The 72,089-nt window shown below is 44.7% G+C and overlaps 1 protein-coding gene and 1 long non-coding RNA gene across 3 annotated transcripts; both read left to right on the top strand.

The window, feature by feature from the left end:
- Nucleotides 1–20,798: 20,798 nt before the first annotated feature.
- On the top strand, nucleotides 20,799–24,595 carry LOC138663992 (uncharacterized). The gene is made up of 3 exons (XR_011318269.1): nucleotides 20,799–21,191; nucleotides 23,518–23,542; nucleotides 24,513–24,595. It is a non-coding gene; the product is annotated as an uncharacterized lncRNA (long non-coding RNA).
- Nucleotides 24,596–30,356: 5,761 nt separating this feature from the next.
- LOC138663991 (zinc finger protein 436-like) lies at nucleotides 30,357–69,579 on the top strand. 2 transcript variants are annotated; one of them, XM_069750388.1, is made up of 6 exons: nucleotides 30,357–30,422; nucleotides 35,059–35,279; nucleotides 45,833–45,982; nucleotides 46,112–46,291; nucleotides 46,375–46,498; nucleotides 67,654–69,579. In XM_069750388.1, the coding sequence occupies exons 3-6, from the start codon at nucleotides 45,905–45,907 to the stop codon at nucleotides 68,838–68,840; spliced, it is 1,569 nt and encodes a 522-aa protein (XP_069606489.1). In that variant the 5' UTR covers nucleotides 30,357–30,422; nucleotides 35,059–35,279; nucleotides 45,833–45,904; the 3' UTR covers nucleotides 68,841–69,579. The 2 variants fall into 2 exon arrangements, with proteins under 2 accessions (XP_069606489.1, XP_069606490.1); XM_069750389.1 differs by lacking the exon at nucleotides 35,059–35,279 and having other exon boundaries at nucleotides 30,388–30,422.
- The last annotated feature ends 2,510 nt before the right edge of the window (nucleotides 69,580–72,089 follow it).

Below are 72,089 nucleotides of genomic sequence, written 5' to 3'. Positions count from 1 at the left end.
ACATGAGAAGAGGTTACATGCAAAATATAAATATCACTTATTAAACAAACTAACAATGATATACTGGTAGAGAGGGAAGAGGAACCAGCCCTTGGGGGCTTGATAATGGGGAAGGAGACAGTAGGTTGGGGGTTTGCAGTGGCTCCAGTGGTGTTAAGGTGGGAGTGTGGACATTGCAGGTTGTAAGATTTAATTTAATAAAAAGCATGGGTTTTCATGTTCCGTCAGAAAAATCCAAATATGGTGACTAATCGGATGTATTGGGGCACAGAATTCCAAAGGATGGGGGATATTCGGGAGAAATCTTGGAGGCAATTGGGTGAGGAACGAATAAGTGTAGAGGAAAGAAGGAGGTCTTGGGTGCAGAGATGGGCGAACCCAAATAGTAAAGTTCAGTGTCCGTACCGAACACCTACTGTTCGGGCATGGACACCGAACACCGACTTAACCAGAAAGTCCGTGTTATTGTTCGGGTTCAGCTGCCCGAACACCGGGTGTTTGTCACGCTGTCATGCATATAACAGCGCGTTGAACACCTTCTGATCGGCGGTGAAATCATCACAGCAGGTCAGAGTCGCGGTTCCCATGCTGTCAAAATACAGCGTGAGCCAGCAGCTTTGACTAGAGGTTTAAAGTTTGCATCTGGTCATTGTTGTCGGCTGGTGGGACACTAATAACCGTGAGAGAAGGAGCAGCTGATGGGAGTATTCATCAGCCGGCTCCTGTGCTGTAAATAAATAAAAAAAAAGGCGTGTGTTTCCCCGTATTTCTGATAACCAGCAAGGCAAAACTCCACAGCTGGGGGCTGCATCCCTCAGCTCTCCGCTTCAGCAAGGCTGGTTATCAAGTATAGAGGGGTCCCCACACCATATTTTTTAATTATTCAAATAAATACCTTTAAAAAACGGCGTGCGGTTCCCCCCATTTTTGACAGCAAGCCTTGATAAAGCTCATAGCTGTGGGCTGGTATTCTCAGGCTGGTAAAGGGCCATGGACATTGGCACCCAGCCTAAAAAAGAAAAAAAAAAAGCAGCCCGCAGCTGCCCAGAAAAAGGCACATCTGTTAGGTGCGCCAATTCTGGCGCTTTCCCAAGTTTTTCCCATTTGCTTTGTAGCGGTGGCAAATGGGGTTCATATTTGTGGGGTTGATGTCACCTTTGTATTGTCTGGTGACATCACGCCCATGGATTACTAATGAAGAGGTGTCTATTAGACACCTATCCATTACTAATCCTATAACACACCTATCCATTACTAATCCTTTAGTTATATGGTAAATAAACACACAGCCATAATAAAGTATTTTATTTGAAATAAAACAAAACACACTTTTACTTTTACAAACACAGTTATACTCACCTAACGCCTAATTCCACTGAATCCCTCGTCTCCTGTAATAAAACAAAAATAAAAAACAACAATATTTCTCACCTGTCCTTTGGTTTGTCCCACGCCGTAATCCATGTTCTGGGGGATAACCAGCTTTCAACCTGGACAGTGCCAGGTTGCGACCATCCAGGCTGAGAACCACTAGTGACTGGACTGCGAGCGCAGCCTCGGTGACTAGCGATGACATCATAGAGGTGACATCAGGTCACTAAGGCTGCATTCCCAGCTGGGCTGAACTGCGGTGACCTCTGTAAGGTCCCTGCTAGCACTGTGAGAAAAAGTCGAGTGGGTTCCACTGAATTTTTGATAACCAGCCAGGCAAAACTGACAGTTGCTGGCTGCAACCCACAGCTGTCAGCTTTAGCAAGGCTGGTTATCAAGAATAGAGTGGTCCCCACGCTGTGTTTTTTTTTTTTAATTATTTTAAAAATGGTGTGGAGTCCCCCCATTTTTGTCAATCAGCTTTGCTAAAGCAAATATTCTCAGACTGGTAAGGGGCCATGGAAATTGACCCCACCAGCCCAAAAGTAGCAGCCCACAGCCGCCCAGAAATGACATCTATTGGATGTGCCAATTCTGGCACTTTGGCTCTTCCCACTTGCCCTGTAGCTGTGGCAAGTGTGGTTCATATTGGTGGGGTTAATGTCATCTTTGTATTGTCTGATGACATCAAAACCACAGGTTAGTAATGGAGAGTTGTCTAGAAGACACCTATCCATTACTAATCCTATAGTTAAAGTGTAAATAAAGATACAATAGGTAAAAAGTCATTTATCTGAAATAAAAACAAAACACACTTTTCCATTTTTATTTAAAAATAACAAACACAGTTATATTAACCTAACGCCCATTGAAGCAAACATCTACTGTAATAAAAGAAATATATATAAAAAACCACATCCCTCACCTGTCCATCGCTATAATCAATGTCTGGGGATAAATAGTTTTCAACCTGGACGGTGCCAAGATGCAACCGTCCAGGCTCAGAACCATTGATGAATGAGCTGTTGCGAGCACAGCATCATTGACTAGAGGTGATGTTATAGAGATCACCGCTGGTCTCTGAGGCTGCGTTCCCAGCCTGGCTGAACTGCTGTGACCTCAGCACTAAGAGAAAAAGTAATTGAGTTCAGTTCAGATCAGTGATTTCACCACAGATCAAAGATTAAATAATTAAAAAATACGGCGTGGGGACCCCTCTATTCTTGATAACCTGAAGCTGACAGTTGGTCCCCAGCTGTCAAATATGCCAGGCTGGTTATCAAAAACACAGGGGAACCCACGCTGGTTTATTTATTCATAGCGCAGGTGGCAGCTGATGAATACTCAGTGAAAATTCATTGAGTTCACCGCAGATCAAAGATCATCCAACATCATCCATCGACATATCCCTATCAAGCCACCTGGTGGAGCCAGTAGGTGAAACGTGTAGAGGTAAAGCAGCATATCTTAATTATCAATTTTGATAAGTACAGTGGGTACGGAAATTATTCAGACCCCTTTATATTTTTCACTCTGTTTCATTGCAGCCATTTGGTAAATTCAAAAGTTCTCTTTTTTGCACATTAATGTATACTCTGCACCCCATCTTGACTGAAAAAAAAACAAATGTAGAAGTTTTTGCAAAAAATGGGCAAAATTATTCAGACCCTTTGCTCAGACACTCATATTTAAGTCACATGCTGTCCACTTCCTTGTGATCTTCCTTGAGATGGTTCTACTTCTTTATTGGAGTCCAGCTGTGTTTAATTAAATTGATATGACTTTATTTGGAAAGGCAGACACCTGTCTATATAAGACCTCACAATTCACAGTGCATGTCAGACCAAATGAGAATCATGAGGTCAAAGGAACTGGCCAAGGAGCTCAGAAACAAAATTGTGGCAAGGCACACATCTGGACAAGGTTCCAACAGCATTTCTGCATTACTCAAGGTTCCTAAGAGCGCAGTTCCTTCCATAATCCTTAAATGGAAGAAGTTTGGGACCACCAGAAGTTTTCCTAGACCTGGCCAGACAGCCAAACTGAGCAATTGTGGGAGAAAAGCCTTGGTGAGAGAGGTAAAGAAGAACCCCAAGATCACTGTGGCTGAGCTCCAGAGATGCAGTAGGGAGATGGGAGAAAGTTTCACAAAGTCAACTATCACTGCAGCTCTCCACCAGTAGGGCCTTTATGGCAGAGTGGCCGATGGAAGCTTCTGCTCAGTGTAAGTCATATGAAAGCCCTTATAGAGTTTGCTAAAAAACACATGAAGGACGCCCAGACTATGAGAAATAAGATTCTCTGGTCTGATGAGATGAAGATAGACCTTTTTGGTGATAATTCTAAGCAGTATGTGTGGAGAAAACCAGGCACTGCTCATCACCTGCCCAATACAATCCCAACAGTGAAACGTGGTGGCAGCAGCATCATGCTATGGGGGTGTTTTTCAGCTGCAGGGACAGGAAGACTGGTTGTCATTGAAGGAAACATGAATGCGCCCAAGTACAGTGTATCCTGGATGAAAACTTCTTCCAGAATGCTCTGGACCTCAGACTTGGCCGAAGGTTCAAGTATACCTATAATGTTAAGAATCCAATATATATAACACCAAAATATAATAAAGCCACAAAGTAAAATAAATACTTTATTTTAATAATATTAAAAACATGTATAAATAAAAATCAGTGAGCACCACAAACAAACAACCATAGGTGGGACACCTGGAATGAACACAAAAAAAAAACAGTGTATGTATATGACTCAAGGATTGACTCAAGGACTGATTCCTGAGACTTAGGCTCAACAAGACAATGACCCTAAGCACATAGCTAAAATAACAAAGGTGTGGCTTCAGAACAACTCTGTGACCATTCTTGACTGGCCCAGCCAGAGACCTGACCTAAACCCAATTGAGCATCTCTGGAGAGACCTGAAAATAGCTGCCCACCAACGTTCACCATCCAACCTGAAGGGACTTGAGATGATCTGCAAGGAAGAATGGGAGAGGATACTCAAATCCAGGTGGGAAAAATTTGTTGCATCATTCCCAAGAAGACTCATGGCTGTACTAGCTCAAAAGGGTGCTTCTCCTCAATACTGAGCAAGGGGTCTGTATACATATGACCATGTGATATTTCAGTTTTTGTTTTTTAATAAATTTGCAAAAGTTACTACATTTCTGTTTTTTTCAGTCAAGATGGGGAGCAGAGTGTACATTAATGAGAAAAAAATGAACTTTTTTAAATTTACCAAATGGCTGCAATGAAACAAAGAGTGAAACATTTAAAGGTATGAATACTTTCCATACCCACTGTACTACCTGCCCCATTGCAGGTATACTATATGTTTCTATCACCAAACTGCATCAATATTGAGTCACTGCCTTGAATCAGAGGTAGGGCCGTCTAGGGACAATAAGCGTCCGTTGAGTTTATTTACTATTAGGGTGCCAACCTCCACTGACAGGCAGGTCTGGATGACTCCCAGTGTGAGGTAGTTCACACACAGTATTTTACTGTTGATTTTTTTTTTATTTGATTGCCACCACCATATACCATATTAGCCTGCTTCACATTATTGCGATAGACCTTTCTCTGTATCTAATGTGGCATAGTGACTGGTCATGTGATTAATGGGCGGTATGTATCACAGAGGTGGGTGGCTCTGTGATGGAAGCCTGGGTATGTTTTGCTCAAGCAGATCTACTGCTGAGGGATTTACATTGGGAAGGCTTCCAGGTGATTGGAGAGATGGGTGGGTTCAGTCACCTACAAAACCACCCAAAGAGGTGTGTCTGAACACCTAAAATGTTTTTGTGTGTAAGGACCTGTGGTGATGTCACGCTCACCTGACTGGCCATGTGATAGGTACCTGGGTGTGGTTACACCTATGTAAAGGAGGTGTGTTTAGCACATGGAGTGAGTGTTTGGGAGTCCGTCAGTGTGGACAGATTTCCATGTGTCCAGGCTGGACACTACAGACAGGAGTCTGTGTATTGAGAGGAAGAAGGCCTTCTGTGTCTGTGGCTTCAGATAGAGCCTGAGTGCTGGACACTGCACAGCCTGTGTGCCCACAGGCCTGAGAAGAGCAGAGCTCTTCTATGGACTTTTATGCTATGTTGGCCTGATGAACGGACTGTTTTCCTTTTTGTTGCTGCCTTGCTGGTTTATGGAGCAAATAAACCCACATGGACATTAAAGAGAATGTGCCTCCTGTTTCCTCCTACGCATCTGAGCAGGTACAAAACTTACAATTGGTGTTTCGAATGCGGGCAACGATCCAAGGAGCACATGTTGCAGCACTGGCTGGTCTGAGCCAGAAGAGTGGACGGTCTTGACAACTGTGAGTAATACTGACCGGGGTCAGTGAGAACTGCTGTTTGTGGGATACCTTCGAGGAGAAAAGGGTTCCAGGAACCTGTGTGGCCGGCACCAACAGGTAACGGACAGGAGTCCGTGTGATACTGACCGGGGTCAGTGAGAAACTGTGTTAAAGACTGGTGTGTAACAGACAGGAGTCTGTGCTGTGCTGACCGGGGTCAGTGAGAGACTGTGTTTTTCCTATAAAGCACTTGTGCAGGTGTTTGCTGTGGACCGGCGAGTCCATGAATTATTGTTTTTTTTTCTTTAATCAACTTGCTGTGGCTCGGCAGGGTTACGAAGTTTGCTGTGGATCGGCGGGTCCATGAAGTCTGCAGCAGCCGGAGTTGCGGTGGCAGCAGCAGCGGTTTGTGATCGGCAGCCGGAGGTGCCGATGGTTTGTGTCTGCAGCGGCAGCTGTGGCAGTGCCAGCAGGAGCTGGTGAGGTATTGAAAGAGGAAAGTGTGAACCGGGTCACACAAACTCTTAAAGAGCAGCGGCCTAGAAAAGACCTAAGTGTACTGTGGTATTGTTGGGGCCTGGGAGTACCGTGGGAGTCCACGGGGTGTATCCCTAAAGGGGGTGGAGTCCCCAAAACGGAGCCGTGACTCAAATAATTGTGGCTGGCCAAAAAGGGGCCGGGCATCCCAAGAAAGGGGCGGCATCCTAGAAGGGGGTGGAGTCCCTAAAGGGAGTGGTGGCCCTAAAGGAGAAAATGGCTCAAAAGGGGGCGGCACCGAATTCGCCGATGGACTGTTGCCGTGTTCAGTGTTCGAACAGCGCATGTACTGACTTTTCATCTGAGAAGATGTTACAGAGCTGTTCTGTAGAAGTCAACAAAGAGTGCGTGACTGGACTTATGGACTCAGGGAGTCTGGTGACGTTGGTGAGCGCCACACTCCCTGTCTATCTGATTCTTGGAAGGAAGATGGAAGTCCACTATGTTCATGGGGTCGCTAGGGATTATCCGGTGTCCAGGTAATCATTGAGACGCCCACTATTATTTCCAGCCATGATGTCCCTGTTGTCCCAGATTTGCCATTCCCTATAGTAATAGGCCAGGACTTTGAAAGGTTTTGGGACTTGTGGGAGGAAAGGGGAGTGTCTGATTGCTCAGAAGGGAGTCGGAATGACTCTAAGGAAGCCCCACCACAACAGGCGGCTGTAATGGTTCCTGGTGGTGTGGTGTGTAAAAAGGAGATAGCATCACCTAAGGTCGAAAGTTCAGAGTTCCCGGTGACTGGAAGATAGTGTGGGTCTGACCAACTCGGGGACTTAGTTGGGGTGACCAAACGTATGACTGTGGGAAACAGGGTGGCTCCAGAAAAAGGGTCTGACACTTGTTTAAGTGGGGAATTGCTGTTCCAGGATGACAGAGTGAAAGGGGGTGACTCCTATTCAGACTGTGACTCGAGCGCAAGGGAAAAAGAGTGCAGTAAGGAGGAGCCGAGTAAAAATCATAGATCTTCATCTCGTCGCGGGGGCTGCAGAAAGGCAGGACAAGTTATACCTTCTGAGAAGAGGGATGATGAGGAGGAGATACGGTCAGGTGCAGATCACATTATTGTCCTTGTTGAGGAGGTCACTTTATCTCTGACAAACCCTAGCACTAAGGTAGTTAGTGACGGGCTGGGGTTAGAACAGACCTGTAGTAGATCCACATCTGCAATGCCCGGAAAAGGTGAAGTGGCTCAGTATGGCGAAGGCTCTAGAGTACCTAATGCTGAAGAGATGAAGTTCTCTGAAGTTACAAAGAGTCGAGAGGTACCTAAGTGTGAACAAACAGAGAGCCCCGCAGAGACCATAGAGGTGGATGCAGAAACAGGTGGAACTCTGAAGGGGCAGTGTGTGGGTGGGCAAGAGACCCCATCTGAAAGTCTAATTAAAGAACTGGTGGTGCGATATGTGCTAGCCAAAAGAGAGCAAGACCATAACATAGAGTTGCTTAAAGAAACAGTCGAGCGAGAAAGGGCCCTGAGGCAAGCAATTGAGCACAGAGTGGGTGACCTAGAGAAGGACGTCATTGTGCTCAGAGGTCACCTATCAGCGTGTCAAAACATGAACAAGGCCATGTTGAAAGATATGGAGGTGTTCAGAGAGACCCAAGAGAAGAATCAGCAGGAGCTTCTCCAGAGAGAGGATGAGCGTCGCTCCTTGGTAGAGGAGCAAGATAAAGTTCTCCAAGAGCTCAAGACAAAGGAGAGTAATCAACAGCTCCAAAAATCCACGGATGACCGGGAAATCAAACTGTTGCGCTCTCCCGATCTGATCGCTATGAAGGAGCGTGAGCTGGAGAGGCTGTCCAAAGAAGGGGCCTCTACGGAGGAAGAAATCCAGCAAGGGAAGTGCCACGCAGATGGCCGAACAAAGGACATCGAGGTCTTGGAAAACTGCGCTGACGCTAAGGATGAGGAGATCCAACGATATGACCAAGAAGGTGAGACTTCGATCTTCAAGTGTGTAATAGACGTACCTGAAGACATGCAAGAAGCGTGTGCCAGTGAGGAGGTGCATGAAGCGTTTAAAAAGGCGGTCGAAGCGTAGGGTAGGGTGTAGGGTGCACTGGGCACCTGAGACTCATCAACTGGTCATACTGTCGACTAGGGAAGTCACAGTGAAGCGGGTAACTGTCCTGAGAGAGATGCATCTACAATGCCTCCGCACAAAACAAATGATCACGTTGAAGAATGAGGAAGCCGCTTGACGTCTGGAGCTAGCGAGAGAAGCTCAAAGTCACTTGGCTATTGTAGAAGATGTTGTGCAAGTGCCCAGAGGTCTGGTGAGGAAAGTAATCGGAAGATTTGGGAAGGTGATGCAAGAGATGGTGAATAGGTCCAGTGTTATGAGAGTGAGCATTCCGGCTGATGACGAAGCCCAGGTCGTGGGTGAAGATGAGATGGTTCCATTCCTTGTCGTCGGATCCATGGAGAGCCTTGGGGAATATCCAAATGCTCCTGGGGTATCGTGTGGCATACCTGAAACAGATAGAGCAGCTAAGATGTGAGAGGGAGCAGATCAATATAGAGCTGCAGGAATTGGCAAACAGATTGCCACCTCCTTCAACTCGCGGTATAGAGAGACAAAGAGGTTCTCTAAAGACTGGAAGTCCTCAAGCTGAAGTTAACAGAGGATATAGAGATAAAGGGAAGAGCTGCTCTCCGAAGAAAGACAATAGGAGAGATCAACAACAGAGAGAACCGAAGGTGGCCAGGTGGAAGAGCTAGAAATAGTGACTCCTCAGTTAGTTCAGGGCTCAGTGACCTAAGCGGGAGATCCTGTAGCAGAGGAAATGACAAGGGGTAGTCTTTATCAAAGGGTGTTACGGAAATGGTTGACGAATGCCGACGAAAGGGTTCAGTAACAGGCTCTGACTTAGACAGACGGTTTGACTGTCAGGGATGACTGAGAAGGATCTCTGGTGGGGTAATAGAAAGTGCCAAGCCCCACGGCTTTAGGCAGAGGGGGGGGAATATGTGGCATAGCGACTGGTCATGTGATTAATGGGCGGTATGTATCGCAGAGGTGGGTGGACCCTGTGATGGAAGCCTGGGTATGTTTTGCTCAAGCAGATCTACTGCTGAGGGATTTACATTGGGAAGGCTTCCAGGTGATTGGAGAGATGGGTGGGTTCAGTCACCTACAAAACCACCCAAAGAGGTGTGTCTGAACACCTAAAATGTTTTTGTGTGTAAGGACCTGTGGTGATGTCACGCTCACCTGACTGGCCATGTGATAGATACCTGGGTGTGGTTACACCTATGTAAAGGAGGTGTGTTTAGCACATGGAGTGAGTGTTTGGGAGTCTGTCAGTGTGGACAGATTTCCATGTGTCCAGGCTGGACACTACAGACAGGAGTCTGTGTATTGAGAGGAAGAAGGCCTTCTGTGTCTGTGGCTTCAGATAGAGCCTGAGTGCTGGACACTGCACAGCCTGTGTGCCCACAAGCCTGAGAAGAGCAGAGCTCTTCTATGGACTTTTATGCTATGTCGGCCTGATGTACGGACTGTTTTCCATTTTTGTTGCTGCCTTGCTGGTTTATGGAGCAAATAAACTCACATGGACATTAAAGAGAATGTGCCTCCTGTTTCATCCTATGCATCTGAGCGGGTACAAACCTTACACTAAAGGTACCGTTACACTAAACGATTTACCAACGATCACGACCAGCGATACGATCTGGCCGTGATCGTTGGTAAGTCGTTGTGTGGTCGCTGGGGAGCTGTCACACAGACAGCTCTCTCCAGTGACCAACGATCAGGGGAAAGACTTCGGCATCATTGAAACTGTCTTCAACAATGCCGAAGTCCCCCTGCAGCACCCGGGTAACCAGGGTAAACATCGGGTTACTAAGTGCAGGGCCGCGCTTAGTAACCCGATATTTACCCTGGTTACCATTGTAAAAGTAAAAAAAAAACAAAAAACAGTACATACTCACATTCTGATATCTGTCACGTCCCCTGGCGTCCACAGGGTTAAAACTGCTTTCGGCAGGAGCGCTGCTAATGCACGCGCTCCGGCCGACAGCTTCCCTGCACTGACTGCGTCAGTGGCGGCCGTAAAGCAGAGCACAGCGGTGACGTCACTGTTACTGCCGGTGCTGACAGTCAGTGCAGGGAAGCTCTCGGCCGGAGCGCGTGCATTAGCAGCGCTCCTGCCGAAAGCAGTTTTAACCCTGTGGAGGCCGGGGGACGTGACAGACAACAGAATGTGAGTATGTACTGTTTTTTTTTTTTTTTTACTTTTACAATGGTAACCAGGGTAAATATCGGGTTACTAAACGTGGCCCTGCTTTTAGTAACCCGATATTTACCCTGGTTACAAGTGAGCACATCGCTGGATCGGCGTCACACACGCCGATCCAGCGATGACAGCGGGTGATCAGCGACCAAAAAAAGGTCCTGATCATTCCCCAACGACCAACGATCTCCAAGCAGGGGCCTGATCGTTGGTCGCTGTCACACATAACGAGATCGTTAGCTGGATCGTTGCCACGTCACAAAAAGCGTGACGTTGCAACGATATCCTTAACGATATCGTTATGTGTGAAAGTACCTTAAGTATTGACCACTAATTTACAGCAATGCCCCTAGGTCCATACACCGAACAGAGAATGATGCATCTATGACTATGATTATCTACCTTTGTGACTACGTTTTTGTCATATGGCAGGTGCCATTTTTGGTTGGTAAGTAGAAAAATGGTGTGCACTCAGGTCAGGGACAATGAGGTGCTGGTAAACTGACCGTATGGTCAAGTCAATCATAGAAGAAAATTACCGCACACTCAAAACTGGTCAAATGCAAAAAGGTATATGCCAATATTTATTCAACACAAAATTAGTAGTTGCCACATTTGGAAAAAAATAGACAATGAACCCGACGTTTCGACCCTCCCGGGTCTTATTCATGGGGTTACTGGAAGAACAGAGAAAACGTATAAATAACAGTGTATCATATATACAGAAGAAACGGCATAGTTACATATATATATATATATATACATAAATCACATCACCAAAAGAAAAAAAGGGGGGGGGGAAGGAAAATGTACAAAGCAACACACAATTAGCACAGAAATCACGAAAGTCATATAATCAGGAACGGCGGAGCACAATAGTCACTAGAAAATCATGATTATGGACTATACGAAATTTACCTCTAGTCTTTTGATATCTATGCATATAGGTGGCAGTGGTGGAGGAAGAGCAAGCGATCCCTTAAGCTTAGGGTATAACCTGTCACAGTGACAAGATGGCAATGTTACTATATATACCGAGACAGAGTGTATATTAAACCCATAAGTGGTCTACCGTAAAAGAATGGGTACCAGACACGTGGATCCCTAGTGGTGTAGTATGTGGGACTGAGGTGGTAAGTATATGGGAAGCAAAGGGGCCTAAGAATCCTGGTATAGAGGACCACACTGACGGTACAAATAAATGATAGCTGGCACAATGGTAGATAATAATAAATACACGTACGTATATGGGAAATAGGTCCCATGAAGGCACTAGGAGGGTATGGTGCTGTGCAGAGTTTAGAAACTAAATGGCGTAATGTTGGTATAAAAGCATGTATGTATATGGGATATGCCTTCCATAATGGTGCCAGGGTAACCTAGTGTTATGTGGAGATCTAGATAGGGTAGCCCACATGAATATAAGATGATCACTACAACAGGAAAACACACATCAGTATGTAGGTACACATTGTATATATACCTGATAGTGGGGCCAGTGGGGGCTGCTGTCCCAAGTAGAAGGAAGCCTGATAGAGGGAGGGCCGCCTTGTAGCCAGTGGGCCTGCAGAAATAGAATATGGTAGCCTAGTAACTGTGATCCGGAGCAGACCGGCAGGGCAGGGGGGAGGTAGCGCCGTGAGAGTACCTGAGAGTCGTCCTGTGTGAGATCCTATCTGAAGTCAGCGGCGCATCCCGCGCCTTGCTGCATGGTCTAGGATGGAGGCTTGAGGAGTGTGGGTAGGGGGAGAAAAGCGCGCCCTGAAGTAGCGCCGGACCGGAAGTACCGGACCGGAAGTGACGCGTAGGGGACCCGCGCATGCGCACACGGCTACTAGTGCAAGTGTGGGCAAAGAACTGCCCAGGAGTGGGAGTATAATATCGCTAGTGGGAGCGCTGGGAGGAAAACAAGGTTAACCCTAACATACATAGCTGGCCGGAACTAGCCAGGTGAAATGTAAATAGACCCACTGGAATGAAGTGTGGTGGAAATAAAGTTGAATGCTGTATAGATATAAAGGTGAGTGGGATGTAAGGACTACATAATAAGGGGTATGTAAGTGGTATAGAGATGAAATGGAAAAGTTGGACCAATATAACCCAGGATGATGGGTGGACGCTATGAAAGCGAGAAGCGGACTAGAGTGAAATATGTATAAGACGGGCAAAAAAGTGAACCATGAGGGAAATGTGAAATGAGAAAAACCTAATAAGGACCATGATGGAAAAAAAACCAAGATGAGACAGAATAATAATGATAAACATATGGAGAATACAGCAGTAATAAAATAAGCAAAAAATGAAAAAATAAGTACAAAAAGTAAGAAGCAAAAATTGAAAAAAAATAAGAAAGAGATGAGGTAAATAAAAGAGATGAATAAAAAGATGAATAAAAATGATAATAGCGAAAAAAAACACGAAAAAAATGAAAAAAAATAAAAATAAAAATAAAAGTAAAAAAAGAAAAGAAAAAGAAAAATGAAAAAATGGAGAGTAAACTATGGATGGTAAAATGAAAAACTCACCTAGTGAGAGGATGACTCAACGTGTCTGGAAGGTACAAAAAAACTAAGGTTAGTAAAGCATTACAGTAGCCAATCGATATCCCTGTTGAGACCCTTGGGGCTTAGGGTCTCCAATTTGTGGATCCAAAATGTCTCCCTCATTTTAAGTTGTCTGATGTGGTTCCCCCCTCTCCTGGGTCTGGGAACCTGTTCGATGACTTGATATTTAAGCTGCGCCACCGTGTGCCTGTGCTTGATAAAGTGCTCCGGGATGGGTAGCCACGTTTTACTACAACGAATAGTAGACTTGTGGCTCGCTATGCGATCTTTCACGTGCTGAGTTGTCTCGCCCACGTATAAAAGGCCACACGGGCATTTTATTACGTAGACCACGAAGTTGGAATTGCACGTGTGGTAGCCACGGATCGGATATGTTTTACCTGTCCTAGGATGTGTTACGCTGTCCGATTTGATCACATTTGAACAGGAAGCGCAATTGAGACACGGAAATGTCCCTGAGCGATGTGGGGCCAGTGTGGTTTGGCTTGTAGTGGTGCGTTGACTAACTATGTCTGCCCGAACCAATTTGTCCCTGATGTTAGGGGCTCTCCTATTGCACATGAGAGGCGGTGCAGAAAAGCTCGTAATGTTAGGGTAGGCTTTTCTTAGGAGGGGGCCAATGTTTGTGGATCACTCTCTCAACTTTAGGCATAAAAGGGTGAAATGTATGGACAAATGGGACCCTGTTTTCATTGGTGTTGCTCAAGGTTATAGATGGTGGTTGAAGGACCCGTGTTTTCTCTCGGTCAAGTAGGCGTTGTGGGTATTGTTTCTCTCGGAATTTTTGGGACATGTCCTCTAGGCGTGTCGGAAGTATGTCTGGGTTAGAGACAATTCTGGCTACTCTGGTGAATTGCGAGCGGGGAAGGCTGTTGCGTGTGGCTTTTGGATGACTGCTAGAATAATGTAGGAGGCTGTTACAGTCTGTTGGTTTGCTAAAGAGATCAGTTGACAGATTGCCCTGGTCATCCTTCCGGACAAGAGTGTCTAAAAAGGAGATTTGGGTGGGGTCAGAGTGTATCGTGAACTGGAGCTCTGGGTACACGGAGTTGAGAGTCTGGTGGAATGCTTGTAATGTGTCGATGGAACCCGTCCAGATGAAAAAAATGTCATCAATATAACGTAAGTAGCAGTGGGCGTGTTCCACGTATCTGGCGTCAGTATAGACAAAACTCTCTTCGAATGAATTCATGTATGCATTAGCATACGCTGGTGCTACGTTAGAGCCCATCGCGGTCCCCTGGCACTGTACGGAATAAGTATCCTCATAGAGGAAATAGTTTTCGTAAAGGACTAATCTCAAAAGGTCTACGCAAAGCTGTATATATGTAATGGATTTACCCGAATTCTCCAGAAGTAGTTTCGAGGCTGCAATGCCTTTCTCGTGAGTGATTGAGGTGTAGAGGCTGTTCACGTCCATAGTAACAAGGAGACTGTCAGGGGGAGCATTGCCATACTGTCTTAGTACGCTGAGGAAGTGACCTGTGTCTAGCATGAAAGACTTGTTGTTCTTAGTCAAGGGTGTCAGAATTTTCTCTAAGAAAACTGATAAAGGTGACAAAATCGAGTCGGTGGATGCCACTATGGGACGACCGGGAGGATTTGTTAGGGACTTGTGTATTTTAGGTAGTATATAGAATACCGGGGTAGTCGGGTGAGGGTTAGTAAGAAATTTGGCTGTCTGTTGGTCAATTATACCATTGTCACTATATGTTTTGATGACATGTTCAATTTTTCTCCGGATATCGAACAAGGGGTCCCTTGGTACCACCCTATATGTGTTGGTGTCCGAGAGTTGGCGTAATACCTCCGTGGAGTATAGTGTGCGATCTAGTACCACTATTTCCCCGCCTTTGTCCGCCGGTTTAATGACAATGGTTTTGTTGTTACGTAAAGAGGTGAGTGCTTGTTTTTCTGATGGTGTCAGATTAGCACGAGTGGGGAAGAAACCCAAACGATATTGGTGAGACAGATCCTTAACATCCTTGTCGACAAAAGAGATGAATGTTTCAACAGCATGGAACATATGGGGAGGGTTAAAGGAACTAGGGTTCCTCAGTCCCAATGATGTCAGAGGGATCTCCGCAACAGAGACGTCCCCGTTGGGAGACACTCTGTTCTCGGAGTTTCCCGTCAATGTCCCGAAGTGAGTTTTCAATCTCACTAGACGATACAGTCTTTGTAGGTCTCGCTCCAGCTGGAAATTGTCCCAGATAGGAGTGGGACAGAATGACAGTCCTTTTTGCAGTACGTCGAGTTCCGCAGGGGAGAGCGTATAACCTGAAATATTAATAACTAGGTTAGATGCCTTACCTGTGACCGAGTTGTCATTTTTCCTCGATCTTCTTATTGGTCGGTACGCTGGTAACCTCCCCTGCGGCCTTTCGATAAAAAATGGGGTCTGCTGGAGCCTGTGGACGAGTCGCTTTCTGTGCTGAAGGAGCCTGTTTTGCGTTGGTATGGACGGCGCCAAGGAGTGTTGCCTGTAGAATCGTTCCATCTATAAACCCTATTGTGGGTGTAATCGTCGTTGTCTCGTTGAAACTTTTGACGTTTCTTTTCTTCCAAGAATATTTGATGATCAGCAAGAATCTTGTCTGTCTTATCTTTGAGGCTGGACCAATCAGCAGATGCCAAAGTCGAGGATAGTTGAGTCTCTATTGCTCTAATGCTGTCCTTAGTCTCGGTGATAGCTTTTTGCAAAAATTCAATGGTTAGTATAATTATGTCCAAAGAACATTTATTCAAAATCTTCTTGTACTTGTCACAGAAATCCGGATTTTCTGAAAACAGGGTGGGGCGTAGGCTGCACCTGAGGCCCCTCGGGATTTTTCCTTGCTTGTGATATTCCGCCAAAGTAATGCAGTGTAGATCAAAAGAAATTAATTTCCGTCGTTCCTTCTCATAATCCCTCGTTCTGAGTTCATGAAGGGGAGTTTTCAGGAACTCACTCGAGTTCGAGACTTGGGATAGGATATTGGAGCTGGTTGCGGCGTCGTAAGCAAAGGTATCAGACGACATCTGGTGGACCGGTGCTACACCAAGAAAAAATCACATAAGTAGAAAAATGGTGTGCACTCAGGTCAGGGACAATGAGGTGCTGGTAAACTGACCGTATGGTCAAGTCAATCATAGAAGAAAATTACCGCACACTCAAAACTGGTCAAATGCAAAAAGGTATATGCCAATATTTATTCAACACAAAATTAGTAGTTGCCACATTTGGAAAAAAATAGACAATGAACCCGACGTTTCGACCCTCCCGGGTCTTATTCATGGGGTTACTGGAAGAACAGAGAAAACGTATAAATAACAGTGTATCATATATACAGAAGAAACGGCATAGTTACATATACAGTGGGGCAAAAAAGTATTTAGTCAGTCAGCAATAGTGCAAGTTCCACCACTTAAAAAGATGAGAGGCGTCTGTAATTTACATCATAGGTAGACCTCAACTATGGGAGACAAACTGAGAAAAAAAAATCCAGAAAATCACATTGTCTGCTTTTTTAACAATTTATTTGCATATTATGGTGGAAAATAAGTATTTGGTCAGAAACAAACAATCAAGATTTCTGGCTCTCACAGACCTGTAACTTCTTCTTTAAGAGTCTCCTCTTCCCTCCACTCATTACCTGTAGTAATGGCACCTGTTTAAACTTGTTATCAGTATAAAAAGACACCTGTGCATACCCTCAAACAGTCTGACTCCAAACTCCACTATGGTGAAGACCAAAGAGCTGTCAAAGGACACCAGAAACAAAATTGTAGCCCTGCACCAGGCTGGGAAGACTGAATCTGCAATAGCCAACCAGCTTGGAGTGAAGAAATCAACAGTGGGAGCAATAATTAGAAAATGGAAGACATACAAGACCACTGATAATCTCCCTCGATCTGGGGCTCCACGCAAAATCCCACCCCGTGGGGTCAGAATGATCACAAGAACGGTGAGCAAAAATCCCAGAACCACGCAGGGGGACCTAGTGAATGAACTGCAGAGAGCTGGGACCAATGTAACAAGGCCTACCATAAGTAACACACTACGCCACCATGGACTCAGATCCTGCAGTGCCAGACGTGTCCCAATGCTTAAGCCAGTACATGTCCGGGCCTGTCTGAAGTTTGCTAGAGAGCATTTGGATGATCCAGAGGAGTTTTGGGAGAATGTCCTATGGTCTGATGAAACCAAACTGGAACTGTTTGGTAGAAACACAACTTGTCGTGTTTGGAGGAAAAAGAATACTGAGTTGCATCCATCAAACACCATACCTACTGTAAAGCATGGTGGTGGAAACATCATGCTTTGGGGCTGTTTCTCTGCAAAGGGGCCAGGACGACTGATCCGGGTACATGAAAGAATGAATGGGGCCATGTATCGTGAGATTTTGAGTGCAAACCTCCTTCCATCAGCAAGGGCATTGAAGATGAAACGTGGCTGGGTCTTTCAACATGACAATGATCCAAAGCACACCACCAGGGCAACGAAGGAGTGGCTTCGTAAGAAGCATTTCAAGGTCCTGGAGTGGCCTAGCCAGTCTCCAGATCTCAACCCTATAGAAAACCTTTGGAGGGAGTTGAAAGTCCGTGTTGCCAAACGAAAAGCCAAAAACATCACTGCTCTAGAGGAGATCTGCATGGAGGAATGGGCCAACATACCAACAACAGTGTGTGGCAACCTTGTGAAGACTTACAGAAAACGTTTGACCTCTGTCATTGCCAACAAAGGATATATTACAAAGTATTGAGATGAAATTTTGTTTCTGACCAAATACTTATTTTCCACCATAATATGCAAATAAATTGTTAAAAAAACAGACAATGTGATTTTCTGGATTTTTTTTTCTCAGTTTGTCTCCCATAGTTGAGGTCTACCTATGATGTAAATAACAGACGCCTCTCATCTTTTTAAGTGGTGGAACTTGCACTATTGCTGACTGACTAAATACTTTTTTGCCCCACTGTATATATATATATACACTAGATTGTGGCCCGATTCTAACGCATCGGGTATTCTAGAATATGCATGTCCCTGTAATATATGGACAATGATGATTCCATAATTCGCGGCAGACTGTGCCCGTTGCTGATTGGTCGAGGCAACCTTTATGACATCATCGTCGCCATGGCAACCATTATGACATCATCGTCGCTGTGCCCGTTGCTGATTGGTCGAGGCCTGGCGGCCTCGACCAATCAGACGCTGGATTTCTACGTCCTTTATGACATCATCGTCGCTGTGCCCGTTGCTGATTGGTCGAGGCCTGGCGGCCTCGACCAATCAGACGCTGGATTTCTACGTCCTTTATGACATCATCGTCGCTGTGCCCGTTGCTGATTGGTCGAGGCCTGGCGGCCTCGACCAATCAGAGACGCGGGATTTCTACGTCGATGCTGTGCCGGTCTCTGATTGGTCGAGGCCTGGCGGCCTCGACCAATCAGAGAGCCGGGATTTCCAGGACAGACATACAGACAGACAGACAGACAGACAGACAGACAGACAGACGGAAAAACCCTTAGGCAATTATATATATAGATAAATCACATCACCAAAAGAAAGAAAGGGGGGGGGGGGAAAAGGAAAATGTACAAAGCAACACACAATTAGCACAGAAATCATGAAAGTCATATAATCAGGAACGGCGGAGCACAATAGTCACTAGAAAATCATGATTATGGACTATACGAAATTTACCTCTAGTCTTTTGATATCTATGCATATAGGTGGCAGTGGTGGAGGAAGAGCAAGCGATCCCTTAAGCTTAGGGTATAACCTGTCACAGTGACAAGATGGCAATGTTACTATATATACCGAGACAGAGTGTATATTAAACCCATAAGTGGTCTACCGTAAAAGAATGGGTACCAGACACGTGGATCCCTAGTGGTGTAGTATGTGGGACTGAGGTGGTAAGTATATGGGAAGCAAAGGGGCCTAAGAATCCTGGTATAGAGGACCACACTGACGGTACAAATAAATGATAGCTGGCACAATGGTAGATAATAATAAATACACGTACGTATATGGGAAATAGGTCCCATGAAGGCACTAGGAGGGTATGGTGCTGTGCAGAGTTTAGAAACTAAATGGCGTAATGTTGGTATAAAAGCATGTATGTATATGGGATATTCCTTCCATAATGGTGCCAGGGTAACCTAGTGTTATGTGGAGATCTAGATAGGGTAGCCCACATGAATATAAGATGATCACTACAACAGGAAAACACACATCAGTATGTAGGTACACAGGGTATATATACCTGATAGTGGGGCCAGTGGGGGCTGCTGTCCCAAGTAGAAGGAAGCCTGATAGAGGGAGGGCCGCCTTGTAGCCAGTGGGCCTGCAGAAATAGAATATGGTAGCCTAGTAACTGTGATCCGGAGCGGACCGGCAGGGCAGGGGGGAGGTAGCGCCGTGAGAGTACCTGAGAGTCGTCCTGTGTGAGATCCTATCTGAAGTCAGCGGCGCATCCCGCGCCTTGCTGCATGGTCTAGGATGGAGGCTTGAGGAGTGTGGGTAGGGGGAGAAAAGCGCGCCCTGAAGTAGCGCCGGACCGGAAGTACCGGACCGGAAGTGACGCGTAGGGGACCCGCGCATGCGCACACGGCTACTAGTGCAAGTGTGGGCAAAGAACTGCCCCGGAGTGGGAGTATAATAGCGCTAGTGGGAGCGCTGGGAGGAAAACAAGGTTAACCCTAACATACATAGCTGGCCGGAACTAGCCAGGTGAAATGTAAATAGACCCACTAGGGATCCACGTGTCTGGTACCCATTCTTTTACGGTAGACCACTTATGGGTTTAATATACACTCTGTCTCGGTATATATAGTAACATTGCCATCTTGTCACTGTGACAGGTTATACCCTAAGCTTAAGGGATCACTTGCTCTTCCTCCACCACTGCCACCTATATGCATAGATATCAAAAGACTAGAGGTAAATTTCGTATAGTCCATAATCATGATTTTCTAGTGACTATTGTGCTCCGCCGTTCCTGATTATATGACTTTCGTGATTTCTGTGCTAATTGTGTGTTGCTTTGTACATTTTCCTTTCCCCCCCCCCCCTCCTTTTTTTCTTTTGGTGATGTGATTTATATATATATATATATATATATATATATATGTAACTATGCCATTTCTTCTGTATATATGATACACTGTTATTTATACATTTTCTCTGTTCTTCCAGTAACCCCATGAATAAGACCCGGGAGGGTCGAAACGTCGGGTTCATTGTCTATTTTTTTCCAAATGTGGCAACTACTAATTTTGTGTTGAATAAATATTGGCATATACCTTTTTGCATTTGACCAGTTTTGAGTGTGCGGTAATTTTCTTCTATGATTGACTTGACCATACGGTCAGTTTACCAGCACCTCATTGTCCCTGACCTGAGTGCACACCATTTTTCTACTTATGTGATTTTTTCTTGGTGTAGCACCGGTCTACCAGATGTCGTCTGATACCTTTGCTTACGACGCCGCAACCAGCTCCAATATCCTATCCCAAGTCTCGAACTCGAGTGAGTTCCTGAAAACTCCCCTTCATGAACTCAGAACGAGGGATTATGAGAAGGAACGACGGAAATTAATTTCTTTTGATCTACACTGCATTACTTTGGCGGAATATCACAAGCAAGGAAAAATCCCGAGGGGCCTCAGGTGCAACCTACGCCCCACCCTGTTTTCAGAAAATCCGGATTTCTGTGACAAGTACAAGAAGATTTTGAATAAATGTTCTTTGGACATAATTATACTAACCATTGAATTTTTGCAAAAAGCTATCACCGAGACTAAGGACAGCATTAGAGCAATAGAGACTCAACTATCCTCGACTTTGGCATCTGCTGATTGGTCCAGCCTCAAAGATAAGACAGACAAGATTCTTGCTGATCATCAAAAATTCTTGGAAGAAAAGAAACGTCAAAAGTTTCAACGAGACAACAACGATTACACCCACAATAGGGTTTATAGATGGAACGATTCTACAGGCAACACTCCTTGGCGCCGTCCATACCAACGCAAAACAGGCTCCTTCAGCACGGAAAGCGACTCGTCCACAGGCTCCAGCAGACCCCATTTTTTATCGAAAGGCCGCAGGGGAGGTTACCAGCGTACCGACCAACAAGAAGATCGAGGAAAAATGACAACTCGGTCACAGGTAAGGCATCTAACCTAGTTATTAATATTTCAGGTTATACGCTCTCCCCTGCGGAACTCGACGTACTGCAAAAAGGACTGTCATTCTGTCCCACTCCTATCTGGGACAATTTCCAGCTGGAGCGAGACCTACAAAGACTGTATCGTCTAGTGAGATTGAAAACTCACTTCGGGACATTGACGGGAAACTCCGAGAACAGAGTGTCTCCCAACGGGGACGTCTCTGTTGCGGAGATCCCTCTGACATCATTGGGACTGAGGAACCCTAGTTCCTTTAACCCTCCCCATATGTTCCATGCTGTTGAAACATTCATCTCTTTTGTCGACAAGGATGTTAAGGATCTGTCTCACCAATATCGTTTGGGTTTCTTCCCCACTCGTGCTAATCTGACACCATCAGAAAAACAAGCACTCACCTCTTTACGTAACAACAAAACCATTGTCATTAAACCGGCGGACAAAGGCGGGGCAATAGTGGTACTAGATCGCACACTATACTCCACGGAGGTATTACGCCAACTCTCGGACACCAACACATATAGGGTGGTACCAAGGGACCCCTTGTTCGATATCCGGAGAAAAATTGAACATGTCATCAAAACATATAGTGACAATGGTATAATTGACCAACAGACAGCCAAATTTCTTACTAACCCTCACCCGACTACCCCGGTATTCTATATACTACCTAAAATACACAAGTCCCTAACAAATCCTCCCGGTCGTCCCATAGTGGCATCCACCGACTCGATTTTGTCACCTTTATCAGTTTTCTTAGAGAAAATTCTGACACCCTTGACTAAGAACAACAAGTCTTTCATGCTAGACACAGGTCACTTCCTCAGCGTACTAAGACAGTATGGCAATGCTCCCCCTGACAGTCTCCTTGTTACTATGGACGTGAACAGCCTCTACACCTCAATCACTCACGAGAAAGGCATTGCAGCCTCGAAACTACTTCTGGAGAATTCGGGTAAATCCATTACATATATACAGCTTTGCGTAGACCTTTTGAGATTAGTCCTTTACGAAAACTATTTCCTCTATGAGGATACTTATTACGTACAGTGCCAGGGGACCGCGATGGGCTCTAACGTAGCACCAGCGTATGCTAATACATACATGAATTCATTCGAAGAGAGTTTTGTATATACTGACGCCAGATACGTGGAACACGCCCACTGCTACTTACGTTATATTGATGACATTTTTTTCATCTGGACGGGTTCCATCGACACATTACAAGCATTCCACCAGACTCTCAACTCCGTGTACCCAGAGCTCCAGTTCACGATACACTCTGACCCCACCCAAATCTCCTTTTTAGACACTCTTGTCCGGAAGGATGACCAGGGCAATCTGTCAACTGATCTCTTTAGCAAACCAACAGACTGTAACAGCCTCCTACATTATTCTAGCAGTCATCCAAAAGCCACACGCAACAGCCTTCCCCGCTCGCAATTCACCAGAGTAGCCAGAATTGTCTCTAACCCAGACATACTTCCGACACGCCTAGAGGACATGTCCCAAAAATTCCGAGAGAAACAATACCCACAACGCCTACTTGACCGAGAGAAAACACGGGTCCTTCAACCACCATCTATAACCTTGAGCAACACCAATGAAAACAGGGTCCCATTTGTCCATACATTTCACCCTTTTATGCCTAAAGTTGAGAGAGTGATCCACAAACATTGGCCCCTCCTAAGAAAAGCCTACCCTAACATTACGAGCTTTTCTGCACCGCCTCTCATGTGCAATAGGAGAGCCCCTAACATCAGGGACAAATTGGTTCGGGCAGACATAGTTAGTCAACGCACCACTACAAGCCAAACCACACTGGCCCCACATCGCTCAGGGACATTTCCGTGTCTCAATTGCGCTTCCTGTTCAAATGTGATCAAATCGGACAGCGTAACACATCCTAGGACAGGTAAAACATATCCGATCCGTGGCTACCACACGTGCAATTCCAACTTCGTGGTCTACGTAATAAAATGCCCGTGTGGCCTTTTATACGTGGGCGAGACAACTCAGCACGTGAAAGATCGCATAGCGAGCCACAAGTCTACTATTCGTTGTAGTAAAACGTGGCTACCCATCCCGGAGCACTTTATCAAGCACAGGCACACGGTGGCGCAGCTTAAATATCAAGTCATCGAACAGGTTCCCAGACCCAGGAGAGGGGGGAACCACATCAGACAACTTAAAATGAGGGAGACATTTTGGATCCACAAATTGGAGACCCTAAGCCCCAAGGGTCTCAACAGGGATATCGATTGGCTACTGTAATGCTTTACTAACCTTAGTTTTTTTGTACCTTCCAGACACGTTGAGTCATCCTCTCACTAGGTGAGTTTTTCATTTTACCATCCATAGTTTACTCTCCATTTTTTCATTTTTTCATTTTTCTTTTTCTTTTCTTTTTTTACTTTTATTTTTATTTTTATTTTTTTTCATTTTTTTCGTGTTTTTTTTCGCTATTATCATTTTTATTCATCTTTTTATTCATCTCTTTTATTTACCTCATCTCTTTCTTATTTTTTTTTCAATTTTTGCTTCTTACTTTTTGTACTTATTTTTTCATTTTTTGCTTATTTTATTACTGCTGTATTCTCCATATGTTTATCATTATTATTCTGTCTCATCTTGGTTTTTTTTCCATCATGGTCCTTATTAGGTTTTTCTCATTTCACATTTCCCTCATGGTTCACTTTTTTGCCCGTCTTATACATATTTCACTCTAGTCCGCTTCTCGCTTTCATAGCGTCCACCCATCATCCTGGGTTATATTGGTCCAACTTTTCCATTTCATCTCTATACCACTTACATACCCCTTATTATGTAGTCCTTACATCCCACTCACCTTTATATCTATACAGCATTCAACTTTATTTCCACCACACTTCATTCCAGTGGGTCTATTTACATTTCACCTGGCTAGTTCCGGCCAGCTATGTATGTTAGGGTTAACCTTGTTTTCCTCCCAGCGCTCCCACTAGCGCTATTATACTCCCACTCCTGGGCAGTTCTTTGCCCACACTTGCACTAGTAGCCGTGTGCGCATGCGCGGGTCCCCTACGCGTCACTTCCGGTCCGGTACTTCCGGTCCGGCGCTACTTCAGGGCGCGCTTTTCTCCCCCTACCCACACTCCTCAAGCCTCCATCCTAGACCATGCAGCAAGGCGCGGGATGCGCCGCTGACTTCAGATAGGATCTCACACAGGACGACTCTCAGGTACTCTCACGGCGCTACCTCCCCCCTGCCCTGCCGGTCCGCTCCGGATCACAGTTACTAGGCTACCATATTCTATTTCTGCAGGCCCACTGGCTACAAGGCGGCCCTCCCTCTATCAGGCTTCCTTCTACTTGGGACAGCAGCCCCCACTGGCCCCACTATCAGGTATATATACCCTGTGTACCTACATACTGATGTGTGTTTTCCTGTTGTAATGATCATCTTATATTCATGTGGGCTACCCTATCTAGATCTCCACATAACACTAGGTTACCCTGGCACCATTATGGAAGGCATATCCCATATACATACATGCTTTTATACCAACACTACGCCATTTAGTTTCTAAACTCTGCACAGCACCATACCCTCCTCGTGCCTTCATGGGACCTATTTCCCATATACGTACGTGTATTTATTATTATCTACCATTGTGCCAGCTATCATTTATTTGTACCGTCAGTGTGGTCCTCTATACCAGGATTCTTAGGCCCCTTTGCTTCCCATATACTTACCACCTCAGTCCCACATACTACACCACTAGGGATCCACGTGTCTGGTACCCATTCTTTTACGGTAGACCACTTATGGGTTTAATATACACTCTGTCTCGGTATATATAGTAACATTGCCATCTTGTCACTGTGACAGGTTATACCCTAAGCTTAAGGGATCGCTTGCTCTTCCTCCACCACTGCCACCTATATGCATAGATATCAAAAGGCTAGAGGTAAATTTCGTATAGTCCATAATCATGATTTTCTAGTGACTATTGTGCTCCGCCGTTCCTGATTATATGACTTTCGTGATTTCTGTGCTAATTGTGTGTTGCTTTGTACATTTTCCTTTCCCCCCCCCCCTTTTTTTCTTTTGGTGATGTGATTTATGTATATATATATATGTAACTATGCCGTTTCTTCTGTATATATGATACACTGTTATTTATACGTTTTCTCTGTTCTGCCAGTAACCCCATGAACAAGACCCGGGAGGGTCGAAACGTCGGGTTCATTGTCTATTTTTTTCCAAATGTGGCAACTACTAATTTTGTGTTGAATAAATATTGGCATATACCTTTTTGCATTTGACCAGTTTTGAGTGTGCGGTAATTTTCTTCTATGATTTTTGGTTGGTAGGCTTGCTTATCCTACTGAATTTAGATTCCCTTGGGAACCTTTGATTGTTTCCCTTATACCACCAACATTGTATTTCTTTGTCTTTAAATAGGGCTTCCTAAGGACAGTTGTCGAGGAGCTGGGGCGCCACTGCCATGTATCATAGGATGCCAACCTCCGCTGACAGGCAGGCTATAGAATAGGTCCCTTGTTTAGGGCTGTGGTTGCAACTCAATCTTTTTTCCTTTTTTTGTGTGTGTTGTATTTTGTCTTCCAGGATTATCATCCTTTTTAATGCATATTCAATAAATATTGCTTTTAGAAGTTTTTCTGTATGTTAGCCGATATCTTTGAGACCTCACATTGGTATCTAGCTCCGTTATTTAGCAAGACTGGTTGTCAAAAATGGGGGGGGTTGGGGTGGAATCCCACGCCGTCTTTTAAATTTATTGAAATAATTTAAAAAAACAATGTTTGGGACCCCTCTATTCTTGATAATTTGCGTCAGAAGGCATAGGCTGTTTGGAGTAATAGTCCCATCAGCCACCACCTGTTCTTGCAGTTATCAGTTGAATACGAATGCGTAATATACGGCTTTCCTAGAAAGCTCCCAGGCTCGAGTTCATATGAGGACAACCAGCAGAGGGCGCCTCTTATGAAGTCGAGCCTGGGAGCATACGGAAGGTATGGAATATTGTTGTTTGTTTTTTTAACTTTGTTTCAGGTGACAAGGGTCTTCAGGTGGATTAAGAGTATAATAAAATATTAAAACAACCTGTGCCTTTATTTCATTAAAATACTTTTTAATAATGTGTTGTGCTTTATTAACCATTTCGTACTATTGGATTAATTGATGCCTCTCCATTATTAACCTGGCTTAATGTCACCTTACAATAGCAAGGTAACATTAACCCTTCATTACCCCATATAACACCGCTACAGGGGAGTGGGAAGAGAGAGGCCAAGTGCCAGAATAGGCGCATCTTACAGATGTGCCTTTTCTGGGGTTGCTGGGGGCAGGTGTTTTTAGCCAGGGGGGTCCTATAACCATGGATCCTCTCCAGGCTATTAATATCTGCCATCAGTCACTGGCTTTCCCACTCTGGCGGAGAAAATTGTGCGAGAGCCCACACCAATTTTTTCTGGGATTTAACCCTTTAATTTAATAACTAGAGACCCCAAATTTGACACAAAGACACTTCTTACATTGCTAAAGAGGAATATGTAATAAAAGAAGGGATATGAGATGATTTACTGTATGTAAACTATGTCTCATATCATGTCGGGTTTGTGAAGGAGATAGGAAAAGCCGGCAATTGAATTACCGGCTTTTCTGCTATCTAGCGCTGAATTAAATATATATATATATATATATATATATATGTGTCTCACTGACATATATATATATATATATATATATATATACTGTATATATGTTTTTAAGAATATTTGAGCCGATCGATCCATGAAATGTCCATTTTGCAAGTCTGCGAGAAAAAAATCGCTGTACGGAAGCCATACGGCTGACACACGGATAAATTTGTGCGTAAAAATCGCATCCTCGCATTGAATACGGAACAGTGTTTTGGGACAATTACTGCATATTACGGCTGTAAAAAACGGACCATATTTTCATACGCTTAGTGTGATGCCGGCCTAAGTCTTACACATGGTGGACGAATGGAGAGGTTTGTGCAGGAGTATCTAGAGCTGAGTATAAATACCATCAGGGAGGGTTTGTACCCTTCACATTTTGGTCTTCCAAAGTAGATGAGTGGCCTGGGCTTGCCCCCCTCACATTGGAGATTTTATTGTGCCCGGCGGCCAGCGTTCTCTCAGTATGTCTTCAGCGCCGGTGGTGGTGTCCTGATGGATTAGCACAGCCAGCTGTCCCCTGAAAGCGTAGACCGCCTAACTTTCATCGTGATGAACAAGTCATGGATCTCCAAGGACTTTTGCACCCCAATCGCAGACTGTACAGACTAGGTGATATTCAATATTTTTGTGTGATTTCAATGCACTTGGAATTTTTTTCCAGTTTTCCAGTACTCTATGCGGTAGAATGAATGAACAAGTGGAAAATGAATGGTGTCATTCAAAAGTACAACTCGTCCTGCAAAAACGATAGTATACTTCAACGTCAAAGTGTGTGGTGAAATGACAGTCGGGTTGCCATAGATTAATGATGCTGAGTATATGCAGGAAAAGAGAAACTCACCTGTTGGCTAACTCTTCCGGGCCACCCATAGATAGGTAAATGTGCGGGCGGTCCACCTTCTGCTATGCAGTGACGTTCTTAAACATCTAGTCATGCTAGTACAGATGTTTTGACATTTGCTGGAGCGGGGACCTGACTAACAGACACAGCCAGACTTCCCACTGAGAAGGCAGAGACGTTTATTACTATCTCTGTATACTGTAGAGATTGTACTCATTCAGGTGCTGCAGGAGGAAGACAGGATGCGTGTTTCTTTAAGGAAGTCCGTGCGGGTTTATTTGCTTCATAATACAGCAGCAACATCAAAAAGTAAGCGGCTTTCGGAATAGACAAAACAACACACAGTGTTCTTGGCCGAGGCTCTCTGCTCCCTCAGCCTGTGAGCACAGACTGCGGAAACGTCCAGCACGCAGGCTCAGTCTGGAGCCCCACAGCTCTTCTCTGCTCATGTTGTAAACATACGGCTCCACTCTGCACGTCATATCCCCCATAAGGCTCTGTGCAGCTTACATCGTACACATGTGACTCCACTCTAAACATGTCGTACACATGGCATTGGCTCTGCTCTGTACACATCATACACATGACTAAGCTTCATAAATGTTGTACACACACGACTCTACTCCATACATACCGTACACATGCGGCTGTCTCCCTACACCTCGTACACGTGGCTCTGAACCATACACTTCGTACACATGAGGCTCCGCTCCGTACACCTCGTACACATGAGGCTCCGCTCCGTACACCTCGTACACACGAGGCTCCGCTCCGTACACCTTGTACACATGCGGCTCCGCTCTGTACACCTCGTACACACACGGCTCTGCTCCGTACACCTCGTACACACACGGCTCTGCTCCATACATACCGTACACATGCGGCTGTCTCCCTACACCTCGTACACGTGGCTCTGAACCATACACTTCGTACACATGAGGCTCCGCTCCGTACACCTCGTACACATGAGGCTCCGCTCCGTACACCTCGTACACACGAGGCTCCGCTCCGTACACCTTGTACACATGCGGCTCCGCTCTGTACACCTCGTACACACACGGCTCTGCTCCGTACACCTCGTACACACACGGCTCTGCTCCATACATCCCGTACACACGGCTCCGCTCTGTACACCTCGTACACACGGCTCTGCTCCGTACATCCCGTACACACGAGGCTCCACTCCGTACACCTCGTACACACGAGGCTCCGCTCCGTACACCTTGTACACATGCGGCTCCGCTCCGTACACCTCGTACACACGAGGCTCCGCTCCGTACACCTTGTACACATGCGGCTCCGCTCCGTACACCTCGTACACATGAGGCTCCGCTCCGTACACCTCGTACACATGAGGCTCCGCTCCGTACACCTCGTACACACGAGGCTCCGCTCCGTACACCTTGTACACATGCGGCTCCGCTCTGTACACCTCGTACACACACGGCTCTGCTCCGTACACCTCGTACACACACGGCTCTGCTCCATACATACCGTACACATGCGGCTGTCTCCCTACACCTCGTACACGTGGCTCTGAACCATACACTTCGTACACATGAGGCTCCGCTCCGTACACCTCGTACACATGAGGCTTCGCTCCGTACACCTCGTACACACGAGGCTCCGCTCCGTACACCTTGTACACATGCGGCTCCGCTCTGTACACCTCATACACACACGGCTCTGCTCCGTACACCTCGTACACACACGGCTCTGCTCCATACATCCCGTACACACGGCTCCGCTCTGTACACCTCGTACACACGGCTCTGCTCCGTACATCCCGTACACACGAGGCTCCGCTCCGTACACCTCGTACACACGAGGCTCCGCTCCGTACACCTTGTACACATGCGGCTCCGCTCCGTACACCTCGTACACACGAGGCTCCGCTCCGTACACCTTGTACACACGCGGCTCCGCTCTGTACACCTCGTACACACACGGCTCTGCTCCATACATCCCGTACACACGGCTCCGCTCTGTACACCTCATACACACACGGCTCCGCTCCGTACACCTGGTACACACACGGCTCTGCTCCATACATCCCGTACACACGGCTCCGCTCTGTACACCTCATACACACACGGCTCTGCTCCGTACATCCCGTACACACGGCTCCGTTCTGTACACCTCATACACACACGGCTCTGCTCCGTACATCCCGTACACACGGCTCCGTTCTGTACACCTCATACACACACGGCTCCGCTCCGTACACCTGGTACACACACGGCTCTGCTCCATACACCTCATACACAACTACACTCCATACACCTCGTACACACACGGCTCTGCTCCGTACATCCCGTACACACGGCTCTGCTCCATACACCTCGTACACAACTACACTCCATACACCTCGTACACACACGGCTCCGCTCCATACACCTCGTACACACACAGCTCCGCTCCATACACCTCGTGCATCGTGCACACACGTCTCTGCTACATCCACCCTGCAAACCCTTCTGACCCCTCTCAGAATCTTTCCCTCATCCAGCACCATGACAACCAGCACAGCAGAGTCCTGCATGCATAGTACACTGAGGCCCCTGATCATGTGACCCCTGACTCCTCCCCTCCTGTGACCTCATCACAGGTCCTGTGCGCACAGAACAGCCATATATGTGGTGTGCGGCTCTGCAGGTGGAGGTAGGTGCTGGAGATTCCCCATTACTGGGCGGGGGCGGGGGGCAGTAACCCCTCCATTCCCGGAGATAGGATCATAGAATGGTAAAGTTGGAAGGGACCCCCCTGGGTCATCTGGTCCAACCACCTGCTCAAAGCAAGATAGATGTCTGTCCAGCCTCTGTTTGAAGAATTCCATTGAAGGAGAACTCACCACCTTCTCCTGGGAGCCTGTTCCACTCATTGATCACCTTCACTGTCAAAAAGTTTTCTTACGTTTACTCTATATCTTCTCCCTTTCAGTTTCATCCCATTGCTTCTCATGTTTCCATGTGTAAATGAGAATAAAAATGAACCTTCTACACTGTGACATCGTTCAGATATTTGTAGACAGCTATTAAGTCTCCTCTCAGTCTTCTTTTTTGGAAGCTAAACATTCCCAGACCTTTTAACCGTTCCTCATAGAACATACTTCGCAGTATGCTCACCATCCTGGTAGCTCTTCTCTGAACTTGCTCCAGTTTTTCATTGTCATTTTTAAAATGTGATGCACAAGACGAGACACCGCATTCCAGATGAGGCCTGATCACATAGGAGAAGAGGGGGATAATTACTTCATGTGATCTAGACTCTATGCTTCTGTTAATACATCCTAGAACTGTATCGATCCGAGAAAAAAGCAAAGCTGCACAGCCGCTGTATACACCAGCTGCAATAACCTCGTGGTGGAATAGGAGAGCCTGATCCTCACAGCAGCGCTGCTCGCATGAAGATAAGTAAAAGTCCATACCATATAGAAGAAAGAATGCGGCAGCACTCACCGAAGATGCGTGGTCCAAATCCTTTATTGAGAACACTTACAGTGCAGATAACATGCTGACGGCACGGGGGAGCAGGAAAGACGAGCACCGCTGCTGTGAGGATCAGGCTTTTTTCTCGGATCGATATTATTTGCTTGTTTTAAGTTAGCACGCCGTTAACCAGCCTCGTGTTAGAGTTCCACATTGTCACGGAAATCTCTTTGCATTATTATTATTGTTGTTGCGGATAGCAACAGTGTGACATGGATCCTGAAGTCTCCTCAGTACGCGTGAGTCTACAAGCTGGCCGGGAGGATGCCTCTAACTACTTTAAGGAGTGTGAGCAGGTGGCTCAAGTACATATGCTTAGTACTAAATCCTTGGAATTCAAGCTGATGAATCTTTCGGAGAGGGAAATTAGATTTTTCTGGACAAACAACTCTCTCCAGTCCTATATTGATAATGGACGAGTACCTAGAGGACTCAGAGTTTGGAAGGAGATTTCTCATTTTAATAGTGATGCGACTTTTAAGGCGGAGTGGGAACAGATTATGCTTAGGAGTTCCCAAGAACTATTGACATTGGTTTTAAAATCAAACATACAGAACTATGAAACCCTGAATACTGAAATTATTAAGACCCAATCTGAATTTAAGAGCAGGCTTACTGAAAGCCAATGGGTCACCTTCAATAAAAAGCTGGACAACAAGTTAATCCCTATCCAGGCTGAAATCAAACAGAGGAAAAGGGACAAATTTATTCGGGACAAGAATGATTATGATTCCGGCAAAAATCTAAAAAGGACACCTTCCTGCCTTCCTTCCAGACATCGAAATTTAGTAACAAAAAACGGAAATTTAATAAACGGAACCAGTCTCGCCGCAATGACTACCTTACTACAGAGTCTGACTCAAGTTTAAGTGAAGGTCTGACTGGTAGCATGGATATTACGGAGGGTTCTACTCCAGAGACTATGTCAGCTACCGCACACCCTTTAGGAAACGCACTAGAAGGGGCAAACGGAGGTACCGTTCCCGGCTGGAGACGCAAGAGGAAGAGCGTCTCATGGAGGCAGGGACGTTGATGAGATCATCACCCACAGACTGTGTTATCAACTTAACAGATCGCACGTTAGAACCAGTACATTTGACTTTGCTAGCCAAGGGTCTCAATTATTGTATACCTAACAGATTTGATTTTACAGAGTTTCGGATAGACCTTTTTAAGGCTATCAGAAAGATTCATCTCTATAAAGCTTTTTTGTCAGGTTCTACCAGTACTCAGATCTTAGAAGGGGAACGACCGTGTACTATAGGTCCCCTTGGCTTTTTGGCGGGATCTTCTGGTGAAACATTAGCGGATATACGTGATGATGCCGCCCTTTTGTCTAGCTTATGTGATCCCACGGTTACCACAAATGAAATTGAGCCTACCTGTCTTGCCCCCTTTGTCGGTGGGGTCCCATCTACTTTCATGCCCCTCACCTCCCCTGGGAACTTGGTGGACCTTTTCGAAACCTTGGTCCTAAGGGACATGGAGGCTTTAATCTACAAAGAAGCAGCGCATAATCTGAATAACTCAGAAAGGATAGCCCTAAGAGAGATGGCAAGTTGGGCTGATGTGATCATACGCCCAGCGGATAAGGGTGGCAAGACTGTGGTTCTGACCAAGGAGGCCTACATTAGGGAGGCTACTAGACAATTGTCAGACACGAACACTTACCGCAAATTATCACATGATCCCACTAATAGATTTAAGATGGAGTTACGGTCGTTCCTCAGAGTTTCTGTGGAGCGTCAGGTATTAACCCAGAAAAAAGCAGAGAAGCTTCTTCCAGATTTTCCCACCAAACCTTACTGGTATTATCTTCCTAAGGTGCACAAATCTGTAACCCAACCCCCCGGGAGACCTATCGTGTCGGGGGTTGGCTCGTTGACTGAACCCTTGTCTCAGTATTTGGAATGGTTGTTACACCCATTACTCCGATCCGTTCCGTCCTACACCAGAGACACAACCTCCTTTTTGAAGTATATCCGTGATTTTGTTTGGCAACCGGGGTTCTCCATGGCATCCATTGACGTGGTCAACCTTTATACCAGTATCCCACAGACAATGGGAGTGGACACTGTCAGGCGCATCTTGAGTGCTTCTGGCAGGGGTGACGCTTTCACTTATTTTGTTTGCAATGGGTTAAGTTTTATACTTACCCATAATGCCTTCACTTTTTCGGATACCTGGTATCTCCAGACCACTGGGACTGCCATGGGGACCCCGGTAGCTTGCACTTTTTCCAATTTATTTTTGGCAGTATTAGAGGAGGATTTTGTCTATTCTACAAAAAATCGTTTTCTTCAGCATATTAAACTTTTTTTGAGATATGTTGATGACGTGTTTCTGGTGTGGGACGGAACGGAGGAAGAGTTTGGGTTGTTTGTTGATTATTTGAATATGTCCAACAATATGGGTATGTCCTTTACTTCCAATTTTGGAGGTCAAAGATTGGAATTTCTGGACGTTTTGGTGACTAATCAGGAGGGTAACATTTGTACCACTATTCACCATAAGCCCACTGCGACGAACTCTGTCCTGCACTATAATAGTTTCCATCCAGCCCACGTCAGACGTTCCCTTCCGTATAGTCAGCTTTTGCGGACAAAAAGAGTGAATAGCACACAAGAAGGCTTTGAACGTCAGTCTAGTGAATTGTGTGACAGGTTTCAGGATAGAGGTTATCCCAGCACTCTATTACAGACAGCAATGGATCGTGTCAGAGAGCATTCTGGTGAGCGGGATAGACCCAGGATTGCATCGGCAGCATCACGTTTCACCTTTTGTTTTCGTTACGGTCCAATGGACCAAGAGATAAGGGCCACATTTAGAAGGCACTGGCATATCCTTGAAAAAGACAGAGATCTGGCAGGTAAGGTGGCTGAAGGACCTCTAATCTCTAATAGGCGTAGTACACGCATTAGGAATGTTTTGGTACGGAATTATATGCCAAGTCCACAGATTAGATGGCTGGAACAATCTGCCCCGAGAGGTAATTTTCGTTGTGGCCACTGTAATTTTTGTGCACATCATATTACAGGGCGGAACATACAGGTGGGTCCCGTTAAACACACTATCCAGCACTTTATAACTTGCAAAACAGATTATGTGGTCTACGTAGTTTTCTGTCCCTGCAAACGATTTTATGTGGGGAAGACCATTCGTCAATTGTTTGTACGTTTTAGGGAACATGTCAGGTCGGTTCGGACAGGCAAGGGGGTGACTAGACTCATTAATCATATAAGAGAGGTACATGCGGGAAATCCATTAGTCCTCTCCTTTGCTGGTTTAGAAAGAGTCAATTTACCTGCGAGAGGGGGAGATCTACATAGACTACTGTTGAGACAGGAAGCTAGGTGGATCATACGCACCCAGGCAACAGGATCTGCAGGGTTAAATGACAGGGTCGATATGGCCGTCTTTTTGTGATCTCTGCATTATTCCACTGTTATATGCTGATGTATTTGGTGCTTTTCCTTTGGTCCCCTTTACCGTGTGACGATACGTTAATTCGCCTTTGGATGTAAGAATCGTAGTAAAAATAGATTATATGAATATATAAATTCGTTTTTTTTAAAATCGCGTCATAGTTAGCACATGATGTACTGCCAGTAAATATTGTTGTATTATTATTATCATGTTGCGGTATATCTCCTTCCTGTATTTAAGTAACGATTATGTATCTCTTTGATTACATTTGCATAGATTCGTCAGCAAAAATTCGGTTTTAACATTTAATTGGCTTATTGCCTTGTGTGTCTTGTGTTTATATGTGTTACACTTGTCACTATTACAGCTATTGTATTTTTCAGTTGTCTGTGATTGGAGGCGTGAGGAGAGGGTGTGTTTACTCACCCATTATCTTGCCCACGTCATTCCCCGACACCTGAGACCCGTTGAAGCGCTATAGTCGGCGCGAAACGGCCATCGTCTTTCCCTGCTCACCTCCTCGTCTTTCCTGCTCCCCCTTGCCGTCAGCATGTTATCTGCACTGTAAGTGTTCTCAATAAAGGATTTGGACCACGCATCTTCGGTGAGTGCTGCCACATTCTTTCTTCTATATGGTACATCCTAGAACTGTGTTTGCCTTTTTTGCTGCTGCATCACACTGTTGACTCTTGTGCAGCCAGTGATCTATTAGTACTCAATTCTTTTTCACACGTTCTGTTGCTTAGTTCTATTCCTCCCATTCTGTAGATGTAATTTTTGTTTTTCTTCCCCAGATGTAGAATCTTGCATTTCTCCCTATTAAATACCATTCAATTAGTCGCTGCCCATTGTTTCAGCTTATATAGATCTTTCTGAAACCTTTCTAGATTCCTTCCAATGTGCTGCTGATCAGGAAATAGACTCCATCTTGCTACACCATATCTGAACTGACTTATATAAGGTTTAATAATTGATTTCATTAGCCATTTTCTCCTTCACAGTGTCAGTACAGTGCGCTGTGGTAACCCCCTTGAAACACTCTTCCAATTGGATGCGCAATCATTTATTACCACTCTTTGAGTACAATCACTGAGCCAGTTATGAATCCACCTAACCATAGCCTTGTCAATCCCATACTTGGTTGTTTTTTCAATAAGGGTAGTATGAGATGCTACCACATTTCCCTGATTCACCTTGTCAGTGATTCCATCATAGAAGGAAATTTAGATTAGTCTGCCATGACATGTTTGTTACAAACCCATTCTGGTTACTTACTGTATTCTTATGAAAGTACTTTCATACATGCCGTTTAATAATTTGTTCAAAGATCTTTCCTGGTATTAGCTCAGTGGCCTGTAATTTTCTGGCTCCATCTTCTTTCCTCTTTTTGAATATCACAACAACATTTTCTCTTCTCCAATCTTATGAGATTTCTCTTGTTCTCCAAAATATTTAGAATTGAGAGTCCTCAGTGGTTGATACCTTTTCATGGCTAGCTGAAAAGATGGTAACAAATTGCAAACTTTCGAGACTACACAGGTCTCTTCATCAGACAAGGACTAAAAGAAATTCTGAAGAATCACATATTTATACACAACACCGCACAGAACTGTCATTATGGGAGAGTGATAAGTGATAAACAGTTGTGTCCATAAATATTGGAAAGTTCCTAGATTAGGAGTGAATGTTTTGTTGTCCTCTGATTGGGGTCTGGTTCTTTTACTGTGACCCCACATGGTCTCAAGTGGAAATTCCTTAATTGATGTAAAAAGACATAAATCCATGCAGCACATTCATTCCTGCACTAAGTGAGTCAAAGGTCATCATAAGTTTATACTCCCAGATTCTCCTGTCTCTCTGAGATTTGAAGCTACCTTTCAATACAAAACAAAATCCTCTAAACTGCATGCTCGCAAACGCCAGAAGCCTGACAAACAAGATGGAAGAACTAGAAGCAGAAATATCTACAGGTAACTTTGACATAGTGGGAATAACCGAGACATGGTTAGATGAAAGCTATGACTGGGCAGTTAACTTACAGGGTTACAGTCTGTTTAGAAAGGATCGTAAAAATCGGAGAGGAGGAGGGGTTTGTCTCTATGTAAAGTCTTGTCTAAAGTCCACTTTAAGGGAGGATATTAGCGAAGGGAATGAGGATGTCGAGTCCATATGGGTTGAAATTCATGGAGGGAAAAATGGTAACAAAATTCTCATTGGGGTCTGTTACAAACCCCCAAATATAACAGAAAGCATGGAAAGTCTACTTCTAAAGCAGATAGATGAAGCTGCAACCCATAATGAGGTCCTGGTTATGGGGGACTTTAACTACCCGGATATTAACTGGGAAACAGAAACCTGTGAAACCCATAAAGGCAACAGGTTTCTGCTAATAACCAAGAAAAATTATCTTTCACAATTGGTGCAGAATCCAACCAGAGGAGCAGCACTTTTAGACCTAATACTATCTAATAGACCTGACAGAATAACAAATCTGCAGGTGGTTGGGCATTTAGGAAATAGCGACCACAATATTGTGCAGTTTCACCTGTCTTTCACTAGGGGGACTTGTCAGGGAGTCACAAAAACATTGAACTTTAGGAAGGCAAAGTTTGAACAGCTTAGAGATGCCCTTAATCTGGTAGACTGGGACAATATCCTCAGAAATGAGAATACAGATAATAAATGGGAAATGTTTAAGAACATCCTAAATAGGCAGTGTAAGCGGTTTATACCTTGTGGGAATAAAAGGACTAGAAATAGGAAAAACCCAATGTGGCTAAACAAAGAAGTAAGACAGGCAATTAACAGTAAAAAGAAAGCATTTGCACTACTAAAGCAGGATGGCACCATTGAAGCTCTAAAAAACTATAGGGAGAAAAATACTTTATCTAAAAAACTAATTAAAGCTACCAAAAAGGAAACAGAGAAGCACATTGCTAAGGAGAGTAAAACTAATCCCAAACTGTTCTTCAACTATATCAATAGTAAAAGAATAAAAACTGAAAATGTAGGCCCCTTAAAAAATAGTGAGGAAAGAATGGTTGTAGATGACGAGGAAAAAGCTAACATATTAAACACCTTCTTCTCCACGGTATTCACGGTGGAAAATGAAATGCTAGGTGAAATCCCAAGAAACAATGAAAACCCTATATTAAGGGTCACCAATCTAACCCAAGAAGAGGTGCGAAACCGGCTAAATAAGATTAAAATAGATAAATCTCCGGGTCCGGATGGCATACACCCACGAGTACTAAGAGAACTAAGTAATGTAATAGATAAACCATTATTTCTTATTTTTAGGGACTCTATAGAGACAGGGTCTGTTCCGCAGGATTGGCGCATAGCAAATGTGGTGCCAATATTCAAAAAGGGCTCTAAAAGTGAACCTGGAAATTATAGGCCAGTAAGTCTAACCTCTATTGTTGGTAAAATATTTGAAGGGTTTCTGAGGGATGTTATTCTGGATTATCTCAATGAGAATAACTGTTTAACTCCATATCAGCATGGGTTTATGAGAAATCGCTCCTGTCAAACCAATCTAATCAGTTTTTATGAAGAGGTAAGCTATAGACTGGACCACGGTGAGTCATTGGACGTGGTATATCTCGATTTTTCCAAAGCGTTTGATACCGTGCCGCACAAGAGGTTGGCACACAAAATGAGAATGCTTGGTCTGGGGGAAAATGTGTGTAAATGGGTTAGTAACTGGCTTAGTGATAGAAAGCAGAGGGTGGTTATAAATGGTATAGTCTCTAACTGGGTCGCTGTGACCAGTGGGGTACCGCAGGGGTCAGTATTGGGACCTGTTCTCTTCAACATATTCATTAATGATCTGGTAGAAGGTTTACACAGTAAAATATCGATATTTGCAGATGATACAAAACTATGTAAAGCAGTTAATACAAGAGAAGATAGTATTCTGCTACAGATGGATCTGGATAAGTTGGAAACTTGGGCTGAAAGGTGGCAGATGAGGTTTAACAATGATAAATGTAAGGTTATACACATGGGAAGAGGGAATCAATATCACCATTACACACTGAACGGGAAACCACTGGGTAAATCTGACAGGGAGAAGGACTTGGGGATCCTAGTTAATGATAAACTTACCTGGAGCAGCCAGTGCCAGGCAGCAGCTGCCAAGGCAAACAGGATCATGGGGTGCATTAAAAGAGGTCTGGATACACATGATGAGAGCATTATACTGCCTCTGTACAAATCCCTAGTTAGACCGCACATGGAGTACTGTGTCCAGTTTTGGGCACCGGTGCTCAGGAAGGATATAATGGAACTAGAGAGAGTACAAAGGAGGGCAACAAAATTAATAAAGGGGATGGGAGAACTACAATACCCAGATAGATTAGCGAAATTAGGATTATTTAGTCTAGAAAAAAGACGACTGAGGGGCGATCTAATAACCATGTATAAGTATATAAGGGGACAATACAAATATCTCGCTGAGGATCTGTTTATACCAAGGAAGGTGACGGGCACAAGGGGGCATTCTTTGCGTCTGGAGGAGAGAAGGTTTTTCCACCAACATAGAAGAGGATCCTTTACTGTTAGGGCGGTGAGAATCTGGAATTGCTTGCCTGAGGAGGTGGTGATGGCGAACTCAGTCGAGGGGTTCAAGAGAGGCCTGGATGTCTTCCTGGAGCAGAACAATATTGTATCATACAATTATTAGGTTCTGTAGAAGGACGTAGATCTGGGTATTTATTATGATGGAATATAGGCTGAACTGGATGGACAAATGTCTTTTTTCGGCCTTACTAACTATGTTACTATGTTACTATGTTACTATGTTAATACAAGTATTTTCAGGTCCATGGTGCTATGATCGGGCTTACAAAAATGTTTGGCCACAGGTAGATCCATTCTTTTTTCTCTTATTGTATGGCAGTGAGAATTTATCCTTGCCCTGTCTCCCCAACATACAGACCCCCAGTTGGACATTTAGTACAAATAATTATGTATACTAATTTGTTACCATCTTTTCAGTTAGTCATTAAAAGGTATCAACCACTGAGGACTCTCAGTTGTAAATATTTTTCTATATACTGGCTAACATGGTACCAAGATATTTATCTTTCCTGTATCATCTTGTTCTCCAGAAATTTTCAAAGATTCTGGCTAGTAGTTCTGCAATTTCCTCTGCTAACTCTTTCAGTACCCTAGGATATAATTCATCGGGACCAGGAGATTTAAACACAGTGCTGCTCAATTTACGCTGTTGATTTTCTCTGAAACTTATGACATTTATTGAATTGTACTCATCATCTGCTATGCACTACAGATTTTCTGCAGGTTACAATTTGGGAACTTGCCATTAGCTGTGTTTTAAATATACAGTTGTACAGCTCATTAATCAGGAGATTCCTGCTGCTTACTTTGCTAATATCACTTCTAAGGGGTCCTGCAGACATCAGATGATTTGGGCCCAAACACAGACCACAATGCATGGACTGGCCGCAGGTCTCCTGACCCAAGTGTAACAGCCTCATAGAAATATACACTGCTCAAAAAAATAAAGAGGGAACACTAAAATCCTACATCCTAGATATCGCTGAATGAAATATTCCAGTTCGAAATCTTTATTCATTACAAAGTGGAATGTGTTGAGAACAATAAAACCTAAAAGTGATCAACGTAAATCACAACTAATATCCCACGGAGGTCTGGAGTTGGAATGATGCTCAAAATCAAAATGGAAAATGAAGTTGGCTGATCCAACTTCAGTGGATATGCCTCAAGACAAGGAAATGATGCTCAGTAGTGTGTGTAGCCAACACGTGCCTATATGATCTCCCTACAACTCCTGGGCATGCTCCTGTTGAGGCGGCGGATGGTCTCCTGAGGGATCTCCTCCCAAACCTGGACTAAAGCATCCGCCAACTCCTGGACAGTCTGTCGTGCAATGTGACATTGGTGGATGGTGCGAGACATGATGTCCCAGATGTGTTCAATCAGATTCAGGTCTGGGGAACGGGTGGGCCAGTTCATAGCTTCAATTCCTTCATCTTCCAGGAACTGCTGACACTCCAGCCACATAAGGTCTGGAATTGTCCTGCAATAGGAGGAACCCAGGGCCAACCGCACCAGCATATGGTCTCACAAGGGGTCTGAGGATCTCATCTCGGTACCTAATGGCCATCAGTCTACCTCTGGCGAGTACATGGAGGGCTGTGCGGCCCTCCGAAGAAATGCCACCCCACACCATTATTGAACCACTGCCAAAGCGGTCATCCTGAAGGATGTTGCAGGCAGCTGATCACTCTCCATGGCGTCTCCAGACTCTGTCACGTCTGTCACATGTGCTCAGTGTGAACCTGCTTTCATCTGTGAAGAGCACAGGGCGCCAGTGGCGAATTTGCCAATCCTAGTGTTCTGTGGCAAATACCAAGCGTCCTGCACGGTGATGGGCTGGTAGCACAACCCCCATCTGTGGACTTCGGGCACTCAGACCATCCTCATGGAGTTGGTTTCTAACCATTTGTGCAGATACATTTGTGGCCTGCTGGAGGTCATTTTGCAGGGCTCTGGCAGTGCTCCTCCTGTTCCTCCTTGCACAAAGGCTGAGGTAGCGGTCCTGCTGCTGGGGTTTTGCCCTCCTACAGCCCCCTCCATGTCTCCTGGTGTACTGGCCTCTCTCCTGGTAGCGCCTCCAGCCTCTGGACACTACGCTGACAGACACAGCAAACCTTCTTGCCACAGCTCGCATTGATGTGCCATCTTGAATGGGCTGCACTACCTGAGCCACTTGTGTGGGTTGTAGAGTCCATCTCATGCTATCACGAGTGTAAAAGCATAACCAACATTCAAAAGTGACCAAAACCTCAGCCAGAAAGCATTGGTACTGAGATGTGGTCTGTGTCCCCACCTGCAGAACCACTCCTTTATTGAGTGTGTCTTTATAATTGCCAATAATTTCCATCTGTTGTCTATTCCATTTGCACAACAGCATGTGAAATTGATTGCCAAACAGTGTTGCTTCCTAAGTGGACAGTTTGATTTCACAGAAGTTTGATTTACTTGGAGTTATATTCTGTTGTTTAAGTGTTCCCTTTATTTTTTTGAGCAGTGTATGAAGCTGTCATGCTCGGGTTGTGAGAGTCGTGGCGAGTTTTGCATTAGCGGTTCACAGCGTCGGACTGGAGCATCTTGGGCCCACCAGAGAAAATAATTCTTGTGGCCCACTATGTAGCTACATAGAAATAAATACAAGACCACCAATTGTGCGGTAAAACATGCTAATATCAGGGTATAATATAAGGTAGTACATGTCTTAATGATATAGTAGGGGTTGGGGTAGCCCCCTCATAGAATATAATGTAGCCCCCCTCATAGAATATAACATACCCCCCTCATAGAATATATTGTAGCCCTGTCAAAGAATATAGTGCAGCCCTCATAGAATATAATGTAGCCCCCCCTCATAGAGTATAATGCAGCTCCCTTATATGGTATAATGTAGCCCTCCCCATATAATATAATGTAGCCCCCCTAATATAGCATAAAGCAACCTCCCATAGAGTATAATGCTGCCCCCTCATAGGGTATAATGCAGCCACCTGATAGGGTATAATGCAGTCCCCCATTGAATATAATGCAGCCCTCGCATAAGGTATAATGCAGTCCCCCAGTAAATATAATGTAGCTGCCTCATAGGGTATAATGCAGCCCCCCATAGAATATAATGCAGCCCCCTCATATACTATAATGCAGCCCCCCATATAATATAATGTAGCCCACACAAAGTATAATGTAGCCCCCTTATAAGGTATAATGCAGCTCTCGCATAGGGTATAATACAGCCCCCTCATGGGGTATAATGCAGCCCTCCATAGAATATAATGTAGCCCCTTCAAATAATATAATGCAGCCCCCCATAAAATATAATGCTGCCTCTTCATAGGGTATAATGTAGCCCCCTCATAGTGTATAATGCACCCCCATAGAATATAATATAACCCCCTCATAGGGTTTAATGCAGCCCCCCATAGAATATAATGTAGCCCCCCTCATAGGGCATAATGTAACCACCCTCATATAGTATCATGCAGTCCCCTCATGTAGTATAATGCAGCCCCCCATAGAATATCATGCAGTCCCCCCATAGTATATAATGCAGCCCCCCTCATATAGTATCATGCAGCCTTCCATAGAATACAATGTAGCCCCCACATAGAATATAATGTAGCCCCCATATAGGGTATAACGCAGTCCCCTCATAGAATATAATGAAAAACAGAAAAACCGAGCCTGCAGTAAGTTGGCATACATGCAGCACATAAACGCATGTTCACATTGGCCAATAAGCATACAAAACCTACAAGAAACAAAATGAGTAAAAAACCCTGCTATAACTGAATAAGTAAAAAGCAAGTGCATTTAAATAACGCAGGGTTCTTAGTAATACTGTTTTTGATCAAAATAGTATAAAAGCCATTCCACCATCATCCTACGCTGTCTAATATCAAAAACCTTATCATATGTCAGAGTTGACCCCAGTGTGTGAATAAGGGCAGACAAAATGATAGAATAGGGTATAATTCAGACCCGCTTAGAATATAATGTAGCTCCCTCATTGGGAATAATGTAGCCCCCCCGTGAGGGCATGGGGAGCAGTCAATATTCATTTCTTTTTCGCAGCGGGCACAAGCTCTAGCCGCAGCAGCCGGCTTCTGCCTCCTGTCACCCGCTGCTTGACTGCTGGCGCCAGGCGGGCCCCTCTGACTCACGGGCCCCATAGCAGCTGTGTGATGAGCTATTAGTGACACACCCCTCGGGCAGCGGGGGGCAGTCTGACCCTGGCGGTTTATGTTCAGACCAATTGTCATGGACGTCTGCATGAGCCCTACAGCATGCAGTGTGAGCCAGGTGTACACTACTTGCACTTGTCTCCCACTTTGCCTATTGTCATCCTTCCAATACCGGGCGATGTTGATTGATGTGTAAGGTGAATGTCAGCCAAATCTCTAGTCTATTTGATCCTCCGCAACTCTTCTGTAGTTTCCAGAGTCGCACTGGGTCCTATAGTTAGATGATCATCCTGTAACAATAGGTCATTAGGACCTTACATGTTCAGTGCAGTTTTTTATGCTAGAAAGGCTTGAGGACACATGGTGACATCATGATCAAATGACCATAGGTCCTGAGCCCAATGGAAGTTTCTCCTTTGGAGCCCTTGGTTGTGCCAAAGCATTCACAGTCTAAAAAGTATTGGTCTATAGCAATAACGTGCCGTATTGGCATTAACTATGCATCTAGTGGTTGTTGCGTTCACATGACATCATTTTGACACTGAAATGGAAGAGATGCCTTGATAAAATGTCTAAATCATGTTCCAGTCAATACAAACAAAAGAGAATAAATGTTCTTCAGATCATGAATACATCTTTACTTTTCATCTCTTCATACAGTTAGGGCCAGAAATATTTGGACAGTGACACAAGTTTTGTTATTTTAGCTGTTTACAAAAACATGTTCAGAAATACAATTATATATATAATATGGGCTGAAAGTGCACACTCCCAGCTGCAATATGATAGTTTCCACATCCAAATCGGAGAAAGGGTTTAGGAATCATAGCTCTGTAATGCATAGCGTCCTCTTTTTCAAGGGACCAAAAGTAATTGGACAATGGACTCTAAGGGCTGCAATTAACTCTGAAGGCGTCTCCCTCGTTAACCTGTAATCAATGAAGTAGTTAAAAGGTCAGGGGTGGATTCCAGGTGTGTGGTTTTGCATTTGGAAGCTGTTGCTGTGAGCAGACAACATGCGGTCAAAGGAACTCTCAATTGAGGTGAAGCAGAACATCCTGAGGCTGAAAAAAAAGAAAAAATCCATCAGAGAGATAGCAGACATGCTTGGAGTAGCAAAATCAACAGTTGGGTACATTCTGAGAAAAAAGGAATTGACTGGTGAGCTTGGGAACTCAAAAAGGCCTGGGCGTCCACGGATGACAACAGTGGTGGATGATCGCCGCATACTTAATTTGGTGAAGAAGAACCCGTTCACAACATCAACTGAAGTCCAGAACACTCTCAGTGAAGTAGGTGTATCTGTCTCTAAGTCAACAGTAAAGAGAAGACTCCATGACAGTAAATACAAAGGGTTCACATCTAGATGCAAACCATTCATCAATACCAAAAATAGACAGGCCAGAGTTAAATTTGCAGAAAAACACCTCAAGAAGCCAGCTCAGTTCTGGAAAAGTATTCTATGGACAGATGAGACAAAGATCAACCTGTACCAGAATGATGGGAAGAAAAAAGTTTGGAGAAGAAAGGGAACGGCACATGATCCAAGACACACCACATCCTCTGTAAAACATGGTGGAGGCAACGTGATGGCATGGGCATGCATGGCTTTCAATGGCACTGGGTCACTTGTGTTTATTGATGACATAAGAGCAGACAAGAGTAGCCGGATGAATTCTGAAGTGTACCGGGATATACTTTCAGCCCAGATTCAGCCAAATGCTGCAAAGTTGATTGGACGGCGCTTCATAGTACAGATGGACAATGACCCCAAGCATACAGCCAAAGCTACCCAGGAGTTCATGAGTGCCAAAAAGTGGAACATTCTGCAATGGCCAAGACAATCTCCAAATCTAAACCCAATTGAGCATGCATTTCACTTGCTCAAATCCAGTCTTAAGACGGAAAGACCCACAAACAAGCAAGACCTGAAGGCTGCGACTGTAAAGGCCTGACAAAGCATTAAGAAGGAGGAAACCCAGCGTTTGGTGATGTCCATGGGTTCCAGACTTAAGGCAGTGATTGCCTCCAAAGGATTTGCAACAAAATATTGAAAATAAAAATATTTTGTTTGGGTTATGTTTATTTGTCCAATTACTTTTGACCTCCTAAAATGTGGAGTGTTTGTAAAGAAATGTGTACAATTCCTACATTTTCTATCAGATATTTTTGTTCAACCCTTCAAATTAAACGTTACAATCTGCACTTGAATTCTGTTGTAGAGCTTTCATTTCAAATCCAATGTGGTGGCATGCAGAGCCCAACTCGCGAAAATTGTGTCACTGTCCAAATATTTCTGGCCCTAACTGTATGTTCCCCTTATTATCTCCAGTAATTGTATTATTTCATGGGATTTAGTTATGATGTTACATTGGTTCATCTTCTTCCTATTCAGGTCCCTACAATATCAGATTCTCTCAGCTGAGATCTTCTATATCAGAAAAAATTCCTAATTGACCCACCAAGGATGCATAGAAACAGGGACAAGATATCGGAGAAGATATTGAACCTCACCCTAGAGATCCTCTTCCGGCTTACTGGAGAGGTGAGAGATTCTGCTGACATCAGATTACATCATTCTTATCTATGGGAATAACAGATGGACAGAACTGGAGAGGTGAGGACTCTGGAAATGTCTGTAGTGAGATTTATTAATGTGTCTCTCCATAACCAGGATTACACAGTAGTGAAGAAGACCTCAAGTGAGAGCTGTCAGGCAACGGTGTCTGAGGGATGGGGAAGAACCCTGAGCCCAATCATGGGGCATCCACCTCACCCCCTGATACATGAGGACATCGATGGCCAGAAGATCCTAGAACTCATCTACAAGATGATTGAGCTGCTGACTGGAGAGGTGACACTACTGGGAATGCTGGGACATTATACAGTAACGCTATGATTGGGTCAGGGTGATGATTGTGTCATTTAATGTATCAGGTTCCTATAAGGTGTCAGGATGTCACCGTCTATTTCTCCATGGAAGAGTGGGAGTATTTAGAAGGACACAAAGATATGTACAAAGATGTCATGATGGAGGCTCCCCAGCCCCTCTCATCACCAGGTAATAGACATTACTATTTATTTGTTGTAGTGAAGCTTGTCCTAAAAATATTAACCTGTTTGTAAAAAAACAATGTTGTATTTGCTATATACGAGGTGTTCCTGATCAGCCAATTTTGGGACAGTCAGTATACAAATAGCAAGGTGGCCTATAGTGGCCAATCAGGTTGACTAGTTCCCCATTTAAACTTCCCCCTGACATCCTGTTGTCACACTTGCTAGTGGTGCACGTGGTTTGTGAACCCACTGTGCCACAGGGCTAGACCTGCCTAGAAAGGAGCGTATCTAAGCGGCTACCTGGTATTTGCTGGAGCTCGTGATGGTGGAGACAGACTGGGCTGCAGGTAGCCACCAGGGACTACTCCTAGGCAGGAGCCGGTATTCAGATGCCCCACTTTTTCACCTTCATCATAAAATTGCGTTTTCTGGAAGGCCCTCCTCTCCGCTTTCCTCAAATACACCTTATTAACCTTTTCCTGTGCACCCTATAGCCTACTCTGATTTTCTGCTGACGGGTCTAGTACCATATCCGTCTCCACCTTCTCCAGGGTTTCTATTATTTCCCTATCTTCTAGCTTAGATTTCGACCTACACCTGGAAATCTCTCGAAACAAGAGACCCCTTAGGACCGCTTTCATAGCGTCCCACACACCCAACCATGTGCACTCCCTTCATTAATCTGCCAATACTCCTCCAATTCTTCCTTTATAGTATTCATATTGATATATTCCAGCCATAACGGGTTCAACTTCCACCCAATTCCCTTCCCAATCTTCCCCCCTATCCGTCTAATGGACAATTCTTTGGGCTTTTTATCCGAAATCACCCTTGGGAGGTATTTCACTCCACAGACCAGTTGTATCAGTAGATCATTTCCCAGTGCCATATCTATTCGTGAGAGAGACCCATGCGTTGCAGAACAATAAGAGTAGCACAGCGCATTCTCATTTCTCACTCTCCACAGGTCCATCATTCCAATCTCTTTAATATAATTCACAAATGCCGTCAATTTCCTAATACTTTTACCTGCACCCAGTTTATATCTATCCCACCCCTCATCTATAACATTATTGAAATCACCAATGATTAGTAATGGAAATCCCGTACCTCGCTTAAATAATTCCATAACCTCACATAACGTTTTCCCCCTGTATGGCGGTGGTATGTACATCGCTACTATACATAGTGATTAAACATATTTTACAAACAACAAAAATATACTGTCCTTCACTATCAACATGGCTTTCAATTTCTTCAAATGGCGTAGACGCTCCTATTAAGAAAGAGACCCCTCTAGCATATGAAGAATATGTGGAATGATATGCTCTCCCAATCCACCTCATCTTCAACACCTCCTCCCGTAGTAAATGAGTCTCCTGGAGGCATAGAACATCCGGCCTCCTCTTCCTAGCATATTCCATGATCGCCATTCTTCGTGTTCCCTCTGACAGTCCTCTTACATTCCAACTAAGGATTTTAATTCTATCACCCATCATACAATTCTATACATGCATGTTTCCGACCCTTGAAAATATCTTGCAGCTCTCCATATGCAATAAAACTCTTCCCTAAACAATTAACCCCTCCCCTCCCCCATATACAGTAACCCAACAAACCATAACCGTTCTCCCGTTGTATCTTTCCCTCTCTTACCAGAGAGTCGGTACTCCAACGTCTAGCTACCCTATAAACGTTACCTCTTAACCACTATCTATCTAAAACTCCTCCACATCTCCTCCGCGTATGCATATAGACATTATTATTACAATCAGTCCCTCCATAGTCCATAACAGTTAATATGCAGGAACCAGAAACTTCCATATAACAGCACCATTATTTCACGGCATTTCGCTCCGCTCACTTCACTCCGTTCTTATCCGCCTGGAGTCGCTTGTTGTGAAGCCGTTTAGCGGCCTCCTCCGGTGTTTGGAAAAAATGCACTGTTCCCAGGGTCACAACCCTGAGCTTTGCCAGGGCAGCACATCTCTGCAAACATTGTGTGAGAGACTTCAGCATTTTAGAAAGTTGGTCTTCCAGCACACTCACTCTCTTCTCCACTGCCTCCATTCTGGTATCAGTTTTATTTATGGTACCTTCATGCTGGACATTTCTACTTAATAATCCCATCCACTCTCTTTGTAAGGGTTGTTAGTGCAGTCTTACAAAATCTAACCAGGTCATATACATCCTTCAATGTGGGCTCCCCTATAACAGGCTCCTCAGTGTCTTCCTGCACCACACTCTCCTTTTCCCGCCGTTCACCCTCACCCTTTAACCCCTCCTATACCAAATCAGCCTCTGAGTCTTCCTTCTCCTCAGTCTCCCCCTCTCCCCCTTCAGCCATCACCTTTGCTGCTCCTTCCAGCCTTGTAAACCTCTCCAGTTTGGCTGCTATCTCCAGTCTCCGGGCGTAGGAGGCATTTGCAGCGTCTGCCTTCTCAGCTGCCTCCACGCTCTCGGCGCCATCGTCAGCTTGGCTCCCAGCTCCTCTCCTCGCGTCCTGCTGGTGTCTCCTCACCATGACCTCGAGTCACCACAGCACAGCATGTCGGGGGTCTGCATCCACTCCCCACCAGCAGAGATCGTTATCAGCACTCCGGAGGGATTTTGAACAGGATAAATGAAGCAATGCAGCGGAGAGGTCACAGGAGCCGTCCACTCACATTGAGTGCTAGGCCATGCCCCTCAGTGATGACTTTAACAACTTCAGGAAGGTCCTTCCCTTCAATGGATTACACTCTCAGCGGATTCTGAAGGCATTGATCCGGAACTTGGTATCGATCAACCATGGCTTGTTGTATGAAATTTTTCGCTGAGCCGGAGTCAAGAAAGGCTGTTTCGTTGAATTAGATTCCTCCTCAAGACACAGAAATGTTCAAAGTCATTGATTAAGAGTCTCCTCTCTCACCTAGCGAAGCTTCCCCCACAAGTCCCAGGTTTAAGACTTTAGACCTTTTAGGACAGTTATGAATAAAGTGCTCCGCTCTACTGCAGCCGAAGCACATTCTTTTGACACGACCACTTTCTTGTTGCCACTCTTCCAACCCAACACGATCGACCTTCAAGGTTTCGCAAGGACAGCTTTTTCTGGAGGGTGAGGAAAGAGTCGTCTCTGGAAAGACAGTCAGACACGACGCGAAAGTTTTTTTTCACGCGTCATCTCTTTGGTCAGCTCCTAAAACCTGAGGTTGATCCGGATTGCCAGAGAGATTAGTTCATCTAGAGAGGCTGGGATGTCATGTCCAGCCAATTCATTTTTCATTCTTCTGGATAATCCTTCCTAGAAGGCGGCTACCAAAGATTGTTCCTTCCATCCAAGTTCGGAAGTTAAGGTGCAGTACCAGAAGGCATACTGGTTGATGGACAATTCTCCCTGATTTGGTATGAGCAGGGAAAATGCAGTGGAGGAAGCACGACCAGGTTCATCAAAAACTTTTCGGAAGGCTACCAAGAAGACCTGTAGGTCCATGGTCATAGGATACCCACTCTCTCACAAGGGGTTAATCCATGCTAGGACTTCTCCTGCAAGGTGAGACATCAAGAACCCCACTTTAATCCAATCAGTTGAGAACTGTTGTGCCAAAAGCTCATAGTGCAGGGTGCACTGGTTCAAGATTTCATGGTACTGCTTCGGATCTCCGCTGAATCGTGGAGGAGCCAATAAGTGAAGATTAGCTCCTGGGGTATAGGTCGCAGGCCTAGTAAACTCGCCCATAGCTGTGGCAACTTGAGCAGCAGCAGAAGAAGCAACCGTGGTCTGAGCATCCAAGCGGATTTTTTCGGTCCTTAGATGTTACAAAAAATTTCTTGCTGATCACGCTGAGAGCTCTTGGTACAGGTCTGAGGCCTGGAGGATCTTGGGATCAGGTGAATCCATGGCCTGAACAAAATGATGTGCTCGCAGGTGGCGCACGTGATTCGTGGACCCACTGTGCCACATAGTGAGACCTGCCTGGACAGGGGCATAGCTAAGCGGCTACCTGGATTTGCTGGAGCTCATGATTGTGGAGACAGACTGGCAGCAGGTAGCCGCAAGATACCACTCCTAAGCAGTTGCTGATACTACAGCTGTCGATCCCAGGGGTCAGGTTCACTGACATGGGGAGACGTGACCAAGGTCACTGACAAGCAGGAAACGACTGATGGACTGTATGGACAGCTTGAATATTTAAGATAGGCTCTTGTTCACACAAAGTTATAAGGAAACAGTTCTGGAGCTGGCCGCACTAGGACCAGTGACTACTGATACAGGACTGGCCACACCGGGGCTAGGAGATAGGATATAGGTAATGCTGAGGCGGGTTTATTATTAGGATACCGTCAAAGCGGTCACAGAAACACGGACAACACATCATTTCTAGATGCAGAGATCCAGTTAGAAAATGATGAAGGGCAGTTTTGTGCCAAAAATTGCTGGGCGTACAAATTTGTCTCATCCATCATGAGGTTTACAAAATCCTCAGAGAAAATACTTTGAAAAAATCTATTTCTGTTAGGCCAGTAGAGTTAAATTGGATTCCAGATTGCGCCGCAAAATCAGGAATCTGTGTCTGATAATCTTCGGGTGGTGAGGTCCATGCGGGGTCAGTAACAGGGAGCGCCGGTTCATTTTCTGTCCTGGGGCATCTGTGTGGTGGTTCAGTATTACTTAAGGAAAAGGAGGATGAAAAATTAATGGAAGGTGGCATCCTCTAACTCACTGTCCATGTCAGAAGCAAGGAAAGCATATGCCTCCTCCGCTAAATACAGTGTTTGGGACAAGCAGGACGACATTTTTACATGTAACATAGTAACATAGTTAGTAAGGCCGAAAAAAGACATTTGTCCATCCAGTTCAGCCTATATTCCATCATAATAAATCCCCAGATCTACGTCCTTCTACAGAACCTAATAATTGTATGATACAATATTGTTCTGCTCCAGGAAGACATCCAGGACTCTCTTGAACCCCTCGACTGAGTTCGCGGTGTTTGTGTGTGTATGAACCAAACTTTATTCATGTGTGTGTTTGTGTGAGTGTTTGGTGTAAACTTTTTTTTACTTAGAAGAGAAAAAAAGAAAAGCTAAAAGAAAAAGATAAAAATAAAATAAGAATAAAAAAATTTGGTAAAATAAAAAACAAACTTACTTAAAGAACAACAGTAAAAATAAAATTACTGAATGCCTGCAGCTATCTAACACTAATCCTCACTCTATTCAGTAAAATATACTGTATTTGTCGCCGATTACTACAGTATATTTTGACTGTACCTAATCTTGTCCTTTCAACTTAAATAAATTATTTTTTTCCAGAGAAAACAGCAACTGAAGTTTGATCAGACATGTCTGTTTTTTACTAAATTCAGTAAAAAATCTTGAAGTAGACACAGATTACTACAGTATGTTTTTACTGTACCTAAGCTAGTCCTACCAAGTATTCTAAATTATTTTTTGTTCAATTCATTGCCTGAAACACTGTGATTGGCTGTTCAGAATTATATAGCTAATCACAGAGATTGTAGTACCGGGGAAGGGGGGGGGCGTCAAAGCCTCCTCATGACGATGAGCCCAGGTACCCTGCTGTTATAAACTGGTCACAATGCCGCATTTTAGCCATGAGGTACCGCGTATGTCCAAGGTCGGTGAGTACTTACCAACCACGACGTACTGGGTACATTCAAGGTCGGGAAGGGGTTAAAGTACATGACTGTCCACCAAATGATCTTGGAAAATACAAAACTGCACTCTGGAATGTTAAAGATGGTAAATCTAGAAAATTGGAACTGCATTACTGCCATTGAAAATAGGTAAGTGCTACATTATGTACATATGGAATTTTAGAAAACTGGAACTGCAATATTGCTATAGGACAGCAATGGCGAACCTTTTAGAGACTGAGTGCCCAAACTGCAATCCAAAACCCACTTATTTATCGCAAAGTGCCAACTAAGCAATTGAATCTGAATACTGAGGTTTTAGATTAGAAAACCAACTTGTACATTAGCTCGCTATAGAGTCTTTAGCAGTGATGGCGAACCTTTTAGAGACAGGGTGCCGAAACGGCAACCCAAAACCCACTTATTTATCAGAAAGTGCCAATACTGCAATTTAACATCACGTCACAGAAGACCTGCAAAATACTCCCCCTTACACATACATTATCCCTCTGCCAAATGTGTATACATATACACACACAATACCGCTCTGTAAAATATTTACACACACACAGTGCCCCTCTGCAAAATAGAGTGCCCTGGAACTTTTCAACCTTTTCCCGCATATCATGCTTCGAACATAAAGATACCAAATGTAAATTTTTGGTGAAGAATCAACATGTGGAACACAATTGTGAAGTTGAATGAAATTTATTGGTTATTTTGCATTTTTGTGGAAATTCAAAAACTCAAAAGTGGGGCATGCAGTATTATTCGGCCCCTTTACTTTCAGTGCAGCAAACTCACTCCACAAGTTCATTGTGGATCTCTGAATGATCCAATATTGTCCTAAATGCCTGATGATGATAAATATAAGGGTATGTGTCCACATTCAGGATTGCATCAGGATTTGGTCAGGATTTTACGCAGGTAAAATCCGGACCAAATCTGCACCTGAGGTCACTGGTAAGGACATGCTGCGTTCTTAAAAGACGCGCCGCATGTCCGTTTCCGCGGGTCTGCCTCATGCGTATTTTAATGCATAGTGGAGACGGGATTTCATGAAATCCCCTCCACTATGCTGTAACATCTGGACGCTGCGTGTTTGACGCTGCGGCTCTACGCAGCGTCAAACACGCAGCGTTTCCTGGACGTGGAAACATACCCTAATCCACCTGTGTGTAATCAATTGTCCATAGAAATGCACCTGCTCTGTGATAGTCTCAGGGTTCTGTTTGAAGCACAGAGAGCATCATGAAGACCAAGGAACACAACAGGCAGGTCCGTGATATTGTTGTGGAGAAGTCTAAAGCCGGATTTGGATACAAAATGATTTCCAAAACTTTAAACATCTCAAGGAGCACTGTGCAAGCGATCGTATTGAAATTGAAGGAGTATCATACCACTGCAAATCTACCAAGACCCGGACATCCCTCTAAACTTTCATCTCAAACAAGGAGAAGACTGATCAGAGAAGCAGCCAAGACGTCCATGATCACTCTGGATGAACTGCAGAGATCTACAGCTGAGGTGGGACAGTCTGTCCATAGGACAACAATCAGTCGTACACTGCACAAATCTGGCCTTTATGGAAGAGTGGCAAGAAAAAAGCCATTTCTTAAAGATATGCATAAAAAGTGTCGTTTTAAGGTTGCAACAAGCCACCTGGGAGACACACCAAACATGTGGAAATAGGTGCTCTGGTCAGATGAAACCAAAATCAAACTATTTGGCAACAATGCCAAACGATATATTTGGCGTAAAGGCAACACAGCTCATCACCCTGAACACACCATCCTCACTGTCAAACATGGTGGTAGCAGCATCATGGCTTGGGCCTGCTTTTCTTCAGCAGGGACAGGGAAGATGGTTAAAATTGATGGGAAGATGGATGGAGCCAAATACAGGACCATTCTTGAAGAAAACCTGTTGGAGTCTGCAAAAGACCTGAGACTGGGACGGAGATTTGACTTCCAACAAGACAATGATGCCAAACATAAAGCAAAATCTACAATGGAATGGTTCACAAATAAACGTATCCAGGTGTTAGAATGGCCAAGTCAAAGTCCAGACCTCAATCCAATCGAGAATCTGTGGAAAGAGCTGAAAATTGCTGTTCACAAACGATCCCCATCAAATCTCACTGAGCTCGAGCTGTTTGACAAGGAAGAATGGGCAAGAATTTGAGTCTCTCGATGTACAAAACTGATATAGACATACCCCAAGCGACTTGCAGATGTAATCGCAGCAAAAGGGGGCGCAACAAAGTATTAAGTTAAAGGGGTTGAATAATATTGCACGCCCCACTTTTCGGCTTTTTGAATTTCCACAAAAATTTAAAATAACCAATAAATTTCGTTCAACTTCACAACTGTGTTCCACTTGTTGATTCGTCACCAAAAAGTTACATTTGGTATCTTTAGGTTTAAAGCATGGTATGTGGGAAAAGGTTGAAATGTTCCGGGGGGCGAATACTTTCACAAGGCACTGTATATGCAAACACACACACAGATACACACACTCCCTCTGAATAAAGCAGCCCCCATCCCACCTCTCTCAAAACTAAACTTAATTCATTTAATGTCCAGCTCCCTCTGGAACTATTACCAGTGCATGCCCGTACTGTCTTCTCTTTGGCCCCGGCAGCAATGTTGCATGTTGGACCTGGGCTTACAGCATTGCCAGGGAGGCACATAGATCACCAGGGGAACACAGATATCACCGGGGAGTTGTCACAATCCATTTTTGGATTTGTGGCAGATCTTGTTTCTTTAACTTACCGTATATACTCGAGTATAAGCCGACCCCCTTAATTTTGCCACAAAAAACTGGGAAAACTTAATGACTCGAGTATAAGCCTAAGGTGGGAAATGCAGCAGCTACAGGTAAATGTCAAAAGTAAAAATAGATGCCAATAAAAGTAAAATTAATTGAGACATCCGTAGGTTGTGTTTTTGAATATCCATATTGAATTAGGAGCCCCATATAATGCTCCATAAAGTTTATGATGGCCCCCTAAGATGCTCCATATTAAAATATGCCCCATATAATCCTGCATAAAGGTTAATAATATAATATAATGCTGTGCAAATGTTGATTATGGCCCCATAAGATGCTCGATAAAGATATTTGCCCCATATAGTGCTGCACAAACCTTGATTATGGCCCCATAAGATGCTCCATACAGACACTTGCCCCATATAATGCTCCACAAACGTTAATTATGGCCACATAAGATGCTCCATAAAGATATTTGCCCCATATAGTGCTGCACAAAGTTATGGCCCCATAAGATACTTCATACAGACATTTGCCCCATATAATGCTGCACAAACATTAATTATGGCCCCATAAGATGCTCCATACAGACACTTGCCCCATATAGTGCTGCACAAACGTTATGGCTCCATAAGATGCTCCATAAAGACACTTGCCCCATATAGTACTGCACAAACGTTAATTATGGCCCCGTAAGATGCTCCATACAGAGACTTGCCCCATATAGTACTGCACAAACGTTGATTATGGCTCCATAAGATGCTCCATATAGACACTTGCCCCATATAGTGCTGCACAAACGTTGATTATGGTCCCATAGACACTTGCCCCATATAGTGCTGCACAAACGTTGATTATGGCCCCATACAGACACTTGCTCCATATAGTGCTGCACAAACGTTATGGCCCCATAAGATGCTCCATACAGACACTTGCCCCATATAGTGCTGCACAAATGTTGGTTATGGCCCCATAAGATGCTCCAAACAGACACTTGCGCCATATAGTGCTCCACAAACATTATGGCCTCATAAGATGCTCCATACAGACACTTGCCCCATTTGCTGTTGCTGCGATAAAAAAAAAAAAATCACTCACCTCTCCGTCGCTCAGGCCCCTGGCACTTTCAATATTGACCTGACTTCGTTCCGGCGCCGCTCCATCTTTAGCGTCTTCTGTACTGACATTCAGGCAGAGGGCGCGCACTAACCACGTCATCGCACACTCTGACCTGAGCGTCACTGCAGAAGATGCTGAAGACGGAGCGGCGCCCAGAACGGGGAGCAGGTGAATATCGCGCAGCGCTCCCCCTCCCCATTATACTCACCTGCTCTTGGCGCGGTGCAGTCCCTGCTTCCCCGGTGCCGCAGCTTCTTCCTGTACTGAGCGGTCACCATTACCGCTCATTACAGTAATGAATATGCGGCTCCACCCCTATGGGAGGTAGAGCAGCATATTCATTACTGTAATGAGCGGTACCATGTGACCGCTCAGTACAGGAAGAAGCTGCCGGCGCCGGGGAAGCCAGGGACCGCGCCAGGAGCAGGTGAGTATAATTAGACATCCCCCGCTCCCCCTCCCCTGTCGACCCCTGGGTATGACTCGAGTATAAGCTGAGAGGGGGACTTTCAGCCCCAAAAAATGGGCTGAAAATCTCGGCTTACACTCGAGTATGTATAGTAAATCTTTTTTCCTTTCAGGCCATCGGGAGTTAATGTCAGTTTCTCCCCGCTGACCTGCTGCTATAATTGCATTGCTGCTGAGTCAGCTGATGTGGGCGGTGACCACTCCCACCATCCTTTAAAAGGTTACCTGATGCATCAGCTGACTGTCAGTGTTAGAGTAATCTGCAGTGACCAATCTGGAATAAAGGAGCTCTCTGGGTGCAGTGGTGCTTCAGCTGAATACTTTGATCTGGTGTCTTTATCCTGCTGTGTGGTGCTTTGCAGCTGAAAGCTAAGTGTTGTATTTTTTTCTTCTTCCCAGTGTCTGTCCCTTCCCTATGTTTTTTACCTGCAGTGGTTCGGCTAGTGTCCGTCACCCGCCAGTCCACTAGCTATGGCAGTTATAGGTGACATTTAGAGAAAAGGTATCCTGACATCAGCAGGGGGAAGGACCTGCATAGGGTGTAGGTGAGATCAGGGACAGGCTCAGGTCAGAGCTCAGGAGTGGACCATCCCTGATTCCCTAGTGTCAGGGCCTTCCTCTCCCCTATTCCATCGGCGTTGTGTTGTTGTGCCGTTTGGTAACCGACCAACCGTTGAGTCAAGTCACACTGAGTAAGTAATTCCGTGACATTAACACCGACAGCACATTTTTTTCTGGTGAGCCATGGCTCAAATGTAGACCTTTGCCCAACTGCTCCAGACCCTCACCAATGTGCTTAAGGAGCTGCGTGATGAGGTGGTGCAGCAACTGCAGCAGTTGTTATGGTTCTGGGCCTCGCCTCAGATGCAGGCTCAACCAGAACCTAAGGTATCTCTCCCTGACAGGTTTTCTGGATGAAGAGATACATTTTTGGTGTTTCAGGAAGCCTTCAAGTTATACTTCAGGCTCCGCCCTCATTCATTAGGGAGTGAGGAACAATGGGTGGAAATCATAGTATCCCTTCTCCCTGCCAACCGATTCACCATCTCTACGGTTGGTGGCTGAGTTTTTCGTGGCTCTGGCGCTGGTGTTTGGAGATCCTGATGGCGTCTACCTGGTGGTATCCCATCTCCATAAAATCAAGCAGGGGAGCCGGCCAGCTGAGGAGTACTGCTCAGAGTTCAGGAGGTAGGCCACTGACACATAGTGGATTGACCCTGCCCTTAGGAGCCATTTTGATCAGGGTCTGTCCCCAAGGTTGCAGGATGCTCTTGTGCAGTACACCCCCCCCAGGTCATTGGATGCTGCCATGTTCCTTGCTATTCGGGTGGATAGACCCTTGAGGGAGAGGCATAAACCAAATGTGCCCCCTGTTGTCCTTGCTAGTGAGGAGGACACATCTGAACAGGCGGACGAACCCATGCAGGTGGGAGGAGTTGGTTCCCAAACGGGGTTGCCTGCGGTTCGCCTTGGTGTGGGGGCATGTTTTTTCTGTTGGCAGATGGGTCATTTTATCGGGGTCTGCTCAGCTCGCGCCAAAGTGGCAACACTAAAAAGCCGCGTCCCCTTAGTCGCGTGGAGGGAGGCGACCAGGGTTTGTATATTTTCTCCATATTGTCTTCTCAGTGTACCTTACCAAACACCTGACCACCATAGGATAAGTAATCACCAGAAAGTCTTAAAGCTCAGGAATCAATAATATGCCTTTATTTAATAAAGTGGCAAATATATATAAAATTTTTTTTTTTTAAATATAACATGTTTTAGCAATAAAACAATCGCAGGGACAGGATTACATGGTACCCATACTCAGCAGAGTAACCCCCAATACAAAAAAAGGAATTTTTATATTTACTTTGTCACTGTGCAATCAAAAATGGAACCAAAGTACAACCAAAGTACAATATATATATAAAAAAAAGTGTACAAAAAACTTGATAAAAAACTGTATATGTGAATACAAATAACAAAAGCACAATAGCTTTGTGAAAAAAGAAAAAGGTGTTGCCAAGAAAATATGTGCACAGCTAATAATATGAAAAAAAACGCAACTCACTTTTGAAGGTGCCAGAAGTGCATAGCCCTATATGGGGTCTAAAACCAAGTGACCTTAAGTTCAAATGTGCTAGCACAGAGATATCACATCGATAAGTATATGGGGGAATTTTTATAGCAGCTCACTAAAATTCAAAGTGCCCAGGTGCATAGACCTATATCAGGTCAATAAACATATGAACCATATGTGAAGAGATGGTACAGCGATATCGCTTTTATATATACCTGGGAGAAGAGGCTGGGTCCAGGACCTGCGTGCGCCTTCAGTGTACCTTACGTACAGAAGTGGTGGTTGGCGGGGTGACTGAGAATATACCGGTGCTTGTGGACAGTGGAGCGGGAGTCAATCTGGTGGATGCTCACTTTGTCCAGACCCATGGCCTTAGAATTAGGATGCTAACGAGACCCCTAAGCGTTCAGGCCATTGACTCAATCCCACTCAACCAGGGGAGGGTGACCCAAATCGTAGATGATATACATCTGCGTATAGGGACTCATTATGAAGAGTCCCTGTCGTGCTACGTCTTGGAGAGGTATGCCAACTCCCACCGGTTTTAGTTCTCTCTTGGTTGAAAAATCACAACCCGGTCATTGATTCGTGGTCCAGCGAAGTGGTCAGCTGGGATTAGTCGTGTGAGGGCCGTTGCCCAGGAGCTACTGTCTCTGCCGTCTTTCTACAACCTATTCCTTTTTCTCTGGTGGGGGCAGCAGAGGTGCTGCCAGGGAGCAGGAGCGAGCCTCAACCCTCACCACAAGCTAACCCTGAGTGTCGGAGTCCTCTTTGGATGAGGGGTCAGGGGAGGGTGGTGGTTCCCTCTGTGCATAGTGGGGGTGTGAGTGTGGTGACACAGGGGGACCCCTCCGTTGTCGCTTCTGCAAAGAGTTCACCATCTTGTGGCAAACGTAGGTATGGAAATAAATGTTCAGGTCCGGACCTGTGTGTGAACGAATACGTGTGGGTGTCCACCAAAAACATCAGGTGGAAGAGTGCTACTGGGATTTGGAGTTCTAGGGTAATCGGGCCATATCAGCTGTCGGACATTCTTGGCCCGGGGACTTTCCAGCTGGAGTTACACCCAGTAATGCATGTACACAACACATTTCCCAGGTCAGCGCTCTGGAGCTTTGTAGTGCCTACGTTGTTGTCACTTTCATCAGGCTGCATTTGAAATAAACCTGAGGGTCAGGTGACTAACGACGTGAACTCTGGTGGATCGAGGCGTCCTCACCGTACGTTGTTTTCTCGTGCGGTCCGGTTTTGAGGGTCCAGAGGCCCCTCATTGAAAGGGGGGTACTGTCACGATCCATTTTTGGATTTGTGGCAGATCTTGTTTCTTTAGCTTAAAACTTTTTTCCTTTCAGGCCACTGGGAGTTAATGTTAGATGCATCAGCTGACTTTCGGTGTTAGAGTAATATGCAGTGACCAAGCTGGAGTAAAGGAGCTCTCTGGATGCAGTGGTGATTCAGATGAATACTTTGATGTGGTGTCTTTATCCTGCTGTGTGTTGCTTTGCAGCAGAAAGCTAAGTGTTGTATTCTTGTTACCTCGTCCCCTCAGTGTTTGTCCCTTCCCTGTGTTTCTTACCTCCAGTGGTGCGGCTAGTGTCCGTCACCCACCAGTGCATTAGCTAGAGCAGTTATAGGTGACATTTGGGAACGAGGTATCCAGACGTGTTAGGTGAGATCAGGGACAGGCTCAGGTCAGAGCTCAGAAGGTGACCATCCCTGATTCCCTATTATCAGGGCCTTCCTCTCCCCTATTCCATTGACGTTGTGTTGTTGTGCCATTTGGTGACCGACCAACTGTTGGGTCGTGTCACAACTGGATCAGTCACTCCGTGACAGGGGTGAAATGAAGATCACAGGGGGCACCTAGCTGGGACAGAGATCACAGGGGGCACAGAGATCACATGGAAGCACAAATATCACGGGATACATAGCAAGGGGGCATAGGGATCACAGGGGGGCACAAAGTGGGTAGTCACAGATCACAGGGGTTCACATAGCTGGGGAGCACAGAGATGACAGGGGGCATATAGCTGGAGGGCACAGAAATCACAGGGCATATAGTTGGGGGGCAGAGAGATCACAGGGAACAGATATCACGGGGGAGCACATAGCTGGGACACAGAAATCACAGGGGGCACATAGCTGGGGGGCACAAGGATCACAGGGGGGACATATAGCTATGAGGCACAGAGATCACAGGGTAGGCACATAGCTCTGGCCACAGAGATCACAGGGGGCACAGAGATCACATGGTAGAACATAGCTCGGGGCACAGAGATCACAGGAGGCATATATCTGGGGACACAGAGATCACAGGGGCACATAGCTGAGGGGCACAGATCACCATCAGAAAGGTACAGAGCTGCCGGCACAGAGATTGCTCTGGACTGTTCAGCAGATTCTCTTCCGGGACAGGATGACGGGAGCCCATTGGGCGCTAACCCTGCCCACCCCGATACCGTCATCTTTCATGTGCAGGCAGTATTCTGTAATAAAAGCTGCATACCATGCACATTGTGGACTCCAGGGACCTGCCTGCAGGCCGCATGAAAAGTCACCATCCCTGGTTTAAATGTATTAGCATCTAAAAGATGCAAAATCATTTGAACAGCGGAAAGGATTGGAGTGTGTGTGGCGGCAGGCCTGGCATGTGTCCCCACAGGGAGGCATAGGTTCGCCAACACTGGTCTATAGCAAAGAGCTTGTAAGCGCTGCACTCCAAGCCTAAGATACCAGCCACCGATTGCAGTGGAGGTCTGTTCTTGAGAGTGGAGAGGATTTTGAATCAAAAGTAAAATTGCAGAGTTGTTTGTTTTGACAGCCTCTTTACAATTGTAGCCCTTCATCATGATGAAAATAACCCTTTAAGCCAGGGATGTCAAACTCAAATACACAGAGGGCCAAAGTTAAAAGCTTGAACAATGTCACTGGCCAACCTTGATATTTGTTAAAAAAAATGTCTACAATTGACGAAGTCATTCCTTATCAAATAAAATGATTAACTTTTGGAATTATAGTGGAATAATATAATGTTATGTAACAGCCGTAAAAAGCATATGGCCCAATGGCATAACTTAAATATATAAAGGATACTGTATAATGGCACCACATAGTGCTCCAAATTTTATAATGTGCTCACATAGTGCTCCTTACTATATAAAGGCCCCACATGGTGCTCTATACTGTATAATGGCCCCACATGATGCTCCATATTGTATAGTGGCCTGACATGATGCTCTATACTGTATAATGACCCCACATGATGCTCCATACTGTATAATGACCCCACATGATGCCCCACACTGTTTAATGGCCCCACATAGTGCTCCATATTGTATAATGGCTCATCATAGTGCTCTATACTGTATAATGGCCCCTCACAATGCTCCATACTGTATAATGGCCCCAGATAGTGGTCCATACTGTATAATGGTGCCACATAGTTCTCCATACTGTATAATGTGCCCACATAGTGCTCCCTGCTGTATAGTGGCCCAACAGGAAGCTCCACACTATTTAATGCCCCCACATAGTGCTTCGTATTGTATAATGGCCACACATGATGCTGCATGATGTATGATGGCCTCACATAAAAAAAAAAAAATACTACTCACCATTGCCCATTCCAACACTGATCTGGTCTCTTCATATATCACAATCCTACCTGTGGGCATGCGCACCATCTCATCAGCAATAGCACCGCCACTCTCCTCAGCTTATGTGCCATCCCCTACTCAGCACGCGCGCAGACTGATGGGATGGCGCACGGCCTGATGTGACGATGTGCAGCCTGATGGGACGGCGTGCAGTATAATGGGATGGCGCACGTGCAGAGGAGAGTGGTCTCGGTGCTAGTGACGAGGAAGATGGAGAGCACTGAGGAGAGTGATGGCGACGCTAGTTTTGAGATGGCACGCGTGCCCACCGGGAGGGCTCTGTGTGCCCCCTCTGGCATGCGTGCCATAGGTTCGCCACCACTGCTATAGGAAATTTACAGTAAAAAGAAGGTACTTCACGCATAAATTGCCCACTATGTATGAGCCCAACTGCCACTGTCAAGGCATACCTATTTTCAATGGCAGTAATGCAGTTCCAATTTTCTAGATTTACTATTCTTAACATTCCAGAGTGCAGCTTTGTATTTTCTTAGAATTGTTGTGTTAGCTGGCACCTGTTCACATGAGTTTGGATGTGCTGGTCAGTTTTTCTGTTTGAAATGATCTTCTTACTTTTGTTTATCAATAGGCTAGATGTAACAGGAGAGGTGGAGCCGCTGTGCCATGGTCCGAGGAGAGCCTGGAGGAGGGTAACAAGGTGAACATCTGACTCTTCAATAGAGCCCCTGATGGTGGGGTTAGACTTGGCTTCAAATGGACACCAGGTGCTCCACCAGGACAGACCATGGGCACACGGCAGCTGACCCCCCAAGTTGCAGGAAGCTGGAGCAGCCTAGGACAGGAGCTGGTACAGGCAGGAACAGCAGGTGCTGGCAGTAATGACAAGTAGGCAGGCACTGGCTGGTGCAGGCTGGTATACTGGCAGGCAATGGAAGATGCAGTCTGGTACGGCTTATGTACAAGTAGGCACTGGCAGCTGCAGGCTGGTATGGCTAGTATACAGATAGGCACTGGCTGTGCAGGCTGGTATACAGGTGAGCACGGCAGATGCAGACTGGCATAGCTGGTACAGTGGGGCAAAAAAGTATTTAGTCAGTCAGCAATAGTGCAAGTTCCACCACTTAAAAAGATGAGAGGCGTCTGTAATTTACATCATAGGTAGACCTCAACTATGGGAGACAAACTGAGAAAAAAAAATCCAGAAAATCACATTGTCTGTTTTTTTAACATTTTTTTTGCATTTTATGGTGGAAAATAAGTATTTGGTCAGAAACAAACAATCAAGATTTCTGGCTCTCACAGACCTGTAACTTCTTTAAGAGTCTCCTCTTTCCTCCACTCATTACCTGTAGTAATGGCACCTGTTTAAACTTGTTATCAGTATAAAAAGACACCTGTGCACACCCTCAAACAGTCTGACTCCAAACTCCACTATGGTGAAGACCAAAGAGCTGTCAAAGGACCACCAGAAACAAAATTGTAGCCCTGCACCAGGCTGGGAAGACTGAATCTGCAATAGCCAACCAGCTTGGAGTGAGGAAATCAACAGTGGGAGCAATAATTAGAAAATGGAAGACATACAAGACCACTGATAATCTCCCTAGATCTGGGGCGCCACGCAATATCCCACCCCGTGGGGTCAGAATGATCACAAGAACGGTGAGCAAAAATCCCAGAACCACACGGGAGGACCTAGTGAATGAACTGCAGAGAGCTGGGACCAATGTAACAAGGCCTACCATAAGTAACACACTACGCCACCATGGACTCAGATCCTGCAGTGCCAGACGTGTCCCACTGCTTAAGCCAGTACATGTCCGGGCTCGTCTGAAGTTTGCTAGAGAGCATTTGGATGATCCAGAGGAGTTTTGGGAGAATGTCCTATGGTCTGATGAAACCAAACTGGAACTGTTTGGTAGAAAAACAACTTGTCGTGTTTGGAGGAAAAAGAATACTGAGTTGCATCCATCAAACACCATACCTACTGTAAAGCATGGTGGTGGAAACATCATGCTTTGGGGCTGTTTCTCTGCAAAGGGGCCAGGACGACTCATCCGGGTACATGAAAGAATGAATGGGGCCATGTATCGTGAGATTTTGAGTGCAAACCTCCTTCCATCAGCAAGGGCATTGAAGATGAAACGTGGCTGGGTCTTTCAACATGACAATGATCCAAAGCACACCGCCAGGGCAACGAAGGAGTGGCTTCGTAAGAAGCATTTCAAGGTCCTGGAGTGGCCTAGCTAGTCTCCAGATCTCAACCCTATAGAAAACCTATGGAGGGAGTTGAAAGTCCGTGTTGCCAAGCGAAAAGCCAAAAACATCACTGCTCTAGAAGAGATCTGCATGGAGGAATGGGCCAACATACCAACAACAGTGTGTGGCAACCTTGTGAAGACTTACAGAAAACGTTTGACCTCTGTCATTGCCAACAAAGGATATATTACAAAGTATTGAGATGAAATTTTGTTTCTGACCAAATACTTATTTTCCACCATAATATGCAAATAAAATGTTAAAAAAACAGACAATGTGATTTTCTGGATTTTTTTTTCTCAGTTTGTCTCCCATAGTTGAGGTCTACCTATGATGTAAATTACAGACGCCTCTCATCTTTTTAAGTGGTGGAACTTGCACTATTGCTGACTGACTAAATACTTTTTTGCCCCACTGTATATAGGTGAACACAGCAGGTGCAGGCTGATATACAGGTGGTCACAGCAAACTAAAATAGGGGACCTGAGAACTAACAAGCAAGCAACAAGCAGAGTATACACGTTGCTCAGGCACTTCCCCACAGCTGAGGATGCCTACAATAGTAAGTGTCTCAAAGCCATTGGCAGGGGACACTATAGGACGGCACGCACTATCCCTTTAAGAGGCTTGTGTGCCCTAAGCACAGTGCCTAGGAATCTGCAAGCTGTGTACAGCCCCTGAGTAAGCAGCAGCAGGAGGAGGAAGTGTGGGATGGGGGCCGCAGCGGTGCGTAAGTTGACGTCCCTGCCGGGAGAGGAAGGAAGCCTGCGGGGACGCCAGGGCTACACTAGGGTTGCCACATTAGGCTACTTTCACACATAAGGTTTTTGCCGTCAGGCACAATTCGGCGAATTTTTCAAAAAAAAGGATCCGTTTTTTTTTCATAGAGTTGTATTAGGTCCGGATTGCACCTGATGGCCTAACGTTTCATTTGTTTTTTGCCGGATCCGTCAAAAATTAGTTTTCCGGCAGCCGGAGAAAACGTCCAGAGGAATGTTTTTTCTGGCCAGCGGAAAACCGCACAGCGACTGATCAGGCGAAAAATGTATGAAACGTGAGGTGAAATGGCCGAATCCATCGACCGTATCCAGTTTTTTTTTAGACAAATCATGCATTTTCTATTCTGGAATCTCTCTCTCTCACGGATCCAGCAGAAAAACGGAACCGTCGCATCAATTTTTCAATATTTGCAACAAATCCGTTTTTTAGAAAATTCGCCGGATCATACCTGAAGGCAAAAAACTGATGTGTGAAAGTAGCATTAGTCCTCCATAGACATGAAAGTTAGCTGAATTTGTCAATTTCAGTGGGACCAACTGACTTTGTAATGTGTATGGTGGCCTCTCAATTCTCTCCTCACAGATGATATTGAAGAAAATATCAGACAGTTGGAATTTAAACACCCGATCCTTTTGTTTTTAGAGGATATAAGTTCTTCTCTACCCATTGTAAATACTTCTTCCAACTTGTTAGATACATATTTCTCTGTTGTGACCCTCTCCTAAATAAGCACATTGGAAACGAATGCTCTATGAATAGGACTAGTATTTTGTTCCACAAAACCACTTGACATACAGTAATGGTCAAAAGTTTGGACTTCTAGATTAAACTACTTGAAAGAATGCGAAGAGTATCATAAGGCCATGTTCACACAGTGCGTTTTTTACCGCGGAACCGCGGCGGTTTTGCCGCTGCGGTTCCGCAGCTGTTTTCCATGCAGGGTACAGTACACTGTACCCTATGGAAAACAGGACACACTGTGCACATGGTCCGGAAATTGTAAAAAAAAAGACGCGCTGAATAGCTCCCGGAAAAAAGAAGGAGCATGTCAATTCTTTTTCCGGAGCCGCAGCGGTTCTGCACCCATAGACCTCCATTGTGAGGTCCAAACCGCAGTAAAACCCGCAGATCAAAAATATATCTGCGGGTTTTACTGCGGTTTGATGTGCAGAACCGCTGCAGCAGGAAGTGCGGGGAGCGGGCGGAAGTGCGTGGGCGGAGTGTGGCTGCCCCCCCCCCGTGTTCCGATCCCGCCCCCCCGTGCTCCGATGCCCCCCCCCAGTGCTCCGATGCCCCCCCCCAGTGCTCTGATGCCCCCCCCGTGCCCTAATCTCCCCCCCTTATACTCACCCGGCGTCCCGGTGTCCGTCCGGCCGTCTTCTCCCTGGGCGCCGCCATCTTGCAAAATGGCGGGCGCATGCGCAGTGCGCCCGCCGAATCTGCCGGCCGGCAGATTCGTTCCAAAGTGCATTTTGATCACTGAGATATAACCTATCTCAGTGATCAAAATAAAAAAATAGTAAATGACACCCCCCCCCCTTTGTCACCCCCATAGGTAGGGACAATAAAAAAAATAAAGAATTTTTTTTTTTTTTTTTTCACTAAGGTTAGAATAGGGGTAGGGGTAGGGTTAGGGGTAGGGTTAGGGGTAGGGTTAGGGGTAGGGTTAGGGGTAGGGTTAGGGTTAGGGGTAGGGTTAGGGGTAGGGGTAGGGTTAGGGTTAGGGGTAGGGTTAGGGTATTTTCAGCCATTTTAACCCTAAAAAAATTCCTAGAAAACACAGACTCTGGCTAGAAAACTGCATCAAAAAAACGCATCAAAAAACGCATCAAAAACGGACCAAAAAAGGACCAAAAAAAGGACCTGCGTTTTCTGCCAAGAGCTGCAGTTTTTTAAAAAACAGTCAGGAAAAAAAAAGGATGGAAATCCTGAACGTGTGAACATACCCTAACAGTAAAAGGGGTCCAAATTGTTTTCAATTTTTCATCATTTGTTTATCATTATCATGTCTACCAGTCCTGCGCTTTTCATAATTCCACAATTTTTCCTTATTGGTCTTGCAATTTCATGGTTAAGGAGTGTATAATTGTATAGTTGTTGTGATAGTTTGGGTAATTATGGACACAACAATACCACATATTTATAGATTTTTTTCCTAATAAAGCAGATTTTGGTGTAAAAAAAATATTATCTTGTATTCTTTGTCACTAATGTCGATTTAGCCTATAAGGTCATCCTAGCCATCAGGTGTTTTAGCAAAAAAAATTACATGATGAATCTGTACGTCATGGTGCCATAAAGGGGTTAAGCACCAAATTTTGTTGAATGCATTGCAATTTGTATGTACATTTTTATTTAGACATGTCATCATAAAATTGATATAACATCAAGGATTACATTATTTAAAGCTGAAAGAAAATCTTAATTTTATTTTTTACAGGCAATTGTATCAGAAGCTCATTTGGACATGTGATGTCTTCAGATTTTAAAGTTGAGGATCATGGGATCACAGAAAATACATATGAAGCACATGCTGTTATCCCAACTATGTCCTCGTCTCTTTCTATGAAAAATCTGTCATCTAATCTTTTACCACAGCTTATATCCTCTGATTCACTACAGACTATTCCACAAAGCCAAAGTCATAGAAAGGATATTGAACAACAAAAAGCTCACGCAGTGGAGAAACCATTTTCATGTTCAGATTGTGGGAGATGCTACACTAGGAAATCTAATCTTTTTGACCATCAAAAAACTCACAGAGGGCAGAAGCCATATTCATGTTCAGAATGTGGAAAATGTTATAATAAGAAATCAAGTCTCATTAGACATGAGAGATTTCACACAGGAAATATGCCATATTTATGTTTAGAATGTGGGAAATGTTTTACCCAGAAATCAGACCTTGATGCGCATCAGAGAAGTCACACAGGGGAGAAGCCATATTCATGTTCAGAATGTGGAAAAGGTTATAATAAGAAATCAAGTCTCATTAGACATAAGAGATTTCACACAGGAAATATGCCATATATATGTTCAGAATGTGGGAAATGTTTTACCCAGAAATCAGACCTTGATGCGCATCAGAGAAGTCACACAGGGGAGAAGCCATATTCATGTTCAGAATGTGGGAAATGTTTTATCCAGAAATCACACCTTGTTAGACATTTCAGAATTCACACAGGGGAGAAACAATTTTCATGTTCAGAATGTGACAAAAGTTATAATGTTAAATTACATCTAGTTGCGCATCAGAGAACTCACACAGGGGAGAAGCCATTTTTGTGCTCAGAATGTGGGAAATATTTTAATCAGAAATTTCATCTTGTTAGACATCAAAGAAGTCACACAGGGGAGAAGCCATATTCATGTTCAGAATGTGGAACATGTTTTAACCAGAAATTACATCTTGTTAGACATCAGAGAAGTCACATGGGGGGGAAGCCTTATTCATGTTTAGAATGTGGGAAATGTTTTAAACAGAAGTTATATCTTGTTAGACATCAGAGACAGCACACAGGTAAGAAGCCATTTTCATGTTCAGAATGTGGTAAAAGTTATAATGTGAAATCACATCTTCTTACACATCAGATAACTCATGCAGATATGAAGCCATTTTTATGTTAAGAAAATTATATACTTAGAAGACCAGTCTTGTTGCTCTCAAAGTGTTATGTAGGGACAAAACCATATTTACATCTTGAATGTAGGAAACATTTTGTCAGCAAAAACATCTCCTTAAACATCAAAGAAGTAGCTACCGTATTTTGTCAATAACATATTCAAGTATGTGCAACAGTAATCAAATGAATTCACATGTCATACATCAGAAATTAAGATATCCAGAGCTCTAAATTATTGTTAAAAATATATCTAATTATTAGTGATGCGCGAACGTGCTTGGATATCGTGTTGTCCAAGCATGCTTGGGTGTTATCCGGGTAGCTCTGGCGTGCTCGAATATGTTCAAGTCCCCACGGCTGCATGATTTCTGGCTCATAGACACCAATCGACAAGCCACAGCCTCAAAATCTTAATGATTTAGAGATGATCTGACTGCTGTGCTTGCCAACAAGGGTTTTGCCATCAAGTATTAAGTCTTGTTTGCCAGAGGGAACAAATACTTATTTCTCTCTTCAAAATGAAAATAAATTTATATAATTTATACAATGTGATTTTCTGGATTTTATTTTTGATATTCTATCTCTCAATGTTAAAATTAACCTACCCTTAACATTATAGACTGTTCATGGCTTTGTCAGTGGGCAAACTTTCAAAATCAGCAAGGGATCAAATACTTATTTCCTCCACTGCACATGCATCTTCAAACTTGTTTCAAATGATTAATAAATGTTCGATTTGTAGTACAGGCTGGTGTTTGGCCTTTTTTTTTTTTATATGTTACGACATTTACTCATGAACTATGGAGCTGAGTTAGCCATATTGTGCATAAATAGTAAAGGTAAAATTACACTATAGATTTTGGATGACATTTTTAGTTTACTTGTTTTCCCTGGAAATCACTTACGATATGGTTAATAACATTACCCTTAATGAATCATGGAGACAGGGTAGAGAGTCTTCTATAATCACTGTAGTGTCAGAAACAACATAGTTCCCTTTGCTGTACCTTGACTTTGTTACTTCAATTTATTTGAGCTATGAAAACAGTGTAGCTGGCTCCATACTTTCATCTCTGGAGGTCGGAGCTGGACAGAAGTATTCTCATCTCAGCCATGAAATGCCAAATTCTCTTACCTGCTTCAAAGTTGAAGTCACATTTGACCCCAAATGTCAAGACTCTTGATTTATATCCAGCTAGTAATTTAGATTTGCATCCTTTCCATCCTCTGATGAGATACAATGATTTGCTTGGACCAGTGCTTCTTAAAGTGTGAAGCTGGTTGTTATGACTGCCAAAGCACACACACACCTGGTAACGTACAAACCAGGGAGACAAGTACCTGAACCTGACAGGTCCCTGTTCGGACAAGGAAAAGCTCTTCTCTGACCCTGGTCTGTCCCTGTCTGACCACGGAGGTTGGTACCCTAAGATAAATGGCGTCTCACTCGACAGCAGCTTATCCAGAATGTCCTCAGCAGATCCCAGGATCTCCAGAGCAACAGTTCCCTAAGGAATAAAGGAATCACACACAAAACAAATGCAATCAACACAAACTACAGCAAAGTGAATGAATCCAACAAAGTCTATCACCAGCAGTAAACACCAGTAGGGAAAAGTATTTAAGGCTGCACCCAAAAGGTGATCGGACAGACAAACAGAGTAAATGGAACACATCAGTTACCCAAGGCCGACAGAACCAAAGATAACAGAACTAGTTCAAATCCAGAAGTATGACACCAGGGGAAGCTGGGAGGTAGGTATTAGAGAAGCGACAATATTAAGGTTATTAAATGAATAGGTGGACTGCAGTACCAAGTCAGGATATCAAACTTGGGATTATTTAGTTTGGAAAGACAAAGAGTTGGGGTAGAGATGAGTGAAATACTTTGCACAAACTCAGTCCAGGTTTCCGTGCTCTCTGGCCGTGGACAAGAGCTGCACACTTTTCCTGACCTTCTGGGATCCTGGGCAAGGCCGGATTCACACTTGCGAGTGTAATGCAAGAAGCGTGGGCGAGTCTCTCGCATCAATACCAGGCACTGCCGTGTTCTGGGATATAGTGCGCGGGCCCATGCGCAGTAATGCTTTTCGGCTTTGCCCGCAGTTGGGCAAAGCATACTGCGCGTGTGCGAGCGAAGATTGCTTTGCACACCCGCGAACTATGGAGGACAAGTATGCTAATTCTTGAACGTATTGCGGACAACAGGGACGGGTGGAGTGGAGAAATGAAGACGAAACGCCGCCCATCGGACCGGAAAAAGGCATTTACATATCCCGCCAATTTGAGGTGACAGGTTCCTTTTAATGGCTTAGGAAGCCTTTGAAGGTGTTTTTTGTCAATTATTCTAATTTACTGAGAAAATGACTTTTGGGTTTTCATTGGCTTTAAGCAATAATCATCAACATAAACAGAAATAAACACTTGAAATAGATCACTTGCAATGAAGCAGTTACAGAAGAAGAAGTAAGCAGGCTCCTTGCATCTTCTCGCCCGACCACTTGCACCAGTGACCCCATTCCGTCACATCTCCTCCAGTCCCTTTCCCCGGCTGTCACCTCTCACCTAACAAAAATATTCAACCTTTCCCTCACTTCCGGTATTTTTCCCTCCTCATTTAAGCATGCCATCATACATCCATTACTTAAAAAACCATCCCTCGATCAAAACTGTGCTGCTAATTATAGACCTGTCTCTAATCTTCCCTTCATCTCTAAACTCCTCGAACGCCTGGTCCACTCCCGTCTTACCCGCTATCTCTCAGATAACTCTCTTCTCGACCCTCTGCAATCTGGCTTCCGCTCTTTACACTCTACTGAAACTGCCCTCACTAAAGTCTCTAATGACCTACTAACAGCTAAATCTAATGGTCACTACTCCATGCTAATTCTCTTGGATCTCTCCGCAGCATTCGATACTGTGGATCATCAGCTCCTCCTCACTATGCTCCGCTCCATCGGCCTCAAGGACACCGTTCTCTCCTGGTTCTCCTCCTATCTCTCTGACCGATCCTTCACTGTATGTTTTGCTGGTTCCTCCTCCTCTCACCTTCCCCTTACTGTTGGGGTTCCTCAAGGATCAGTCCTAGGCCCCCTCCTCTTCTCGTTGTATACTGCCCCTATTGGACAAACAATCAGTAGATTTGGTTTCCAGTACCATCTCTATGCTGACGACACCCAATTATACACTTCTTCTCCTGATATCACACCGACCTTTTTAGAAAACACCAGTGATTGTCTTACCGCTGTCTCTA

The sequence above is a fragment of the Ranitomeya imitator genome, chromosome 2 (genome assembly GCF_032444005.1).
Source record: "Ranitomeya imitator isolate aRanImi1 chromosome 2, aRanImi1.pri, whole genome shotgun sequence".
Taxonomy (NCBI): Eukaryota; Metazoa; Chordata; class Amphibia; order Anura; family Dendrobatidae; genus Ranitomeya; species Ranitomeya imitator.
The sequence above is the reverse complement of the archived record's forward strand: the minus strand, read 5'-3'. Positions and strand labels throughout refer to the sequence as shown.

What these genes read in the sequence shown, in the direction of transcription:
- LOC138663991 (XM_069750388.1), top strand. Translation starts at nt 45,905, where the DNA reads ATGCATAGAAACAGGGACAAGATATCGGAGAAGATATTGAACCTCACC. An exon ending in TTGAGCTGCTGACTGGAGAG is followed by an intron (nt 46,292 to 46,374) that starts GTGACACTACTG and finishes TTAATGTATCAG; the next exon opens with GTTCCTATAAGGTGTCAGGA. An exon ending in CCAGCCCCTCTCATCACCAG is followed by an intron (nt 46,499 to 67,653) that starts GTAATAGACATT and finishes TATTTTTTACAG; the next exon opens with GCAATTGTATCAGAAGCTCA.